Genomic DNA, 72,089 nt, shown 5'->3' with positions numbered 1-72,089 from the left:
TTTGAAAACCTTATTATCCAAATTTTTGCATTGTGTTTGTGGTAGCAAAGCATATGCCAAATAGCCAAAAACACGCATGTGCTCAATATAAGGCTTTCTATCATGCCATGCTTCATAAGGAGGCATAGACTACAAAGCTTTTGTAGGACACCTGTTAAGTACATAAGTGGCACACATGATGGCCTCAAGCAAAAATAAATGTGGCAAAGCTTGACTTTTGACCATACATCATGCCATTTCTGTCAGTGACCTATTTTTCCTGTCAGCAACACCATTTTGTTGAGGCATATACGGCATTGTACATCGGTGTTTTATCCCCACGACTAGCCAGAAATGCATTAGATTCATAAGACATATACTCCAACCTCGATCTAAATGGAGGGTACCCATAGTACATTTCAAATCATTTTCGGCCATAGCCAAAAAAAAATGAAGCACATAAACACTTCAGACTTCACTCTAAGTGGATACACCCATGCATGCCTGGAGTAATCATCAATGAAAGTCACAAAGTAAAGGTAATTGCCCAAGGACGGAGTTTGCATGGGCCCACAAACATTACTGTGGACAAGATGCAATCTACATGTGGCCCTAACTGAAACATCCTTTGGAAACTTGGAACGCTGCATCTTACCCAAAAATATAGCCTTCATAAACAGGTTTGATAGGTGCTTCAAAAGGTGGCAAAAAATCAACCATATCAGATTTCTACAAACGCAGCAAACTGGAAAAATTCAGATGCCCAATACGTGCATGCCAAAGTTTGCCATCTGAAATAGCCTTTGAATTTACAATAGTATTTGCAAAATATTCCCACACTTTTCATACAAAGTGAGATGATACATCCCACGGCATAAAATGCCAGATGCAACAATTTCATCACCAAAATTGAGATCATGTACTATACATCTATCATCCACAAATTTGGCTACAAGACCAAGTCTAGCAAGATTAGATAAAGACAAAAGATTCTTTTTATCCCAGGTACATACAATGCATCAGCAAGTGTGAAAGAACTAACATTTGTAGCAGTAAGCACAAACTTTCCAACTCCCTAAACCGGATAAGAGGTATTGTTGGCACAAGTGAATGAATTCCCATGAGGGACAGACTCAAGAGAGGTAAAAAAATCACGATGTGAGGTAATGTGCTTTGTAGCACCACTGTCAAAATACTACACATGTGAATCTGCAGCAATTGACATGCATGCATAATGGACATCAAGATCATAAGTACACTCTGCACTAAAATCCCACTCTGCATCTACATCAACTTCACAATCTCCTTTCACAAAATAATCTACAATAGTTGCGCTTGTATTGGACCCTGTAGTTGATCCAGTCTCTTTCTTCTTAGCCTCTTTTGCCTTCAATTTTGGACACTACTTGATCGAGTGATCATTAGCTTTACAATAATGGCAACACATTTTCTTTTTGTCCTTTTCACTAGAATCCTAGACGAATTGCTGCTAATAGAAGCATTAGGAACATGTGATTTACCACTCTAGAAGAACCATGAGAAGTGGATACATTGTTGTGACCATCTTTTCTTTGAGCAACAATAAAGGCCTATTCAAGTGCACACTGTCTAGTCCATTCTTTTTTGGAAAGTGACTCTTGTAGTAGAAATGTGCATAATGCATCAAACTTGACAACTTCTCAATTTCCTTGGGTCATAAGTCTCCAAGTACTGGCAAAAGTCTAGTGAGAATCTCGCAAAGCATCAAGAATAGTCTCCACAAGGGATCTGTCAGAAATGACTTTGCCTGTAGAAATAAGTTGCTCGTAGATATCCTTACACTAGCAATGAAAGTGTCCATCTCATCTTCCTCTTGCATAATCTTTGACTCTAGCTCTTTACGCAACAACGTAATTTTAGCCTCATTTCAACTTGCATAAAGACCAATCAAAATATCCCAAGCCTGTTTTGCAGATTTTGTTGAACGAATGTGAAGAGTAATAGTGCACTTCACATGAGCCTGCACATCTTTTACATCAAGCTTGCTGAGCCATATGCAAAATAGCTCTGGCAGTAGCAATCATGCCACCAAAACGTGCAACATCCTCAACATCGCCTACATCCTCATAACTAGAATGTACATCAATGCCCTACAAAATATTCCAAACTCCCTTTGACATAAGAACATGTTGCATCATATAAGCCCACATAGGGTAATTGTTCCCATCCAATCTATCCTCGGTAGTAGCAAACATCTTGAACACATTTGTGTTGTTGTTAACCATGGCAAATGCTGCATTTGAAGTGAAAACTGCCTGAAAAGAGGAGATATGAAGCGGGACCAAGATGTGCTATATAGCTCAAACCATAGATGAGTGTAAGGGACATGTTATGCAGAAAGAGGTATTGACAAAAATTCTACACAAAATGACAAAATAGCCTCTATAGTACTGCTTGTAGTGGAAACGAAGGCCGAAATTAGCCCGAATCAAAAATTTGAGCAGACCAAGCTCTACGAGCTTACCCAAAGTATTGGTCGACCTACTGACACTCGCCAAAGCTCTTAGACATTGGAGAAAGTGAGTAGGCAGGTGTTGGAGCTGTTGGCGACTAAGCTCGAGAAGACGTAGCCTGCTCTCATACCAATTGGTCGAATTAGGGTTGCAAGGAAACACACACAACTTGGAGAAGATGAAGGAAGCTCAAGGAACACAACAGAGAGTGTATTACTTAGTGTGTAATGGAAAGATGAGATAGCCCTAGAGTGATGACGTATATATAATGCACGGGGGGGAAAACCTCCTAGTGAGGGAAAAAATGCCCCGACTATCCTAAGTGTGTTCACATACATCACTACCACATGTATATGATAACACCATGCAAACTTTATGGAGCATGTGTGAATGTTAAGGTAATAATTAGAGATGTTTGTGATTAACAAAATTCTTTTATACAAGGGCATGCCTCCTATCCACAGATTTTAGGGACAACCATTGTGCATATGGAAACAAAGGTGTTGGATGATAGTTCAACATATATGAGAACTCAAAGTCAAAATGGTAAAAGAATTTTTTAGTTTTTTATTGTATGTGTTGATCATGCTAGAAATAAAGATAGTTTATGAGGTCAACCATTGCCAAAGATCAATCACATTGCAAAATATTGGTTCGCAAGCGATGACTACTCAGCTAGAGAATCTATCTGTGCATTTGGTACAAGGGCATGTACACAATCATAATCAAGAGCAAGGAAGAGGACAACAAAGGCAAAACCAAAATTACCACTGTTACAATTATGGAGAAGATGGCCATGGTATGTGTTACTATCCACACCCAAGGAGACAAAATTTCAATAGAGGATAAAGAGAAATCCAACTCTCACCACCAAGAGCAAGACCACCACCACCTAGGTTGCCACAAAAATCACCACTTGTGCAAATCCTACAACCATCTTTTCAACCATAGCCACCACCACCATAGACCCTCATTCCATCCTTACCCCCAACAATAGCTGACAACTAGACAGTGAGTGTCATCAATCTTGAAGGTAAGGCCAAGGTGAAAAAGGAGGAGCACATCAAAGAAGTGGCAAAACTTAAGACTATAAAGAATGAGGATGCAAGAGAGCTACACAAGACAAGCACAAAGCACACAGAGATGGAAAGCTTCTTCTTCTTCTTCACAGAAAAGAGAGTACAAAATGACTAAGTGCTAAAGCTGAAAAGTAGCACATATGTACATGCGGTCACTAAGTGTGAACTCGCTAGAAGCGTACTAGGCTGGCACTATAAGTGTAGTCCAGCTGTAGAATCACTGGCAGAGATCCTCCGTGTCGATCACCTAACGCGCCAGTGAGTAAATGCCGTAAGCGGCCAAGACCCGTAGTGGATGCCAGCTCAAGGTGTAGAGCTCGACATCTCAACAAAGACCAAGGTAGAGGAGATGGATTCCATGGGAGTAAAGGGTGTTAGGCATGGTGAAGCTTCCCAAAGGGAAGAAAATATGAAAACCAAGAGAAAGTCTAGCAAAAAGTTGTCCAAGTCATGGCGTAAAAGTTGCATTGTAGATTTTGCTCTAGGTGAATGTTCTAAACCATATGATTTGGTTCAAGATGTCTTTGTGCAAGTTCCAAAGATCACTTGGCCCCAACTGCTCCACCTTGCACCTAGGGTGAGGAGGCAATGGACAAAGATGGAAATCATGAGACAACCAAATCCAAAGATATTTGGGGCTATATATGAGAGGAATCTAGATGACATACTACCTGTGATATATACCCATATCATATGGAAACACATCTCAAATATCTTTATCCATGGTGGTGCACAAATATACATCATGAGTGAGAAAATGATGCATTGTTTGGACTTAGAGGTGAGTAGGCCAAGCTAAGATGGAAAATAATGTCAAGTTTGATGTGTTGGTATGGTAATTGTAGTTAGGGTAAAAGCATTCAAGACCAAAGTGGATGTAGACATCTTTGTCATGCCACACAAGGGGCAGGGCTATCATATCATTCTCGAGAGGCCTTGACTTATGGCTATCAAAGATAAACAAGATTGGGGCACTAGCATAATCTAAATGAAGGATGCCAAGGCAAGCCAATACTCTATGATACAAAAGAAATATCGGCAATGCAACATGGATTTGGAAACCTCTAAAGATGAGTTTTATAGTAGCGATTCTTCAACCACTTTAGAGCAGGAGTCTACAATGAATAAAGAAAGTGACAACACCTACTTCCTCCTAGGCCAGGTGATTTTCTCTCCTCTTCATTGGGTTGCCCTTTTGGTGATGGATCACCAGTTGTGCTTACCCTTTGTGGATCCTTCATAATGATACCCATCACATCAATGGAACTGTCACTTTCGTCGGTGGATGTGGTCTCCTCCTCACAACTGGAAGATTCGCTAGTGGTTTCATCTGCCGATGTTTCCAGATTCATTTGCTTCTGCTTGCCAATCCTCATGTCGTAGTAGATTGTCTCCCCTTTCTTACCGGTCATGCGTAGAAGGCCAGTACCCCAGTCCTGTTTTGCCTTCATGGCCATCAACCATGGCCTTCCCAAAATTAGTGGATAGCCCTCCCCCTTAGTAGGCATTACAAAAACACTTCCTCTACCTCAGTGTTGAAAGCTTGTATTTTCACGGCACTTACCACACCCACACACTTTACTTTTGCGTTGTTTGCCATCTTTGCCTTGCATGGAGAAGGCCTGTCAACCTCGAGCCCTAATCGAAGCATCATAGCTTCGCTCATTACACAGATTTGTGCACCTCCATCAATGTAGGTGTTTCCAACCCTCTTTCCTTTTATGTTTACGTCGACAATTGGAAGGATGTCATCCATGTTGCATCCCGAAATTGCTCCGGCTACCTTTTTTTTGGAGCGTCTTGTACTTACCATTTTGGACCATTGTCGTCTTACTTTAGGTGCAATATGTAGCAGCAGTGGCCATGTAATCTTCGGTCCTTGCTCTGCCACATCCAATGTTAGATCATAGGGCTTAGAACTTTCCCCTAGCTGGAAGTCGGTGATGGCCAATTTCCGTCGTGGCCTAGATGGCCTCTTTCTAGTTTCTCCTCTCATGCTTCTCTCATCATCTGATTGTGTAGCTTTCTCCCTCCTAGCTCTTTTCACAGTCATGGCTTCAAGTGCTTCTAAAAAGGTTACCTTCTCCTTACCCTTGTCCCTCTCCTTTGCTCTGGGTGGATCCACTACTACTGCTTTTCCTTTCTCTTCTAGCCTTATGATGTTTACAGGGCGATCAGGTGGTGGGGCTGGTGGAAGAGGTGGAATGGATGCTTGTAGTGGTGTCTGGGGTGGTCGTAGAATTTGTGTTGGTGGGGGTGGTGCTCGGGGTGGGGGTGTGCTTTCTCTAGGGGGTGACAATTGGTTCCTCCTACCTCCTCTATTATAGTTTTGTCGTGGTTTGGGACAGTAGTACATATCGTGACCGTCTTCTCTGCATTTGTAGCAATGATACTCCCTGTTTTGTCGTCGTGCTCTTCCAGGGTCTTGATCTCTTTCTTGACTCCTCCCTTGCTGTATTAAGTGGACAGACAAATTCTGCAGTTGGTTAGTAATATGGGCCAACATATCTTGTTGGTCATCTCTTACCCCAAGAGCCGGTGGTGGTGGTGGAATGGTGGTTGTCGTAGTTGCTGGTCGACGCGATGTTCCTGCTTATATTGACTCGGTTTCTTTGGCTTTCATTCGCAGCTTCTTGTCCTTAAGGCGAGCAATTTCAACGGCTAACTCGTACGTAGCCGGGAATCTACCTTTCACCTTCTCCTTGAGAAGCGGACATAAGCCATGCGTGAACCGATCATTTTTTAGGAAATCGGGTGCAGCTTCCCCCCTTGCCAGTGACTCAACCCACCATTCCCACAAATCCACAAATTTGAACTAATAGGTGGCATATTCTAAAAGACCCTCCTGCTTCAAGTCTGTCAACTTGTCCCACAACTTTTCTGAAGTGGTACCTCCCCCAAAGCGCCTCTTAAAAGCGGTTTTTAAGGGTTCCCAGTCATCCTTGGTTGCTTGTGGAAGTGCATTGTACCATGATCTAGCTTCTAGCTTCATGAGATGCTTAAAGATTCTAACCCGGGATTCATCCGTATCTTTGTTGCTCACTACACATGCTACTTCAAAGTCATCTAGGAAGTCTGTTACCAAATCCTCCCCCTTCTTTCCTTTAAATGTTGGAAATGCTACACTTGCCATGATTACTAAGAGAGATCTAGAAAGACACACTGCTTAACTTGCAAAAGTTTTTTTCTTCTTTACAAGGAGGCATGTATACCCTCTTATACTAGGACATAGATTAAAACCTCAAACGGTACATTGCCTTGTACCAAAGGTAAGACAAATGGTTGATCTGATGCCAGAACCTCAAAAACCTGCTCCCCACCCAGCATGGTGTCAATGACGTGCTGGTAGTGAGCCTTCAAGTCCAGTATTACCTTGATTGAGCATACACATGTTGGTATGTGTGATCTCTCTTGAGGTAGGTTGTACTGATTCATGTGAAGCTTAGAGGTACTTAGTCATTGTCCAAGCTTGTGGGAGAGGGTGGTGTTCTTTCGTGAAACATACTCAGTAGATCCCTAGTTTCTCTAGTGAGAGTGTGAGCCAATGATTCCGTTATCTGTGTTGCAGCATCAGGTGCGACTTGAAAACTGACTTTGATAATTACCTCGGTGACTTGAGTTACCCCATTCTCAAATTAGAATAGTGTTGATTCTCTATTGTGCAGAGCTCCTTCCATTTTGTTGTTGTTGTGGGTTGGTTGTAGGTTGCGGACATGGTTTCGACCTTCTCCTTCTTCTTCTTGGCACTCGGCCTATGTATATCCACTCGGTTTGGCGTCTTGGTTGACTCTCCCACTGCAAATCGATTAGCGTTACACCTGGCACTTGAGCTTCCATGGAGATGCGGAGTTCGTCTAGTTGTGCTTGGAGCTCTTCTTCTTCTATCGTCCAGTTAGCAAATCCTGCTAGTCATTCATCCATTCACAATAGTTTAGGGGTTTCAGTCTTGTAAACTGAAGGGTTTCATGAAAAGATCCTCCGTGGGGGCACCAAATGACGGGAGCAAAGCGAACCCCAAACCCCCGACGACCTCTTAAACACCGGGGACCGAATGGAGCGCCTCGCGCCTGTCATGGTAAAGCAAACAGGGGGCACCACCTAGCTTGAGCGGCTAGGACGGAAACAACACACCACCATAACAAAGTTTTCATCCAAGAGAGATGGATGCTTGGGAGTAATGATGAACAGGAAGGGGAATGAGATCAAGTGAGTGAGAGAGAGAGAGAGAGAGAGAGAGAGAGAGAGAGAGAGAGAGAGTATAGCGGCTTAGTACTTAGGCACCACAGAAGGATGGCGAATCCGCACACCCTTCACACATACACAAGCTCACTCCAAACACAAGACTAGGTGGCGATTCCGCACACCTCACAGGGGCAAAACATTGCAAGAAAACATACTCACAAAACGTCAAGCTTTATTTAGATAATAAGGCAATGAAATGGGGGGGCATAGGGTAGGGGAAAGAGAAGGGAGAGAGTGGTAGAGCACATGGCTGATAGGTGGGAGCTGATGGCGAAGACTCGCACAAGGGTTATGGCCATCATCCTTCATTTAGCTGGCCTTCATCTTCCATAGCCCAAGGGTGTAGAGGTCATGCTCAAGACAAGCATGGTTATTGCGGTGATGGTGATGGTGTGGGTGTGTGTGTGTGCACTAGGCACACACAGTGCATAGTGTACTCTTTGGTGATGTTGTGTGTGTATGCAGTGTGATGGTGACCCCTCTTTATATAGGGGAGGAGGGGGAAGAAATTCTAGAATTTAGAAATGAAGAAATCATTATCTACATAGGCCATGTGACTGTGGGCCCCACTTGTATGGCTGTGTGTATATGTTCCAGAATAGCAGTCTCATGAGAGAGAGACTAAGAGAGAGAAATGGGTTGATGAAAAAAAGTGAGAGGTGACATGGTGAATAAAGTAATTACAAGAGGGGAGAGAGGGGAGTGTGTTCACAGGTGAATCTGTGTGCAGATGTGTGTGAACACAAGAAAAATCAGGTAACCACCGGGTGGGGATGGGTCTGTGGGCACCTTTTTCAGTGAAACTGAGTGTGTGTGAGTGTGGGGGAGGTTATTTAGCTACAAGACAAGAGACACGGCGCCCTTTAGAGAGAGAGGGGGGTATTTGGGTCATGGGATATGATAGGAGAGAGAAAGGGGGGGTGGGGTATACTATTTTGGAAGATAGGATAAGTTGCATGTGAGTTAGGGTGCATTATTGGTGAGTTAGAATGCATTATTGGTGAGAGGTGGGGTAGCTTGAGGGGAGAGAGAAAGGAGAAAGGACAAGGGGAAGAGAGAGGGGGTTGACCTTTTGAGTGGAGGAGACGAAAAGGGACACACGGCGGGGCAACAGTGAAGAAAAAAAGGAGGCAAGGTGGGGATGGGTTGCCCCGCAGGCATGAGGTGGCCTATTTTACCTTTCTCATATATTTACATAATCATACTTTATTTTTTTTCTTACTTTTTCCAATGCCTTTTATCACTCCCTCCCTAAGAGGGGGTTTTCATGGGGTGGGGACGAGAGAAGAGAGGTATGGGAGCTTGGCTTGTGAAAATCCCCCATCATTAGCCCTCCCCTTTTGGCTAGAGGCATTCATGTCTCTAGCTCATCTGTTCGATCATTATCGTCGAAGGTGGCGGCTGATGGTGTGTCCTCATCTGGAATGTCAATTGGTGAAGCCTGGTCAAATCGAAGGAAATAAGGTTAAGTCGCCAACCATTTACCCTGGTTTTATGAAGTTTTCCATCGGCCTCCATAAGCTGGTAGCTTCCATTGGCATACTTTTTCCTGATGATGAAAGGGCCTTCCCATCGGAGCAGGAGTTTCTTATCCTTGTGCGTGTCGAAGCGATTGTCGTAGCGGAGCACCAACATTCCTTTCTTCAATTCTTTTTTCCGGAGATTCTCGTTAAAGCTAAGCCGTCTATGCTAACAACTAACAACCAAGAGTAATTAAAGTCAACCACTACCCATTGGCAGCTTGTGGACTTATTTTCCTTGAAAGTGCAAGTGTGAAGGTTCCAAGAATTGACCATCACCACTTAATAAGGGATTTAGTAATCATGAGCTAGGTCTTACTCCAAAATTATACTCGTATAGACACGCTTAGTGTTGTAGATGAAATAGAAGTTCCACTCAAGTTGGAATTGTATTCACAATTGGATCTTTTCTAGACCCAAAAATCCATAATCGTGGGTTTTTGTGAACAGCCTTGCTGTCAAAAATGCTGTCTTCATCTATATTCCTTGGTAAAGATAAGCCCTTACAAGTTTAAGACGTTCAAAAACTCAACTTGATCTTCACACTCAAAGTGTGTAGTGCTAAAATAACACCCAACAAATTAGTAATGGTAAGACACTTGCTTGTCCATTAAAATCGATGGGTACTCAATTAGGATAGAATTGTTCGATCTTGAAAGCAATCACTGATGGATTACATACCGATGGCTCTTAGCCATTCCAAAATAGATGGCAATAGATGGCTCTTAGCTCTTTATGTTGGATCTTAGCCCGGATCTTAGCCCTTCTTGTTACCGTATTGACATAGAAAGATTGCAATAAAATTATGCCTAGTTGCACCTTTCCCGCAGAGAAGTTGCAGGAAAGAGAGAGAGAAAGAGAGAATTCTGGGATGAGAAAACCCCTTATTCTAATGTGTTTGTATGCCCATTGCATATGCACCAGTGCATACCATGTATGTGTCATAGCTTATCCTATAAGCGTATAACACTCTTGTAGAGAGAGGTACCATAATTCACGTCTAGACCCACCTAACGTATATGTGGTCATGATTGTACCAAAGTGACTTAGGTATGGCACTTTGCCTATGAATGAACATAAAAAATATTTTAAACACATCAATAACATATCTTGTCCTTGACAGAGTAGCTAGTGTTATAGCAGAAGCGTAAATAGTAATAAGATGGAATTATGTCAATCTCATTGGCATGCCAAGCACGCAGAGGTGTAAGCCCTTGGAGACATAGACTGCCCTACAAATTGAGCCGATACTAGAGCGACTTGCAGATTTGGGCATGGATACATCACAATTTACGGTTGTCATACGTAAATTGTGAGCTTATATCCTCACGTTGTCGAATGTCTAGAACTCTGTGCCAATGTCATTAATTTGAAGTCAACGGCAAGATCTTGGCACAAGTTACAAGCCTTGCTTCTCATAAATTTTGTCAAAGAACTTTGCTTTGTACAATAGGCAATCTTTGCCAACTTAAAAGTTAAAATGTTGAAAAACAAGAAAACTCAAAATTGTCTAACCTAGTTGTCCTACTATGGCCAGTTTTCTTGAGTTTTCAAAATAAAAACTCGCTTAAATATGGCTCATAGCCATATTTTCTACTTGAGTGAGTTATCAAATATATATTATATAGGCCCTCGTGTGATTTAAAAACCTGCAGACATCTTGGCAAGTTTCCCTAAGTTCGTATGCTATTAGCATATTCCAAACTTTGGAAACCCCATTGCAAAGGTCAAAAGGGAAGCCTTGCTTCACATAATTACTCATGGATTTCTGGTGCTCGTAGCTAACAGATACTCTTGCCAATTTACAATCTCATAGCAAAAGAAAGCCGACCTTGTCGATCATTCACAAAAAAATTGACCTTGTTGAATTGTGCAACGTATTGAAAAAGCAAAAAAATACTTGCAGGATATGTTCCTTGTTCTTGTTTGGCTTGACTACTATTGTCCTTGACCATTACAGACATCCATTGCATACCATAGTTATCAAGAACATGCTCAATAAACAAAAAATCAATTGCCTACGTCATTAACTACGCCTATCGACGGGTCTTGCCATCGTAATAATCGAATGATTTGCCAACAAGAATAAAATCAAGAATTGCTTTGGTAGATACTGCTGCTTGGTTCAATAGATGCCTTATTTCCTATTGAGGGCCTTTCCCAATTCGCAACAACCGACTTGGAAGCTTAAAATTACCAGACAAAGCGTACCTGAGATGTGCAATAGTGGTTGCATTCACCTTTTGTTGCCAATTACTCATGGAAAAAAAAACGATTGAATTTGGCTTGTCGATAATGGTTTGGTCATGACAGCCACAGACCTTGCCTGTCACTTCATGCTCAACATCCTTGCCTTATTGGGCACAAGCCCTGCCTGAACTTGCCATTATTTCAAGAGGAAAATCTAACTTTGTATCAAAATAAAGGTTTTGAATATCCCTCCGTAGAATTCTGCAAGATTAGTTCATAGATGGATTAAGAAACCCATAAAAATGAAAGGTCATACATGAAGACCATGTCGGGATTGAAATACATAGTAAAATGCCTTTCATATCGTTATAATTTGGATTCACTATACTGAAGCCTCCACATGACACCGGGCCCATGCCTTGCATGCATTTGATTTGTCACATGCGTTGCCGAACATCAAAAAACGACTCTTACAAGTCCGCTTCGAACGGCGGGAACATGTCTTTGTAGCCACAATGCAACATCTTTCATGTTGCATGGGCATCCATACCAAGCTTCTTGTGAATCCAAATTGGCTCGCAACCATGGTGATTCGCCCTATTGATTCTCAAATCATGCTCGAGTGTCTAAGATCTTTCGTATAGCCAATCTACAATTTTCAGATAATTTGAAAATTTCTGTCGTATTGGGAATGGTCAGCTACAATCCGTGCCGGCTTTGTGTACTGCCATCATCTTACACCGCTTGAAAAGACCTTGAGAGCTTATGTGTAGGTATATGGTGGGGTGGGAAAGCCTCCTTGGAAGGGGTCGGGCAACTTGACATGCCCTAAATGGTGCCCAAATGAGAAAAAGAACCTTGGCTTCCATGGTCAGCTAACCTGCGACATTGTAGAGCCGTGAAATCGCCAACAAAATGCAACCTGCTCAGGGTGCCATGGTGCATCTTCTTGGAGACAAAATTGCCATCAAATGCTCTGCCTGCCATGGAAGCCCTCGTTCATGTGCTGCTTGTCAGCCCTTGAGCCCACCATGGCAATTGCCCTATAAAGGGGGCAGCTCTTGCGGCCATGGCCTTGCTTGTTGGCTCCCACTGTGGAAAAGACTTCGCGTGCGCGAGAGAGAGAGAGAGAGAGAGAGAGAGAGAGAGAGAGAGAGAGAGAGAGAGAGAGAGAGAGAGAGAGCACATGCATCCCCCCTTCCTCCATAGCTCCCTCCTCCACCGAGCTCTGATACTAGTATAAGACGTAGGAGACTGAGATGTAGGATACACTGCCCTACCTCCCTATATATAGGCCGACTCATTGCCCTAGCCATAGTTTGGATCCCTAGTCCACACTCGTCCAGTCCGAGCCCCTGGCTTGGGTCCCTAACCCCATGTCGAGCCTAGCTCGTTAGGATCCTTGTCGTGAAAAAGATCCAAACTTTCAAGCTACTTTAGATGTTCCCCTTTCAAATATCCACATGTGCACATTGCATGCATTGTGTAGAATCAGTGAGAAGATTGTGTACCTTTATTTATCAGCTAGAGAAACTTCCACAAATAGTATTAGACTTCATGGGGGGAATGTGGTGATTGAGCTAGACCCAAAGAGGTAATCTAATGGAAATAATGTTCCTAGGGTTTGCATGGAAACTACAATCTTTATCAGCAAGAGAAATTGCCATAAAAAGTATTGGACTTCATCGGGGAATGTGGTGATTGATTTAGGCCCTAAGAGGTCATCTAGTGGAAATAATGTTCCTAGGAAAGCTTCTATTAGTGGGATGGAGGCTAGGACTATTTTAGAATTCCATGGAAACCTAGGTAGGGGTGCATCTAAAGTACATTACAACCAATGGAAGGATCTAGACAATATTGAAAAGACCATGGAGCTCTGGAGGAGCAATAAACTAGAAGGCGAAAGTGTGAAAAACTTTAAATGCAGTTTTCTCTTACTATGATACAAGTCATTGCAGAAAGAATGACCTCTCCAACTTTAAGAAAGAGCTGAAGAGATTCAAGAAAGCTATGAAAAATTATTAGGGCTTACAACACTTCCCACACTATATGGTAATAATTATGAATTATGTTTCTACTAATTTTTCTTCAACACTTGCATAATTGGCTAAAGGAATTCTCTTTTTTTGTGCAAAATGTTATCTACAATCACACTGCTTGGTTTATAAATAAACATGGAAGCTTGTCAATTTGGTCTACTCAAGGTATGGAGAAGTCCCACCACCAAGCAAGAACTAAGTTTTTTAAACATACTAGACATGGTGGAGGAGCTCAAAAGGCTAATAGCTTGCTTGAAGTATTCCAGTGGTTTTACAGACAAGTATGGCACATAACTAGATTACAAGAAGGCAAAAATCATTAGAAAATTTTGATATTTCTATAGCTATACAAATGAGTATACAAAAAATGAAAGAAGCATATAGGAGGTTACGTGCAAGTGAAAGTTTTTCACAATGGATTTCCAATAGAGAGAGGCAAGGAAGAAAATTGGAATAATACAAGGATCAGTTGTGGCTGCTTGAGCCAACATCATGATTTTTATTTTTTACCCTCCACTTCAAGTACGCTTGCTTCTTGTAACCCTGCAACTGCTTACCTATACCACCAGAAGAGGCAAGGACATAACTAGCCATAATGCTATAGTATGCATTTCTTGAGCCCATAAATCCTAGAGTAGGTCCAAAATCCTTAATGACTTGCTTTTCAAAATGTATGATTTTTTCCCACTCAAGGTTATGAATCTTCTTCCATTGACCTTGGAGTAATGCCAACTTCTTGGCCCCTATGTTGCTTGTTAAGTCTCATACTTTGAAAATATCATAAAAACATACAAAGTTGCTAATCTTGTGCTCCTTTGTAAGGTTGATAAACATCTTCTGAAGGTCTAGAATTTCATTGCTGAATTCAACCTTCAAGAAAGCCCTCCAATTGGAAGGGAACATTAAATATTTCCTTGATATAGGCAAACTTTGATAACTGATCGACTTTGGTAGAGTAGGTCCATTATCTATCATCACTTGTCTCTTCAACCTCTTTAATCTCCATGCCTTCTAGACTCTTCCTGCCAAAAGCCTTTTCTATAAAAAAGAGAAAATCAATAAAAGTCATACATTAAGACCTCTCAAACATATGTGTCATACCATATTCCACTACTCGATACATATGGAAGGTGTCCATCTTAAGAGATTTTGTATTTAATACGTGTGTTCTCCCTACGCAAAAATACAGTGCACGGTGAGCCACTCGTATACACAGTTTTCGCACAAGGAGGACACATCTTGAAAAAATAGGGTCAAAAGCTTATACTCCAAAAATTGTCCTCTCTACATGATTTTAGTAGGCGTGCACGTGCATTTGAGTACAATGAAATCACATAGGGAGGACACATGTGCAATGGAAGATACAGATCACTACAAATATATTAATTGAAAAATGTGTCGTCCCTACACAAAAGTACAATGCACGGAGGGCCACCAATATATAAATTTTTTGTATAAGGAGGAAATATGTTTGAAAAAAAAGAGGAAAAGCTTATACTTGAAGAAGTGTCCTCCCTACGTAGTTTTAGTAGGCATGGATAGGCGTTCAAGTACGTTGAATTTGTGTAGGGAGGACACAAGTTTAATGGAGAAAATGAATTTTATTCACACTAAGAAAATAATCGAGAAAAAAATTGCACCTTAATGTCCTCTAAGCATCATTGTGAATTTAAGATTATGCTCAAAATTCGGACAAAATTGAGAAGGTTAAGAAAAAATAAGGCTTAAAGGAATTTTGGGTTATATATAGCATGTCAATGATGAGCCTTGAAATTTATGCACAATGGTCAAATCCATGAAAAATGGTTATTTTTTGCCTTGTAACTTGTGCAAAATCTAATCTTGCTTAGATATTTGTACGTAAAGAGGAGAGCATACCAAACAACATTTTCTACTCATCTTGTTTCAGACTTACTTTGAGCACCTATTTCTTTTGCTTCAATTTATTTCTTCTACATTTTTGGATACTTTATATTCTAAACGCTAAATATAAATCTATATACTCTATCATAAGCTTGAATCGTAGCAAGTTTTGAACATTGGCACCTATCTACAATTGCTATTATTTAGATCAGTAAAAATTTGTATTGCTTTCATTATCAACTTCTTTTTATCAATTTCTAAGACATGTATCCCCCCTGTGCAAAAAAAAAAATGAGTACTCGGACTAGATCAATACAAATTTGTATTACTTTCATTACAACTTCTTTTTATCAATTTTTAAGACAGGTGTCTCCCTTGTTTTAAAACTGAGTACTCCGACTACTCAAATTTTGTGCAAGGAGGACACTCACTCTTTTCTATGAACGTGTAATACATGTGTCCCCCTCGCACAAAAATTGAGTAGACAGACTATTCTCTAGCTACTCAATTTTCATGCAAGAAGAACACTTAGTTTTTTTAAGAACTTCTAAGACATGTTTCTCCCTTGGACAAAAAATGAGAGCACGAACTAGTCTCTAACTACTCAATTTTTGTGTAAGGAGGACCCTATAACAAGCACACGACAAAGCTAATAATAAAACTTAAAATATGTAATGGAAATGGCCCATGAACATTGAGAATAACAGAATTAAGGAAATTGTAGTGAGCATTTTTATGAGACTACTTTGATAAAATAGAGGGTGAACTTGATTAGAGGTAGCAATATAACCAATATACTTAATTAAATTAGCATGAGCAATACTTTGCAAGAGAGAGAATTAGAGAACTTGACAACAATTGAGGATTTTATTTATGTGGAGGCTATCCCTCCTCCAAAAGGCTTTTGTATTATAGTTTCTCCCATAAAGAGAGATTTGATACAATACAAGCTTTGTGTTCCTTGGAACCTTGATGGTGCAATGAAGATAGAGAGCTTCATGCACCACAATTATTCCACTAACTTAGTTAAATGAAAACTTTAACTTGTCCGCAGCCTCATTCCCAAGACCTCAAACACCTTTGAAGGTGGAGAGAGCTAGCAGGGATGAGGTTAGGGAAGAGGAAGAAGATGTGAGTGCACATGTCCACGGATGTGTGTGTGGTGCGGTGTGTGCGGGGAAGGGAAGAAGCACGAGACCGCTATGGGTGGAGCAACCTCTAATGAGTGAGGTGCTCCTTATTCATATATGTATAATGAATAAGGGCATATACACATGTGGGTGGGTGGTCGGCGGACATCGGACGTTCGATCTCGGGCAAAGGCACATCGCCTTTACCCCAACAATCTCCCACTTAAAAGCGATGCACTGGTAAGTGAGGCCTACTAGCTAAACTACTAGTATGTACAAGAAACTAGGTGAGAGACTCTCTCAACCTATGTCTACTGGCACACTCTGTCGATCTATACGCAGTGTATCGGCTCTGGTGGTAGGTGAGTGTGCATACCCACACTAGAGTCTGCATGTAAGTCCTGCAAACTACTCTACATGGTCTGTAAAACTCCACTATGCAACATGCTAGTGTCATCCATCGCATGATTGACAACCCCTGCTGCAAATGCTCCCACTGCAGTTGCTAGATCGGGCCTCGACACTGACAAGTTGAACATAAGACGCCCGAATGCTGGTGGTAGGCGAGTGTGCGTACCCACACTAGAGTATGTATGTAAGTCCTGTAAACTACCTGCATGGTCTTTAAAACTAAGCAGGTATAACTTGAAGACTATCCCTCTTATGAAGCAACCTTTGTCAATCTATGGGGTAGGTGGGAGGCTACATTAGAAAATCATGGTGGTGCACCTAACTTTCTAAAAAAAGAGAGATTCATGGTTGGCTTGTATCCACTTTTAAAGGCTAAATTAGAGCTAAAATTCCCATCCACCTTCGAAGAAGCACGTGAGGTAGACATCATCAAGTTTAGAAAACTACACTTCCAAGCACATAGAGCAAGGGGTTTGAATGAAGTGAGTGAGAGGGAGTCTTCACAAACCATGGAAGCACCAATTAGGGCCCCTTTTGCACAATCTTCACAAATAGGAGATAACTCTCAACAAGAGGTTTTACAAAGGCTAACTCAACAGCTTGAGAACCTCACTCTGAATCTAGTACAGGGTCTACCTCAACAACGACAACCAAGAGAAGGGAATCGCAATCAATGAAGAGAAGCTCAAGAGTTGCGATGTTGGAATTTCAATGAAATGGGCCATGGAATGTACAATTGTCCACATCCAAGGCGACTTCCGGGAGACATATATCCCCCTAGACTGCCTCCTCTCACTGTGCAGCAAGAACTAGCTCAAGGCCCACAAATCCTTTGTCAACCACCACCAGCAGCAAATATACCTCCCGTCCCACATGAGGAGGAAGAAAGAGGAGTCAACATCATCAAGCCAAAAGAGGCAATAGATGAGCATACTCTAAACTTTGATGTTATGCCGGCAAAAAAATGCATAAGAGCACATGATAAGGATGAAGACATGAGAAGTGAAGGAATAAATTCAGCCAGAAGGGACAAGAAGAAGAAGTCAAAGATGGAAGAAGCTGAAAGTAGCAGGAAGAAAAGATCAAGGCGAAGGGAAATTGGTATCAATGACTTCCCATTGGGAAAGGAGCTAGAGCCCTACAACATCCTGGAGGATTTACAAACCCAAAAGCCAAACATTTCATGGCCTCAACTTCTACACCTATCAGCCAAAGTAAGAAGGCAATGTCCAAAGTTGGTAAGTACAAGAATTCCAAAAAAGAAAGAAAATCTTTCCATTAAGGTTGTGGCCTCAAAGCTACAAAACAATGTGGAACCCATTGTGGATGCTTACATAAGGGGTAAAAAGGTGTCTAATGTATATGTTGATGGTGGAGCTCAAATGTGTGTGATCACGAAAAAATCAATGAATAGGTTAGGGCTTGAAATTACAAATTCCTCTAATTGTCAAGCTTGGCTAGCCAACAACTCAAGTGTGAAGTGTTTGGGGGTCATTGAAAATGTAAAAGTCTCTGTATGTAACATAGATGCACGAGTGGATATGTATGTCATGCCAGCTAAGGGGGAGGGCTATCCCATCATCCTAGGGAGGCCTTCGCTCATTGCTGTGAATGCAGATCAAAAATGGGGAAGTGGTCGTTTGATTCTTAAGAAGGGTCAACCGGTGGTTTATGATTGGCGAGAAGGAAAGCAACTAGATATAAACTATGAAACCACGGCAGATGAAGATTTCTAGGCCATGTGGTTTCTTCACAAGGAATTCAAGTGGATCCCTCTAAAGTAGAGGCCCTTTTGTCATTATCTCCACCAACAACAACTAAGGAGATAATGACCTTCAATCACAAAGTGAGGTACATGTCTCGCTTCATCCATCTCCTAGCAGAAGCCATCGCCCCTTTGCATAGTTTGGCAAACCAATCTACATTTGAATGGGGGAGGGAACATGCAAAATGTTTTGAGGAAGTGAAGGGCATTCTTAGCTCTCTCCCAATCCTAATGCCACCAGATCCAAAGGAGACCTACTATGTCACTCCAAGTGTAGGTTTCGAAGCAATTGATGTTTTTTTAATGCAAAAAGATCCTAAAATATCATACATGAGGCCGATCTATTTTGCAAGCAAGGTGATGACTCCGGACGAGAAGGGATACACTGAAATGGAGAAAGTGGTCTTTGCAATCTTGTTTGCGGTAAGGAAGTTTCGATCGTATCTTCTCCCTGTGCCATTTGTTTTTCTCACCTTAGAGCACAATCTACCATATGTAGTACAACACAGGAGCCTCTCATCTAGAATAGCAAAGTGGGTGCTTGAACTCCAAGAATTTGAATACACTTTCCTTGTAGAAGATAGCACAAGAGCAGGACTTGCAGACAGTCTCACCTACAAAGTGAGAGAAAGGGAAGGATCACGACTACAACGAGAGGAAGGCTCAAAACAGCTCAAAGTGAAGGAGATTGATAATGCCCATACTTTATGCTTTGACGGAGCTTATCAACGCCAACAAGACAAAGCAGCAGGGGGGATCATCATTTTGAACCCACAAAAGGAGGTAATGGTTAGAAAAGGTATCACTCTACACAATGTTCACTCCAACAATGAGGCTGAGTATGCTGCTCTAACCCTTGGGTTAGAAGAATGCAAAGAATTAGGCATACAAAGACTTATTATAAAAGGTGATTCTTTGCTAGTGGTCAGGCAAATCCAAGGGACTTGGAGGTGCAAGAATCGTACATTGTTTGAGTGGCTTAGTAGTGTAAGAGCTTTGATGAAGGGTTTTAAAGCAACACAAGTACAACACATTGTGAGAACTCATAACAAGGAAGCAAACTTACTCGCAAATGAAAAGCTTGAAATGGCGGTAGGAGGTGTGAAACTATATGAACCCAAATATCAAGGTCAAGAGGAGCTAAAAGACATTATTTTCTTTCTACAAGCAGGTGAGTGTCCCAAACACTTAGACAAGGTGCAAAGACATAGACTAGTTAAGAAGGCAACACCTTACCAGTTGATTGGGGACGATTTATATCACAAAGGAAAAGATTTGGTCTTGAGGAGAGTACCAGGTGTGCAAGAGATAGAGAAAATTCTTCTTTCATGTCATGATGATGTCTGTGGTGGTCACTTTTCTCAAGATATTACAAGTAGGAAGATTTTACAAGCAAGGTTTATTTGGCCGAGCTTACATCGTGATGTCCAAATTTGGTGTAAGGCATGTAAGCAATGCCAAATTGCTGGGGATAGACGACTAACATATGAGCCTCGAGTCCCAATAATATCTTATGGTCCTTTTGAAAAGTGGGGTGTGGATGCAATAGGTCCCCTACCTCGTACTTCTACAGGGAAGGTTTTCATCATCATGGGTGTTGACTACATGACACGATGGGCGGAGCAACAAGCACAACCCGAATCACAGCTGAAGAGGTATCAAAGTTTATTTTTTATCATATTTGTAGTAGGTTTGGAACACCCCTAGAAATCTTATCAGATCGAGGCCCGAGTTTTAGGGCTGACCTTCTGAATGATCTCTTGAGGAGGTTAAAAGTGAAACACCTGCATTCCACACCCTACTATCCTCAATGCAATGGATTGGTGGAAAAAGTGAATGGAATGATATGTAAGATGATTTCTAAGCAGGTTGTGGACCAGCCTAATGATTGGGATCTCCATTTGACGGCTGCTCTTTGGGCGTATAGGACATCTTTCAAGGTATCTACCCAATTCACCCCTTTTCATCTAGTTTATGGACAGGAGGCACTTCTCCCCATTGAGGTAGAGCTCTCAAGCTTGCGCGTTCTTGCAAGAGTGGCAAAAAAACGACTTGAGCTAGATAGAGAAGAGTCCATTGATCACTACATCACCAAAGCGACAAGCCAAAGGGACAAAATCAACAAGAAGCTCAAGGGGAAAGGATTGAAGGAAGGTATGTTGGTTCTTCGCTATGATAACCGACTTGATACTCGACTTGACAAAAGGTTTTTCCAAAGATGGGAGGGACCTTTCATGATAAAAACAAAGTTTGGGAATGGCAGTTATAGATTAGCAGATTTATCAGGAAAACTCCACAAGACCAGAGTCAATGGATGGAGATTAAAGCCCTACTTTCAATGTATCAATCCGTTGATAGGAAGTCATCTACCTACATCGTCTAAGCTCCAAATTGGCATGGCTCCCTTCAACTTGGCAAATGCTCCACCTATTTTTAAAGCTTTGATGTGCAAAGAAGAACTACCCTTGGAATCTGAACATACCCAAGGCAACCCTCCCATCTCCGATTTATGCGATTGAGGTAATGAAAAGCAGGTCTAAAGGAGTAAAAGAGTGCATGTCGCTCCTCCTATTAAAAAAGAGAGAGAGAGAGAAAAGAGAAAAAAAAAAGAAGAAGAGAAAGAAACAACACCGCCCTCCTAAAGATATGAATATCTCTAGGCTTGGAGGAGGGCTAATATGAATGGCATAAAATGGTAACCATCTTTTTGCAACATTTTTTAGCCTACTCAACGTCCTCTTCCTCATATGTGTATATATTTTTCTACGCTATGAAGTTATCTAGAGTAAATTCCCCCTCTTTGTTTAACCTTTGTGGTGACACATACATTGTACTCTTCCCAAAAAATGTCACCTTAGTCATATATTTATATTACCACCCTTTTCTTTTTTGCTTTGTAAATAAAATTAAGCATACAATAACTAACTATCTATCCCCAAACTTTCTTACCTCTTGTGAATTAGTAGTAGAAAAATAATATATCCATCTTCCATCCCATATAGATAAATTACCATGGAAAATCAACTCTCCACTTGTCTTTACCAAAGATTATGGTCCATCTCTACAAGTCTTCGATGCCCCCTACATAGGTGGCCCAATATCTCTTAAGAATATACATATAGTTTTTCTCCTTTCAAAAAGACTCAAATTGTATATTCTTTTCACAAGCAAATAATATTGGGCCCTCCTCTATATGTTTAAGCATCATACCCTTTTGAAAAAGCATGATTCCCCTTGGATGCATACAAGCAAAGGGCCCATACAAGAAGACTTGGAAGCAAAAGGTTCCCTAGCCTAGTGTGGACCTTCCAAAATGAATTTCTTGGTGCATGGGTGTGAAGAACAGTACAAATTCATATCACACATGTTGAAAAGGTCAAATTTTCCTTTTGAAGCATGTCATTCCGAGCTACAAGTAAAAAGTTATGGTCAAAATAGTGTAAATCTGTCAGATTCGCAGCAAAAGGGAACTATAAATCAAGTAAATCAAGACGGTGAGATCTTATTTTTTCTCTACTCATCTTCTAGAAGAGCAATGAGTGTTCAAGGTCACTTGCATGTGATGGGACCAACCTAAAGATGCTTTCTAAATGCCAAGAAAGACAAGTTGAGATACCCCGCAGGAGCCACCCGTAGGGCCTCATGGTGAGGCCCACCTACATTATGCACCCCTATGGAGCCTTCACGGTCTAAAATGATATTTTTGGTGAATAAATAGTCCCTTTTATGTCCAAAATTCAATGAGTGGTCAAAGGACACTTAATTAGGGCTAATCACTCACCCTAATTAAGTGTAGCATAATCCCACTCCTACACAACTATAAATAGCCCCACTTGGAGAGACTCAAGGACACACACCTATATTTTCAACTTCATGTTGTTCTTGATCAATAGTAGAGAAACCCCCAACTCTCCCTCTTTCACATCCTCGCTCCTAACCCTCCTCTTTGGAGGAAGTGCAACTCTATCCTCCACTCTTTCTATTCTACAATCTCTTACTCCATCAACCCAATAAATCATTGTAGCACCTCAATAACTTGTAAATACATCATGATCTCTCTCATGGTTATGTTAATGATCATTAAATCATCTTCAAACAATCACGTGTCGCAATTCGTTATGGTTAGCCAGCGTCTATCTACCCCTTAAAAGGTGTGCGAGAAATCAAGTAAGTGTTCTACTCTCAATTTACCATGGGTTTGTTTCTCCACACTTATTCAATTAGTCTAAAGAAAATTCTCACTCCAACTCTCTTTTGCTTCATTACATATGCATGTGGCTACCTCTCATGGTGATTTTATTTGTCACGGCATTGCATAGATGGAGATGAGCTCTCTATGCAAATTGTGTTAGTTCGATGTAGGTGATTCTCTTGTGTGTTTGAGAGGCAGGTCTTGTGCGCATGATTTTTTTTTTATGCGTGCTTGAGAGAGGAGGAGTTTGGATGTATCATGGGTATTCTTATGGGGAGAAGGTGAATGCTATTCCAGAAATTGCATATTTACATTTGATGCACGGCATTGGGTTGCATATTCGTTGATGGTGTCAAGTGTCCAAAGTGTACATAGAGTAAAGGTTCTCAAAGTGTGTTTCTTGAGTGGGTGAGTGCAAGTGTTATTTTGATTGGTTTCCTTCTCCACTCCCAAAAGAAGGTGGTGCCCCAAGTAGTGTGCGTACCTCTTTACGAACATTTTGTGAGGGTAGGCCCATTGGTTTGGGTTTAGAGGCCCCATTTCAAAAAGCTCGCCCTCAGTATTCATCCCGAAATTTAGTACTATTTCTCACTAGATTCAATCTATGACCTTTCAAGGTGGAATTCTTCAAACTTAGTACTTGGCACACTCACAAGATTCAAAAGAATCAAGCAAGAGTGGTGTGGGTAATAAAAGTGCTTATAAGTAGAATCAACACCCTAGAATTAAAAAATATCCATGTATTCAAAGCATTATACTTGCAATTTCCAATCCAGAAGTGAAACATGGTCTACTATAAAAGTGGATTGAAGACAAATCTTAGCCATTAAATTTCCACACAACACTTTGATTTTTATTTTAAAGTAGCATTTTCCCATTTTGTGGCATCACACATGTCCGTGTATACAAAATTTAGTTGTCCAAGCATCATAACACATGGTTATACTGGCCTATAGACAATAATAGAAAGGTAGCATTGCTAGCCTAAGTAGCATGTTTGTTTTGTTAACTAGCACAATGACATGGTAGTGTTGGCATGTAAGCTATATTGTTGGGTCTTTTCGTTAGCTTTACTAGTATATAGACACTCTTACCTAGCACAATGGCATAATTTTGTAAGCATATAGGAACTATTATGTAGCATTGCAAGCTTAGCTAACATATTGCCATTGTTATCTAGCAGAATGGCAATGCTAGATAGCATAAATGCATCAATTTTTAGAATAATGGCAATGTTAACTAGCATATTAGCACTAAGTGTAATGGATATTTTAGCTACGATGGTGGAACTATTGAGAACCATAGTGGCACTTGTATCTACCATCCATGGTTGCTATGCTAACAAGCACAATGACATTCATAATCATAATAGTGAAAGTTTCAAATTGCACACAAGAACATTATTAATTAGCATAATAGCATTGTTAACTACAATAGTGCCATACTTTAACTAGCATTATTTTAAATGGCTAAGAGCATAGTGAGACTGGTATGTAGCATAGTTTGTATTGTAACAAGCATAGTGCCACTCTAGCCAAGCTAGTGGAAGTGCTAACTAGCATAGTGACATTTATAACATGCATAATGGGGACCATGACAATCACACAAAAGACACATAACTAGAACAATGTTGAGCAAGTGGACTAGAATAGTTTACCCATGTCCCCATAGCACAATGTATTAAGATTCTCATAGAATCCCCATCGGGGAGTAGGAAAACATACATTGATTCAAATGGTGGAAGCATGGTAAAATGGCCTCTGCACATTTGAATTATTTAAATTGTTTAAATGTGGAAAAAGTTCAAGAAAGTAATAACACGTGTTTTCTTGTGCATTAAGAGCTCATATCCCAAAGAACATACGTTACAAGAGTTGTTTCTTAAGGCTTGTGGCGGCCATAGTGACGAAAATGAACTAGTAAATTTTTATCCCCTATGTCATTAAAAGCATCGATATTTATGTCGAAAAGAAGAAGTCTCTATATTTGTCGCTATATGCATCACTATATAGCGACACATATAGCAATGCCTATAGTGATGACATAGTGCCAGTTTAAACACGCTAATGGAAACATTGTAGAGCCATATATAGCGACGCTTATAACAACGGTCGATCATTAAAAAAAATGATAACTGCAAGGCAAACAATGCCCTGCCACCCAATCAACCATGTGTATTGAAAACATTACAAAAGCATATGAATTGACAAAAGTAGTGAATTGAAAAAAATCATAGAATTGAAAATAACAATGTGAATTGATCAAATTGCATTGTAGCACCAAATTGTATTACATTGTTGTTCACAATCTACAAAAACTGTAGAACCAAAAGGCATAATGAAAAAATGTAGAAACAATTTACATTGTTGTTCACAATCTACAGAATTGGCGTATACATATCTCCTAATATTATGGTATACAAAAGTAAAACTAGCTAGTCCTAGATGGAGCTAGTCTGGCTAGGGCTAGTCTAACGTCTCATTGCGACTTAACGGTGTATTTGTTGGATTCTTTCAAAAAAACAATAAAAGTTTTTGTAAGTTTCAACACACAAACATAAAACATTCTAGCAAATTATTAATAAATACAATAAAGTTTAGAGTTTAAAATCAAGTAATTACTAAGCCAAGTCAAGAGCTCAGAATGTCCATAAGGGCGTTTAAGCCTCGGGGGGCGCACTAGGTAATCATGTTAATGTATAACGTGAGTTCAAAAGGAGGGGTTTTAAAATGAAAAAGTTTTAGGCAATTTAACCGCGATACATTAAAATAAGGGGTCATTTTATTCATTCAGACATGTTGAAAGAGGGGTTTTTTAAATACCCCACGAACGCACGTTATATAGGGGGGTACTAAATGGTGAACCCCCCGAGGTTTAAGCCCTTTCTCCCCACAAACTCATGCTCATACGGTGTGGGATTACATATAATCATTGACCATTGTTCAAAATATACAACGTAAACATTATATTGAAATTTAAAATTACAAATATCCTACTAAGGGCCTAGAGAGCAATGCAACAACACTTACAAAGTCAACCTCAAATGATGCCCATCCATTGCTCCCCAAGTGGTATGAGCTCCCTACCTCTACTCGCGCTCTGGCCGCCTCCCTTTGTTCCTTCCACAGATCCTCGTGCGCTTCCCCTTTGGTATCTTCTAGTCTTCTTTATTTAGCCAAGCTGGTTTGCTCCACCCATGCTTTATTGATTTCTTCACTTTGGAGCGCTTATGCTTGCGGTACTCGCGTATCCCCGCCCTCATTAAATCTTCATTGAAGCACTCATCCCAATTTTTCACAGGAAACTTGTCAAGTTGTCATGCAACATGCTAATGACTCTATCTTTCGATTCGTTTGGCACTTTTGACCATCTATTTAGTATGTAGTTCCAAAAAACTTGAGAGCACAGACGCGCATGTGCGTAATGACCTTCTTGCCATCCTCATCTAAGATCAATTCATCGTTCATGTTTATCAAGTGTGGCAAGCCCTCTCGTCTAGTCCGCCTTAACCTAGATGTCACTATAAGAGTCTTGGCAGGGGTCTTGAGTAGTTTCTCAAGAGGGGTCGCGGCTACAAGTGTCTCCAGAGAAGTTTGAGCTCCGAATTCAAGAGAGTCGAGTGGGGTGAGACCCGAAGGAGTAGCTAGTGGTGTGTAGCCAGGAGTGTTCGAAAGTCACGCAAAAACCGGAGTGGAGGGCGAGGCCTTGGCTGGTGTGGGTGTAAGATTCACTAATTACAATGGATAATTGTTACTCCTACTCGCATTCATAATAAACAAACTTATTGTAAGCTAAGTTTACACTTGATAATAATATACAAAATGCACTAGATTTTATTTATATCTAGAGAGATAATGAGTTTGTACAATGGAACTCCATTTAAAGATGGAGTGATACATGCAAGTAGTAGAGGTGATAGATGCTCGTGCATCCACATAGGTGGCTCACTAACTATGATGGATAATTGTTACTCGCATTCATAATAAACAGACTTATCATAAGCTAAGCTAACACTTGATAATAATATACAAAATGCAGTAGATTATATTTATATCAAGAGAGATAATGAATTTGTACAATGGAACTCCATTTATAGATGGAGTGATACATGCAAATAGTAGAGGTGGCAGATGTTGGTGCATTCACGTAGGTGGCTAGATGCTATGAGGAGTTTTTATACAAGTGCATGTGTCATGCAAATGAAGTGCTAGGTGTAGGCATGCTTTCCAAAATGATGTGAGGATCTTAGACTGGGCATGGTTCACATGTAGTGAGGTTAGGGTTATCCTAACAATCTTCCCCTTAAGCCTAACTTTATCCTAGATGTGCCCAAGATACATCATTCATAGATCTCAATGGATGCAATAGGTCATGTTTCATACAAGAAACTCTAGATAATACATGGGTTCACATTTGGATGATGTCATAACATGGTTCATAAAAATGATACATCATGTTATGGTTCACATTTGGATACATCATGTAGTGGCTTAGAGGGAATTTTGCAAACCTTTTACAATACGTCAATGATGAAGAGGTCTTGTGGTAGCTCCTCTTCTTATTCTCCATCATTGGTGAGGTTGGCATTGCCTTTATCCCTATTTTGAGTTTTCTTGAAACATCTTGAGGGTGTATGACCAAGATTTCCACATAGGGTGCATGCTTTGACCTTGAAAAAACAATCACTTGATTTGTGATTATGTTTGCCACAATGCTTGCACTTAGCCTTTTGCACTGCATAGACTCTGTTTGATGTAGATTTTTTCCTAGAGTGCTTACTTTCTTCATCGTGAAGTAAATTGACCACATCCTCAAACTTAGGTACAAGTTTGTTTTCTTTAATCAATGTGACTATGTGATCATAATGGAGCAGAAGTGCTTTGAGAAAAACTGCAATTTTGTCTGCATCATCTACTTTAGCATCTAGAGATGCTAACTGAGTAATGGATTGAAGCATGTTGTGATAAGGTTAGCTAAATCTTCATTAGAATCCATCATAAGTCCATAAATCTGCATTTTAAGGCTAATTTTGGAGTCTTTAGCCTTTGCACCAAACATTTGTGCCAAGGTTTCACATGCTTCTAAACAAGTGTCGCATCTTAATGAGCATAATTATCATCTAATGCAGTGATAATAATGCCTAGGGCTTGTTCATCTTTTGACACAAATTGTGCATGTGTGTCTTGTGTCATAATGCTCTCCCCTTCCACAATTGGCTTTATAACAGCCCATAGATTATTTCTCATTAAATATCCCTTGATTTTAACTTGTTAGGTGTGAAAGTTATGGCCATTGAACTTGTCCAGATTCTTGGTGCTCTTTGTGTGGTGCGGTCTCACTTGAGAGACTCTCCCAAGTAGTATCTAGGCTCCTCAATTACAAAGATTCAAGGTTGAGAACTTTGTTTACCAGTTTTTGAGCATAGACACGATATGCCTCGCTGATGTCCTTTTTCCACGACCTCTTCTGATTGTGATGAAACTCTTTGTGAATTTATCTTCTCTTGCCAGAAAATTAGATATTGGTCTCTAGTAACCCTTGATGTATTCGTTTTGACTAGCTAGGTTGATTCCTCAAGCTCAAGGTTTTTTCCATAAGTGGCTTTCATCACTCTTAAATGAACTTGATTGATCCTCCTAAGTGGAATAGATCCGATTGTTGGGACAAGAGTTTTTAGTGAGAGAGTTTGAGAGCTCAGAGCATGGCTTGGATGATTTATAGTTGTGTAAGAAGTTCAAGCTAGTGGGAAGTGGTGCGAACTCCTGCCGAGGGTGGCCGCGAGAATGACAATCTTGAAAATGTTGTGCATTCTTTGGTTTGGGAGAGATTATGTGGTTTGAGTTGATGGAACAAGCTTAGGCTTGCACTGCACCAAGCGATGTATTTGCTAGTGCTAATAGGAGATGACGAGGCGGTTCAAGGGCATAGATTGCAATTTTCTATTGTTTCTAAAACTCAAAGGGCATAGCAGGTTGAGAGTTTTCAATTGACTATCAATAGGTGATGGCGGAAGCGAGTGATGAGCATGGAAAAGAGAAAGAAAGGGTATCATGGAGCTTAGGAGAATAACGTTGAGCAGCATGAAGATATTTAAATTTTCTTGAGCCCTCATCTCCTTTTTCATTGAATGAAGATCGACAAACTTCTAACACTTGCCCTCAAATGCTCACCTCCCTATGCCACTCAACACGGCTGAATGAGACACTTAGCATGCATGTATATAGAGAGACACTTATTTACAATGATAAATAGATGTTTTATTAAAAAATGTATCTATTAGCTAAGTAAGCCTTACAAATTGTTCTTATACCACATGTAAGGCTCACTAATTACGGTGGATAATTGCTAGTTTTATTCATAATAAACAAATTTATCATAAGCTAATTTTACACTTGATAATAGTATACAAAATGCAATAGATTATATTTATATCAAGAGAGATAATATGTTTGTACAACGGAGCGCCATTTATAGATGAAGAGATACATGGAAGTAGTAGAGGTGGCAGATGTTGGTGCATCCACATAGGTTGCCAGGTGTTGTGAGGACAAAACAATTTGATTCACAATTTGATTTAGAATTTGAAGTTTCACAAGTTTTGTGCAGAGACAACGTGGGGAAAACTGCTTAAATAGAAATTACAGAGATAAAAGGGAGAAAAGTTTCTCATATACAATGTTCGTGACTTTAAGAGGTCTCTCTCTCAACCTCACATAACTCAACATAACTCCCTATGTCTATGTAGAGCTCTCCATATAGGAAAATGTCCGGAGTACCGATTGTTAACAAGCAAGTCAAATGACATGTAAAAGAAAAGAAAGCATACAACTAGAACTCAATTCAATTATTACAGGCATGTCCGGAGTTTCATCCAGGTCCTCTACATGCATCCCTCCTTTGAAAGAAATTACAGGCTCGTTTGGTGCCATATCCGTGGCTTCTTATTCATTTTCCTCTCCAATCTCCTCCATGGATGCCAAGGTAGTTGGAAAATTGTAGCCCTCGTACACCCAAAATTTTCTTGCAGAATTGGGAGCGCCTTCAATATTCTAGACACTCATGCTCCATCATACAAGGGCGTGTTGGCCTCACGTTTCATGTTATCATAGATGAGCCGTTTTCAATCCATGATTGTCATCATCATTTTGTCAATATTGGGCTCAAAGATAGCTTGGTCGGGGATGTTCTCTGCATGGTCACCCTCAAGCATGAAGAGGCTACAGCCTGCATTTTGCGGTCTCACATATGTTGCTTGAGTAAAGCATGTGCGAACATGTCTATTAGGTTGCAATATTACTGCTTGTTGGCTAGCATCAGAATCCAATGATATGTAATTGGCAACAACACAATCTATAATAGATGGGTCAAACTCACCAATTTTGCAAATGCGTTGCAAAGAAACGTGGCTTTCCATCACATAACATGCTTTCATTGATTACAAGGAAATAAGATCCTTGTTGCGAGATAGGCGTCTCAATCGGATGGCCCCACATCATTGTTAGTACTCATAATGATTGTGAATTATCCAGATATTAAACATAAATTAATTCACAATCATCTCTTCTCTCTCTCTCTTTCATCTCTTCTCTCTCTCTCTCTCATCACACTATAAACAACCTCACATTCTCTAGCCATGCCCGATCTCCACACACCTCAGTCTTGAGGTGTAGGCAGATAAGGATGACCAGGTTATAATCTTGTCTTTACTGCTCCATTCAATCATTCCTATATTTATGGGTGAGACATATCTACACATGCACCCACGTCTACATATAAATTCATGTAGCTGGCAAAACCCCTTTGCCTCTTGTCGATGCTCAAGGCATGCCTTATCTAGCTACTAGTGTAAACTACCTCACATTCTCTAGCCATGCCAGATCCCAGCACATGTACACCTCGGTCTAATTGAATAAATTTTACCCGAACAACTACATCCTCGCATTTATCGTATATTTTGAAAGGCTTACACGGTGGTGGCGGCGAGCTCTCTTATTGTGAAGAGATGCTAAGCAAGGAGCACAATAAAGAAACTCTTCTTCAAAGCACTCTACAGCAACTACATGCAAGCAATTTGCAAGCTCACATGTGCAAATGGCTCATGGACAAAGCGTTACCAAAGTCTCCCAAGCTTTTGAGACGCAAAAATGCTCTCTACCTACCTGAACACATGCAAGAAGACGCATGTAAGCTATTTTCAAGCTCACATCCTCGATTGGCTTGCGAACAAGATGTTTTGTGAAGCTCGTAGATTTTTTTGGATGCAAAAACGCTTGTAGACTTCCAAAACCTAAATATAAACCTACACATATATATACCTTGCAATGGCCGTCAGATATGTACATGGCCTTAAACATACATATACATAAACCGCATACATATTTTCTTGAGCACCAGGCGCATATATCTCACCCAAGATCTCCTTGTTTTGTGAAGAGACCAATATCAAAGAGCACAATACACAAGCTCTTCTTCAAAGCGCATGTGAGATACCTAGTCATCCCACTCTCTACCCACCTAAATCCATCGTAGCTACATGCAAGCTCACATGTACAAACAGCTTGAGAACAAGTTGTTTTTTTAGTCCATGCTTTTTTAAACATTCCTAAATCTACACCTACACATACATATACCTTGCACTTTATAACAACAAGAGGACTCTCCCACTATTACAACATGACACAATGGCTCCACTTATAGCCATAACTCTAGAGGGAGGTAGATACCTAATCATCCCTCTCTCTACCTAAACTTAGTTATCCGTCTCTAGCTCTATAGTGACGTTGAGTGGTAAGTTGAGTGCAATATGATATAGAGAGAGGGTAGAGACTAGAGAGATAGGTTAGAGAGAGCAATAGAAGATTCATCCACTATTACTCTCTCTATCTTTCATCGATCTATCTAATTTTAAAGCCCACATATACATATAACCCTAAACCCAAACCTTGATCCTAACCTTAAATTTTCACCATAATCTTAAAGCGACGCTTAAATAAAAAAAACTATATCCTAAACCTAAACCCTAATCTTAACACTAGTCCTGTAAAAAATCGGCAACTTTTGTGGCTTTTTGAGACTTTTGTGAAAACATTCTCAACACTATGTTAGTTATTTAAATAGAAAATTTTAGGGATAGACCTTAATCCAAAAGAAGTTATATATCCTAAATCCTAATCCTAGCTAATTCTCTACCCCTCGGCCATTGATGATGATCATGATAATGATTCTAGTTCTTCAGCTTATTTTTAAAAAAAAAACGTTTTATACCCAGACATTAAATTAGATCTATCAAGATTGTATTATTTTGGTCTCAAAGGTCAATGTGGCATTTTTAAGACGTTCAATATAACATTTCATATCTTTTCATTATCTCTCTCTCTCTCTCTCTCTCTCTCTCTCTCTCTCTCTCTCTCTCAATGTATTTTTTTGTGTGTGTAGATAGTTTCTCTCTCTTTTTGTCCCTCTCTTTCTAACTCAATGTGTGTGAGTGGGAGGGAAAAAGAAAACAAGGGAAGGGAGCATGAGAGAGATTAGAGGGAGGGAGCCTACCTGGCTCTCCCTTCTCTCCTCATGTGTGTGTGTGTGTGTGTGTGTGTAGCTGTTTTACCATAAATAATATGACATAATTAAACTTTTTACATTCAAAATATAGCTGGATTTAGAAAAAAGTAAATGATAAGTAAAAAAACAACTCAGTCTTAGAATTATTTTTGTACAATTTTTGTAAGTATGAGGCATCATTCCAGTATACAAGTAACAGAAGAACTTCCCAAGGAGTAAGTGAATATGTAATCCAGTGTAGGACAGCTTGCCAAAGCTAAAGAAAACCTTCCAAGATAAAAGAGAGTCCTTACCTGCATCCACCCAAACAAGACAACAAATATGTTGGCCTTGATTGTCTTTTACAGGTATCAATGGACTATACCAGTTGTTATCCATGTCCATCTTACAAACTTTTTTAAACCTTTTACAAGCTAAGTCCATAGTAAATGTTTTTTCAAAAGAGAACCCAAAATTTTCTAATTTAGAGAAGAATTTTACATCATTCGCCATCACCCCTTCTAATCCAAGTGTCAGAATCCCCCCACTTTTATTATCCTCACAGTTCATCTTCCTAGATTAATGAAAGCACCATCATATGAAGTTTATGCAATAGGTTTTCTTTAGTATATATAAAAAAATCCTTTAATGTTTGTTTAAAGTTGGGTAAAGTTTAGGCCCACCATGTTATCCGAACTCACCAGTTTGCAAGTCACCTACCTTATACATCCTTATGGCCAATCCAGGTGGCAAGAGGCCCTTGCTAAATCAAGTTAAGAACATGAGTCTAACTTTTAGAAATAGTTTATGCTATACAGTATCCAATTCCTTATGTGAATGAAAGAAGGAGATTCTTGTAGTACTTTTATCACGACGATTTTAGCCATTCAACTAGTAACCATAAGAAGTAGGGTAAAAAAGAACCATCTAACACTCGTATGTAGCAGGGTCAAGCCCTATTTTCACCGTAATTACAAAACCATAATGCCCATGTAAATACCGAAAGACGATAAATCAACCAGAATTTGGGAACCATCACAAAAGACGTCATGGAATGCAGTCAAGGTGACTTCCCATACCATAGTGCTGTCAAATAACATTGTGAAATGGTAAACCCCTTTCTGTTCAAAAAACGAACCTAAGCAGCAGTCGGCAGTAGCCGAAGACAATTACCAAGTACCAAAGGAAACAACAACCGCTAGTGAGTAAGCAGAAAGCATAAAGTATCTCCCTTTACCCTAGTTATAAACACATGTTCAGAAACAGTAGTAGCGTGCCACCAGGCCCAATAAAAATATTCACTACCGATGTGTAGAGGGTGGAACAACACCCCCCATTTCAAGTTCTCCATCAATAACATAAGGTTTTTCCAGTCATAGAGCAATAACCCATGCAACAAGGCACCAGTTAGCCTGCCAACCTGCGATCAAATTAGTAAGCACCAAAAAAATGTCTGTTTGTACCGGTTACTGGGGCAAAAGCAGTAACCAAACCAGTGGTCAAACCACTAAACAGTAGTTAGTAGGTAGGTTTCCATTTTGATAGAGAAACCAGGGTTTAATAGCGACAGTAGGTAGTAAGCTATACCAAAAAGAACCACCAATATGGCATCCTCAACATAAATAATGCGACATAGATAGAAATTAGAACCCCAATACTGGGATTAAATCCTTGCAAGAAAAACAACCCATTGTTTTTTACTATATTGTGTAAAAAATCCCTTCAAGGTGACATGCCCTCCAACGCAGCGCAAACATATTTCCCTAAAGTAGGTGCAAAAAAAACCATGAAATAAAAGTTGCCAACCTGTGTTACTTGAGTTGAGACCTCCATGCTTCTATGCAATAGAGATACAGACACGCAGTCACTTTCTTTATGCAAAAAACAAAGCACAAACAAAGCTAAGTGAGGGGCAAAGATGCGCCATCACCTTTTAAATAGAGGAAGGAGGAGGTCGCCATAACTGCATAGTGCACAGATTTCCATGAGTGGAGAGATCCCCAACTGAGATGGTGAGGCCACCTGCAAGGTGTAAGTAAGAAGCAACACAAGTGCTTTCATGGTCGGGTTAACCCGAGGTAGTACCATGACCTACCACTCATGATATTAGAAGGGCAACGCCCCAAGTAGTGATCATAGGCGGTAGGTTTCAGTAGAATCCCAAGAGCTAAGTAAGCTCGAGATTGCATACTAGGTAAGTGGTACACTGTGTGTGTGTGTGTGTGTGTGTGTGTGTGTGTGTGTGTGTGTGTGTGTGTGTGTGTGTGTGTGTGTGTGTGTGTGTGTGTGTGTGTGTGTGTGTGTGTGTGTGTGTGTGTGTGTGATAATTAGCCAGAGCAAAAAAAACCGCCACCACAGCAAGTCCTTTGTAATTCTGAAGGGCCAAGTCCCATGGTGGAGACTCAACAAATCAAGCTTTAGGAGGTGAGTGACTAATAAGTTAGGGGTTTTAAAGTACTACTGTGTGTGTGTGTGTGTGTGTGTGTGTGTGTGTGTGTGTGTGTGTGTGTGTGTGTGTGTGTGTGTGTGTGTGTGTGTGTGTGTGTGTGTGTGTGTGTGTGTGTGTGTGTGTGTGTGTAGAGAAAGAGAGAGAGGGACAGAGATAGAGAGCGTTACCTTTGTCTTTTGCCGCCTGCTCGAGAGAGCAAAACCTCAGATCCAAATCTGATTTTTGGCACTCTCGGGTATTTTTTACCCCAACTCCTGATGTCCCTTCAAGCCTTAATTTTGAACATCACACAACGAGCGTCACTAATCTTAAGAAGCTCTTGTAGTGATATATGTGAAGTTTCTCTTGTGTCTACACTACGGATCTCTATTCTAAGTGTAAAACAATTAAGATCAGATGACCAATTGATCTGAAGAATAGAAACTTAGTATTTTTAAAATCAAGATTACTATAGTTTACAAAAGGTTGCAAGGATGTTGGATGTGCATAAGCAAAAATTGTATGTAGAGAAGAAAAACTTGGATGATGCACATGTGAATGAAGGTGTATATTTTCTTATGTTTAGATGAAGGTAGGATTGCGATGCACTCTCCAAGGATTTGAGGAACATCATCACTCAGTTTTGAACAACTCATACATGTGTCTAACCCAATAAGAAGGATGCTAGGAGCTTGACGATTGGACCAAAACTCTACATTGAACAGCAATCCACTATATCAATTAAAAAAAAATGAGTTCAATTTCAATTATAGATTCAATCTCATCCCATATTGTCATCAATTATGCTTTAGCTTGTATGCTCTTTCTGTCAACTTTATCATCTTGTACTGGAAATCTCCTAATGTAGCATGTGGGAAAATCTTGGCATATTTTTTCACTACATTTTGGAGGTTTACAATTAGGCAAGGTCCAAGATTTGGTTTTTCCTCATTGCTCAAGAGTAAACTTATGCAATTTATTAGGCTTTGTAGCTAGATTCTTTTATATACAGTCCACTCTTATTGACTATAGTATGTCATGAATACCAGGATCTCATGTATACTTTCAAGAGCTTTGTGAGGCTATTAAGGTGCTTGTGCTTTGGTATTGTCTCTAAGAACAGTCAATCCTTTGATGTAGTCTCCTCACCCTGCCTATTATATACGTGTTTGGAAAGATCTCGCATCTGCTTACTCTTTTTAGTATTGCTCCCTACTTGGTTTGTCTATATTTCCTTTTTTCTTGTCTACTATTAAACATGGTTGTCTCCCATTCTTTATTATTACATAGCATTGCATTGTTCAGTAATGTATAGTTTTCTAGAGGCTATATGAAAGAATTTATAATGACAAAGAATTTTTTAGTCCTATATATTAGTAATGAATATTATTCTAGAGGGAACACTGCCTTTAAAGATGTTGTTACTAGAGTTCACATAAAACTAGGTAACAAACAGAGATCACATATGATCCACTATATTTGCTAACTGATTTGGTAGGCTTTTATTCCTAGGATTCCTTTATACTACTATGTTTTCATGGACATTTGTTTTAAAAAATTTAACTACATGGCTATTCATCATTTATGTACTATATAGTGCTATAAAGTTTCATACCTTAGACTTTAGAAAGACTCCTTTAGCTAAACCTTACTATTCAATTTGTACTTTTTGGTTGTCTATGTTTATTTTTCAAGGACTATTGTTTTGGGGGGTCATTACAATAAAAAAATGAATGTCACATGGGTTCGGCTATAGAGACTATTTTATTCTATATTTTTTAACATTTTTGCATACAAAAGGGTATCAAAAAATAATTTTGAAGACAAAGCTTGATATTATTGAATAGGAAAAGGGTCCCTTTTATTAGTGAAAAATCATAGATAAATGATATCATAAATAATCTTGAACACACTCAATATATAGATTTTAAATACAATGAGCAGATCCCTCCCCCTTGGGAGACCATTTGTACTACAATAGAGATCCTAGTAGGGTTATTTTCACATTTCTCTTGGGGAATCCACTAGGAAATATGTAAGATATCACGTGCAAACAAAATAAGGTATTTATAATTAGGTACATTTACAGAAAAATGTACTTACATAAAGGGTTTTTTATTGAGAAAGTGAAAATTTTCATACATAATGGTTAGTTTTTTTACAAAAATGCATACATAAGGAGCACATATAATACTTGACAATAAACACGTAAGGGATTATTTAAATACCTCTTGTTTACACATGCTATATGCAATTTTTACATAGTGGACCCCGGGACATTTCTATAGTACTATTTGGTATTACATTATTTTTTTCCCTCATACATAGTAAATTTTGTTGTTCTATAGTGCTAATTAGTGCTATTAAATGATATTAGTCTTATATACCTATATTTAGTACACTATAGCACTCTACATGGAATAATTCTCTTGAAACGTACAACAACATGAAAGTGATTTGTAGAACTACGAATTGAAGAGAAGGCCACAAGTTGAGAATTGGAGTTTGGAATTAGCTTTTCCATTCTCAATCTCTTGTTGTCCCATGTAAGTCCACTCCTTTCCTCGCACCAAATTCTTCAAGCTTGCTGATGTCTCCTAAAATTTCTATGCACAATATGATTACTTTTCTCATCAATAAAGTATTATAAGTAACCAAGTATATGTACTCTGGTAAAGGTGTACTTTAGAGAAACTAGTTCTACAGCTATCACCAATGGACATTGAAATATGAGGCTACTTGGAGGTAAAGCGAGTTTACTTGTCAAAACCAACTATTATAAATTTCAAAATCCACTATCTATATCTATTGAAAGTAAGAGTAGATACTCAAAAACCAAAAGACCCTAGAGACACGTTCTACACCAATACGAGTTAAGAACCTTGCTCAAATACAACCAAGTAACACCTAAACTTTCCACACAATGTCTACAACCAGTAGGGGACACCCAAAAATAAATATTTCAAGGAAAGATTGATTGATTTAGGGCTACTGGCTTGAAGTAGAAATCATCTAACAGTCCACAACACATTGGATGGATAAAGTGCAATTGTGCCTAAACTCCATGATAGTTTTTTAAGTGAGGTTCAAAGATGTGGAGGGCACCACATTATAAGTACCCATTATGCCTAAGGAAATAGAAGAATCACTTAAAGTGAAAAAGATAAAGAAGATTTTCTAGAGGATGGGGCTACAAAACTACTTTGATCTTCCGCCATGTGGAGTGAACTACAAAGTGAGCCTATTACCTATTGAGTTATGATGCGACTCTAAAAGCAAAAACACAGGTCACTAAAAGAAATAATTGTATTTACTATTTTTATGGATGTATAAGAGACCTCGTATTTACTAGATTGGGGGTAATAGCTTTTGCTTGCACCTAGTTGATTGGAAAGTGTGAAGGCCATTTTTTTGTAAAATGAGAACAATATTTTCAAATAATAATACACTCAACCTCAGGGGTTACTACAATAAAGAAAATTCCTATCATGTGGGTTCAATACTAGGGATTATCTTTTTGTATTTTCTCTCATTAATACAAAATTGTGTTGAAAAATTGGTCTTGAAAAAAGTCTGCAAACTGAATAGGAAAAGGTTTCCTTTTATTGGTGAGTAATTCACAATTAAGGGGTATTATAAATAGTCCTTAAATGCATGTGATATATAGGGTTTGCGTATAGCGACGACGCCCCTCCCAGAGTGTTCAACATATTTTGTACTCCTATCTATGTAAGTGCTTTATCTACTTGTATCTCCCACATGCAAATTCCTATTCCAATTTTGAGTTTTTCTCCGCATTCCTAGATGAATGTTCTACACAATGGTGTAGCTCACTCATCATACTTTCTTGTTTTGGGTGTGACACTCATCATATTATCTTTAATTTTAACTTGTAATTTAAGTATTTGCTCATGATTTAGACATTAAAAAGCAATAGGGTGTATATGCTACCAGATTTGATTTGCTAAATTTACGCCTTTTTTATAATCATTTGCCCTAGGGTGCTCTAGGTCTTGTCTATCTTTATGGCATGTTTAATTTCAACCAAACACCATCTACTAGGTGAAATGCATGAGTTAGGCTAATGGATATAGACTATATTTTAATGATTTGGGTACCACTTGAGATTAGCATTTTATTGTAGGATGTACAATTAAAAAATACCTCCCAAGTGAGTTCAATTGTAGGGATTATTTTATTGCATATTTGCTCACATTTTCACATATAGAAGGGTGTCAAAAAACTAATCTTGAAAAAAATGTACAAATTGAGTTGGAAAAGTGTTCCTTTTATTGGTGAAAATTATCCCTTGAACGCACATGATATACAAGTTTTAGAAATAGTGACCCCCCTGAGTGCCAGAGATGAGGCAACCTAAACTAGAGAAAACCATGTACAAAGATCCATTAACTCAAGCTTCCTCTCCAGCACTCGAGTCACTTTTCATCGATTCATAGTTAGTGATTGGATATGGTAACTATGCTTTGGGATTTTGGAGTATTGGGGTACTTGGCAAAGAACTTTTGAGTGTGTTCATAGGAGATTTGGACCAATGCAATATACTTTGAGCTCTTGAGTGAGTGAGAACGGTAACTATTGAGTCAAAAGATTGATTTTTGTTTTTCTTTACTTTTCACATATTGTACATCTTTTGTCTTTCATAGATTAGGGTGAGTAGGATACATCACTGTGAAAACTGAGAACAAACCCCAATTCCATTCAAAATGTGCATCTAGTGCATTTCAAAGTCTTTATAAGAAATGTGTCTCTAAAAGAGTAATGTATGTTTTGGCATGTGCTTCTTTACTATAAAGAGGCTTAAAACCACTACATGAATGCACAACAACCTCTTGAAACTAAAAAAAATCAAAATTGTTACATACATATGTGGTAGTGATGTGTGTGAACACACTTAGGACCGGGTGGGGGGGTGGGGGGGGGCGGGGGGGGGGCCTATGTAATCATGTTAATGTATAGCATGAGTTCAAAAGGAGGGGTTTTAAAATGCAAAACTTTTAAGCAATTTAACAAAGATACATTAAAATAAGAGGGTTTTATATTCAATTTTGGAAAATTTTCATAAAATAAGAGGTCGTTTTATTCATCTAAAAATGTTAAAAGAGGGGTTTTTTTAATACCCCACGAATGCACATTATATAGAGGGGTACTGAACGGTGAACCCCCCGAGAGGACCTCCGGGCAATTTATCTTTAATTCTATGCATTAATCAATATACTCCCTGTTGTGCGCCTTGAGCTTCTTCATCTTCTCCAAGTTGTGTCTGTCTCCTCGCAACCCTATTTCCAACAATCAGTATTAAAGCAAGTTGCATCCTCCTAGGCATAGTCGTAAGTGTTTCCAATACCCTCATGTTCACTTTCTTCGACTTGGTGAGCTCTGGTGAGCATCAGCAGGTCACCAGATACTTTGAGATGGCTCATAGAGCTTGGTGTACTCAAAATTTTCATTCAAGCTTGTTTTTGCCTTTGTTTGCACTATAGGAAGTACCCCACATGCAATTTTGTCCTTTTGTGTAGAATTTTTGTCAATGCAATTTTTTGTAGAACATGTCTCTTACAATCTTCTTTGGTTTGTCCCATATAGCACATGCTATTCTCACTTTGTTTCTCCTCTTCTCAAGAAATTTTCATATCAGATGCAAGCACTCTCCATGGCTCACAATAACATAGATGTTCAAGATGTTTTTTGTTGAGGATAAATTCGATGGGGACAATTACCCAAAGTGGGCTTACATTGCAACCTCTTTTTGTGTCAAATGGCATTTGGAATGTTGTGCATGGCATTTATGTACGTCCAAATTCTATGGATACAAGTATTTTTGAGGATGTGGCAGGTTTTAGTGGTAGGGTTGCTCCTATTAGATCTTTAGAGTGCACTATGTAATCATGTTAATGTATTACATGAGTTCAATAGGAGGCGTTTTAAAATGCAAAAAATAGACAATTTAATATAGATACATTAAAACAAGGAGTTTTTACATTCAATTCTGGAAAAAAAATCCTAAAATAAGGGGTTGTTTTATTCATTCTAACATGCTAAAAAAAGGGGGGGGGGGGGGGGGGGGGGGGGGGGGGGGGGGGGTGGGTTATAATTACCCCATGAATGCGTGTTATATAGGGGATTATTGAATAGTGCACCCCCGAGTGTTAGAGTTGTTTTCCGTACGGCTAAGTAGTCTCATAGGATGTTAGAGATGCCCATGCTCATGCATTAATTGTGTTATCTCACTACAAGAGATGCCTTCATCACTGACGTCAAATTATCGACATGGTTGGCGGGCATTGGTATATGCATTGCTAAACTTGGAGGGAGATCCAAATTTTTTTTATTAAAAAATTTTGAATTGCCAACGGTTATATCAACACACTTTCCAACGCTCATACCGACATGTATACATACGGGCATACCAACACCTGCACCGATGCCACCTGCAAAAACAAAACCACGGGCTCTCTTCTCCTATTTTGCCCCATTTTTCAAAACTCTCGTGCTCTCCTCTTCTTCCTTGCTTCAAATTTGTTATTGTGGGACTTTTCAAGCTTAAGATATGCACTCATATACTGGCCGGCATTTTTGTACATTTATGGTAGGTTCTTTGGTTTTGTTTTTTGTGTGACGTAGTGTGCGTGCGTGTGTGTGTGTGTATATGTGTGTGTGTGTTTGTTTTTGCAGATTTGGCCTGCGCGATATCCTCTCAAGTGTTTTGTGCTCACTTAGGCCGCTTGTGAGTGCACTATCCCTTTTTTTCTTGCATACACACACACACACACACACACACATGCACATGCACATACACATAAACACGTAAATAAATAAAGATGCACATAAACTTATACATAATTTAGCACATTATGTGCCCATGCACACACACATTTTGAAAAAGTACTAAATAAAAATTAAAAATAGTAAAATATATTAAGTTTGAAAAAGAATTATTGAGTTATTTTGATTTGGTCTAAATTAATTTATACTTAAACAAAAGAAAATTGTTACTTTGTTCATGTTTAAATTAAAATTTAGCTTGTTTAATACGTTTGATCATTTTAGTCCATTTAGAACTAAATTCTTAGGTTAACGTGTTAAGGGTTGGCCATTCTAATTAGTTTAGGGCTTGCCACTTAGGATGGCTAGCTACATGTTTCCGCCAACTTACACTTAGCATTTGGCCATTTCAATCCGTTTAGGGCCGTTCCAGTCCTCTTAGAGCTAGCCTTTTAGGTTAGCGGCTTTTGGTTATATGGCCGTGTTTGGACGGTTAGGGTTGGTCGCATAAATCCGCATAGGGTTAACAACTTAGGGTTTGACCGCTAAGAGATGATCATGTTTAGACGATTAGGGGAGGATACATAAAGCCACTTAGGTTAGGCCAGATTAGGAAATGTTTGGCCATTTCCATTGACTTAGGGTTAGCGACTTGAGGTTAGTGACTTCTGGTTTGGCCACTTATAGACGGTTAGGGTAGGCCATGTAAAGCCACATACGTCTGGCCGCTCCCAATTGGGTTTGGGTAGCATTTGGCCATTTCAATCTGCTTAGGACCGGGCTAGCCGCTTAGGGTTAGAGGCTTAGTGTTTGGCCGCTAATAGATGGCAATGTTTAGACATTTGAGGTGTGTTGTTCTTGTGGGGCTCACCGTTTAGTACCCCCTATATAACGTGTGTTCGCGAGGTATTAAATAAACCCCTCTTTTAACATGTTGGAATGAATAAAATGACCCCTTATTTTAGAAATTTTTTCCAAAATTGAATATAAAAACCCCTTATTTTAATGTATTTCTGTTAAATTGCCTATTTTTTTGCATTTTAAAACCCCTCCTATCGAACTCATGTTATATATTAACATGATTTCATAGTGTACCCCCCAAGAGGTTGTGTAAATCCACTTAGGTTAGGCCACTCCAAATCAGATTATGGTAGCATTTACCCATTTCAATCCGCTTAGGGCTAGTTGCTTAGGGTCAACAACTTAGGGTTAGCAACTTTTGGCTTTGTCCGCTAATAGGTGGCTGTGTTTGGAGTGTTAGGGTAAGTTGTGTAAAGCCGCTTAGGTTTGGACGCTCCAAATTGGATTAGTGTAGCATTTGGCCATTTCAATCTACTTAGGGCTAGCCACTTAGGGTTAGCGGATTTTGGTTTGGCCGTAATAAATGGGTGTTGTATTCAAATGATTAGGGTATGCTATGTAAAGCCTCTTAGAGGTTAAGTTGCTCTATATTGGATTAGGGGAGTGTTCAGCCATTTCAATCTCTTTGGGCTACTCGCTAAGGGTTAGCAACTTAGAGTTAGTAGCTTAGGGTTAGCAACTTTTGGTTTGTTGGCCTCGCTAATAGATGGATGTATTTGGAACATTAGGGTACATCTTGTAGAGTCTCTTAGATTTGGTCTCTCTAAATTAGATTAGTGTAGCGTTTGGCTATTTCAATTTTCTTAGGGCTAGACACTTCGGGCTAGCTGCTTATAGTTAGCAGTTTTTGATCTGGCTGCTAATAGATGGCACGCCTTGTGCGGATGGTTAGGGTACGCTATGTAAAGCCCCTTAGGTTAAGACCCTCTAATTTAATCGGACCATTTCAGTCTGCTTAGGGCCCTACTAAGGATTAGTGGCTTTCAGTTAGCGGCTTAGGGTTAGCGACTTTTGGTTTGGTTACTAACAGATTGACATACTTGGAGCATTAGGGTAGTCCGTGTAAAGCTGCTTAATAAAGACAAAAGTATTACCTGGTGGTCCTAATCTCGGTGCACCTCTAGACCAAGGTGTGCGGGGATCGGACATGGCCAGCGAAATTGGGGTAGTTAAGTTACATTGTTATCTACTTTTGGTTTAGCTAATTAGGGCTATTCATGCAAAGACGTTGTTGGTTTGGCTCATTAGGGCTAGCGAAAAATGGTTTGGCTGATTAGCATTAGTCGTGTGAAGACACTTATGGTTTGACTGATTAGGGCTAGCAGATTTTGGTTTGGTCATCATGGTTAGCCGTGCAAAGATATTTATAGTTGGTTGTTGGTCTGCTTAGGACTAGCTAGCCATTTGTTCAAATTTATCTATTAGCTCATGTTATACACTCTAATAACAGTCAAGCCATGTGCACTCACTATTATGTGTTAGTTTGTGCAGCCTTTAGATTAATTATGGACAATATGATGACATGCCATTGTATGCTATGTAAGCAACTTTGGCAATGCTAAACCTACAATCTATTTTTGGATGGTCCGACACGAGTGTTACAGAGTTTATTAGGTAAATATATTCATGTCATACTAATTTACCTAAGAAGCCAAAGTTCTTGTTTAAATTGTTTAAATTGTTTAAATGGTTTTGACAAATTGATCAACGAGAAGATTTTGCCAAGGCAATCACATGCCCCCTACCCAAAATAGCTGCTTACAAACTTGGGGATGGATTATAGTAAAATCCATGCATGTCCTTATGGTTGTGTACTCTTTTTAAATGAGTACGAGTATTTGGAACAATGTCCCAAATGCGGATAAAATAGGTTTAGAGAGGACACACAAGGAAAATTTTCCCCTGCAAAGATTTTACGACACTTTCCAATCATTCCAAGGATAAAGAGTATGTTCAGGTGCAAGTATATAGCAACTTTGATGACATGGCATCAAAACACTAGATGAGTTCACAAATGATGTGATGTGGGTGTGTGCTGATTCTCTTGCATGGAAACACACAGAGAAACAATGGCCTGCATTTAAAGAAGAACCTTGTTGTGACCATTTTGATTTGGCAATGGATGGAGTAAACACATTTGTAATTCGGAGTTCCTCATGGAGCACATGGCCTATTTTCTTGAGGAACTATAATCTTCCACCATGGATGGATATCAAGAAGGGCCATCTTTTATTGTCACTGATTGTTCCAGGGAAGTACAAGGTAAAGAACATGGATGTTTATCTAGCACCATGTTAAAAAGAGCTTCAAATCTTGTGGATAGGAATTGATGTGGTTGACATGTCCCAACTATTTGATCGATGACATGCCCATGCGCAAGGCATGCTCATGTGGACCATGCACGATTGGCCAGGCTTAAGTGAGTGTTCAAGTAAATACTTTGAAACCTATATCTAGTTGCATTCTATAGGCAGTGCTAGTTCAATGCTTGATCTTTTTTTGTTCTTTCTTTCTGGTTAAAAGGTTTGAGCTACTTGGGCAACCATGCATGTCCTCTATGTGGTCCACTCTAAATATTTGGGCAGTGTACAAGAAGCATGGATGATTTTTGCCTGAAGGTCATGAGCTGTGTGGACAAATATATGCAAACACAACTTGCACCCATTGAAGGTGAGTGACTGGAAGAACACGTGGCAAGAATTAGGAAAGTTTAACCCACTTGGGATGAAAAGACTCTCTATTTTTCATGACCTTCCATACTGTAGTGACTTGCTTATCAATCATTTTCTTGACCCAATGCATATTTTTAAAAATGTGGGGGAGATTCTGTGGAAAAAGTTATTGGAACAAGGGATAGAAAGGCACAACAAGACGACATGCAAGCCATGGGTTGAATGCTAGAGATGTGGCCTCCTCTTAAACCCAATGGTAATTATGTGATGTGACAAGTAAAGAAACAAGTATGGAAAGTCATATCTACATTCAAAACTCTCACTGGGAGCATGCAATGCTTGAAAATAGCTTTTACTAAAGATGACAAACTATGTGGTCTTAAGTCTCATGATTGGCATAAATTTATACACCTTTTCTTACGGATTGCGATGACATAAGAAACACAACTTGCAAATTAGTGAGCTAGTGCATTGGATCTCATCAAAAGAGAGCTGGAGAGACAACATGGATGCAACTTTCTTAATTTCTATAGAGGAAGTTTATACGTTGGAGAATTATTTTCCACCACCAGCATTCTTACCATCAAAATGCATTTACTTGTGCATTTGGTTAATGAGTTTTTAGTAGTTGTAATGGTCCATTACAAGTGGATGGTCTTCTTAGAGAAATTCATGCAGACATTAAAAGGGTTCTTCATCAAAGGGCTCTCTTTGAGGGTAGCATAGCCGAAGGATGGCATGTGCAAGAGTCTCTTGTTTTTATTAGTAAGTTCTTGGGTTCAATTGACCCAAGGAGGCCTTCATTAAGGACTTATAAGACAAAATCCAAAGGTAACTAGGGAGGAGCCATATGGACGAGGCAACATGAGGAAGATGGATGTCAAAATGTGTGAAAAGGTTATGAGATTTTTTCTTCTCAACTAAGAAGCCATGCAAAAGTGTATTGAGAAATATGATGTGAAAAAGAAACAACATTTGGCTGATTGGATGCGATTCAAGTGCAATTGTATCACTAGAAATATTCCTTTTCCATATCACCTTCAAAAAATGTCAGACTTTCCTACTAGACGCTGGTTCGATGCTACAATCTTGGAGGCAAAGAAAAATAGAGTATTGATCACTAAAGAGGAAGAGGAGATGTTGAGTGGATGCAATTGGCATGTATATATTGTACCTACTTTCTTTTAACCACATAAAAATATATGCAATGTGAATTCTTTTATGTGCCACTAGTATCACAAATATGGAGCTTTGTGGTAACATGGTTGACACTTCAGAGTGCAACAGAAAGAAGAATGAAGGGTTAGCTTCAATAGTAGTGTCAAGGCAAGCTTTGTTCAAGAAAGTTGGAGTAGTTCCAAGGATGACAATACACAGACTAGCCAACTTGAATACTTTGGCTATATCAAAGACATCTTGAAAATTAGCTTCAAAAAGTTTGATATTGTTATTTTTTATGTAAAGTTGTTCAAGGTTATTTACTAATGGTCCAAATGCAACCGTGCACAAAGATAGGAGTGGACTAATTCAAGTCAACTCTAGGCAAATGTGGACGGATGATCGGAATACATTTGTTCTTTCGTAGCATTATGAATAGGTTGTGTTTATTATAGATCCACTCTGAAAGGAAAAAGTTTGAGTAAAACGTGTTGTCTCTTTGTTGTTCAAGTTGCTCCACAGAGTAAACAAGCCTGCAAATGACTAGAAGTTGAGAACAAAGAGACATCTGAGATTTGTGCACGGATTACTGATGATCAACATGCAGAGCCTAAGCTTGAAGTTTGTGCTCTTCTTAAGCCGATGCCTAAACCTGAATATGAGCGATCAAATACTGAGATAGATGCAAAAATGGATGGATCCATGGAGTTTGATGACAAAGATGTAGAAATTCCTATAGAGACAACTGTCTTTGGTGTATCATCTCTCATAGAAGATGAGAGATTGACTAGGGATTTTTGTTGAGAACTCTCTTGTGTCCTTCAAGTCCATCTGTAGCTACTCCAACCCCTCAAACTAGCATTTGAATCACATTGATTGGTGGCGTCACACCTCATACCGGCATCTCAGTTTCACCAATTGTTTCATCTACACCAAAGACTATGCTTTCTCATTCCTCTTTGAGATGATGCAAATCTTGTCATTCAAGTGGTGGTGGTGATTGTTATGGTAGTGTCGATACCAATGCATCCACACCTCCACTTGCAGATCTCGTCATTCAAGTGGTGGTGGTGGTTGTTATGGTAGTGGTGATACCAATGCATCCACACCTCCAAGAGAGTATCCATCCCTCTCTTCAATAGACAATACACCAATAGGTACACCATGTACACCTTGGGGATCACATGAGTTTGATCCTACCAAGGTGTACAAGACCAAGAATGGGGCACAAATTATGGATAGGTCCGGAGATGCCATGCATCAAAGGGTTCTCCAGCTTTGTACAATGCAGTTTAGGCACTCTGTGATGAGGCATTGGAATGCTTAGGATGTGAAGAGAAAGAATTACATCATTGATTCCATTCATAGAGAGTGCATGCCAATAAAGGGATATGATCCAGTCTCCAATGACTGGATCACGAGCGTGGATTTTGCGACGATGTCACATTGTTGATCTGAAGCACAAGACAAGAATACAATCACATTTATGCAGCCAAAGTTGCTCGATGCTAGAAGGTGTATTATGGTGTGCAGGTGATGCCAACAGCTGCTGGAAAAAGGGTCTAAGCAGGTATGTAAGGGGCAGGCATGCAAGTGGTAGCTGAAGTGTTTGTCTAATGAGGGTTTTAATTCCAGATGGGCTCAAAAATGGACTAAATGAGTTGGAAATTCCAAGTGTCCGACTCAGGCGGCTCACCGTTCAGCACCCCCCTATATAAGGTACATTTGTGGGGTATTAAAAAAAACCCTCTTTTAACATTTCTAATAAAATGACCCCTTATTTTAGATTTTTTTTCTAAAACTGAATATAAAGCCCCTTATTTTAAGGTATCTCTGTTATATTGCCTACAATTTTTGCATTTCAAAATTCCTCCTTTTGAATTCGCGCTATACATTATCATGATTATATAGTGCACATCTCTAGGTTTCCAAAGTGTTGTGCTTGTGACCGAGAACATAGTGTTTAAAGTGCTCTAGAAGCCAGTCCAGATGGCTCCTCAAATGGAGCCATAGTGTGAAAGATATTGAAGTTCAAAGTTGAAAGGCTTTGCGAATCCCCTATGGGTAGGACATATGGAAGCAGATGTCTGCAGCTGATGTCAGTAGATAAAGTTAAAGAGCTCAAGTTGTGCAAGATGCTAGTCTTCTCAAAATGTCAATCAGAGCTCTAGAGACAAAGTTATGGCCAGTTGAAAGATTGGTGGGGGCCAATTATGGTCCAACTTTCCTACTTTGAGAAATGTGCCATCATCTATTTTTAGAAGCTTGACAAGGTTTTCAAGTCTAGTGCTTAGCATGAACTATTAGCGAAAAGTGACTGCTCATCAATTGGATGCTCGTCAATTGGATGCTCGTCAATTGGATGCTCGATCAATGAGTTATGGCCTGATGAAGTGTGGTCCAGCTGGTGGCAGTGCAATGCCAACTCTTTTTTCAGTTTTTTGCAGCCTTGAAAGGCAGTCCTTGGAAGATGAAAATGTGGAAGGTTTGATGTGGATGGTAGCCAAGGACTGGGTTTGAGGCCATGAATTGATGGCTCAGTCAGCGGGCGCTTCTACATCAAATTGCAGTTGATTGAAGCTGGGAGAAGTGAAAGTTCTTTTGAATTTGTTTTTGGTGCAATTTTTTTGAAGCTTCAAAGTGGGTAGTTTCTCACAAGCTACCACGTGGCACTTGGGGTATCCCACATGTGAATGAGGAGCTTGGCAAGCAAGGTATATCAGAAGGAGTGAGTGCACCTTATAGACAGTGTGTTGGGGAGAGAGAGCTCCTTGGGAGATCCCTATCCATGGCATCCGTGGGTGGCACCACGTGAGTGAGAGCCATGCAGCACTTGGTGGCATTTTTGGCGGTCTTTGGGTAGCGTGGTCCGCGAGCAAGCTAATTACATGGCGGTCTAGCAGGCCCTATTCCCACACGGCACTCACAGATGGCCCAACACTTTTATTGAGGATAGATGGACTCCCTTCGGGTTGTTACTGTGCCGTGACACCCAAATGGGGCCCTCCAGGTAATTCACATGCAAGTGGATTGAGAAGGTTGTCGAGCTGTCACCATCCTATCATTATACTAAAAGTGCAATGCCAAGTACATGTAATCGGGGTCAAAATGTCAAGATGAGTTGCTTCCAAGCTGTGCAAGCAAGGCAAATGCCTTTTTTTTTTTTGAAAATGTAACCCCCTCTTAGAGCTATTTTTGTAAAACGAAACGGGATTTTTGAAGGAGCGACTTTTTGAAGCCATCGTTTGGAGAGCCAAGGGTTGGGATCCTTTTGAACGTGTTGAAGAAGAAGTGGTGCAATATGCAAGGCACTATAATGTGGATTTGTAAATATTTTCGATATGCACACCCATCTAAGTAAATGGGCGGGGGGGGGGGGGGGGGAGAGAGAGAGAGAGAGAGAGAGAGAGAGAGAGAGAGAGAGAGAGAGAGAGAGAGAGAGAGAGAGAGAGAGAGAGAGAGAGAGAGAGAGAGAGAGAGAGAGAGAGAGAGAGAGAGAGAGAGAGAGAGAGAGAGGTCATGTACTTATGAGATTCAAGCAGGAGGTGAGTGGGAGTGGCTACATGTAGAAGTTTCTTTCCCAAAATAGATCCGGATAGTTGTTCATGCATGAGGGAGATTTTCCTAAAAATATTAGAGGCACCACTAATAAGCATCAACATAATTAAAATCTGGTGTTTGATTTATCTACATACCCAACAGAGGGATTCAAGTTTTATTAAGATGTATGAGAAAGTAATGTGTGTGTGTCTGTGTGCCCCAGGGTAGGTTCCACAAGGTGGGAGGTAGGACCAATAAAGTGTCACCCTACCTCAACCATGATTTAGAAAACACGTAATTACGACCTCAAGAACATATGTTAACAGGTGGCATTGAGTGTTGCGTTAGATGTGGTACTCAAAGGGTAGAGTGGTGCCAATAAGGAGTTTATAGTTGCATACATGTACAATTTTGCACCATCAAAGCCATGTTGAGCAATAGGCTTGATCCTTTGAATGTCAAACTTAGTAGTATTTGTTATTAGTTGTAGTGTTTAGCAAAGTTATTACCCAATAAAGAGTGTAATACTATTAGTTGGTAGGGTTTAATACCCATGCCTTCTCTAGATTTTCCTAATTAAGGCAAGGATAAAGTGGAGTGAGTATATATAGCTCTTAATGTATTTTCTGTCTAGCAGCAACAAGAATAGCTTAAACTTATAAAATAAGATTAGGATATATTTTATGCCTATCGTAAGAACTCCCACTTAGAGGGCTATTTAACCCATATCCTAACAAAAATCCTTTGATTAAGGTCAAGATAAACTCGAGTACATGTGTCATTATTTAAGGTATTACATACCAGCAACCTTCTTGTATGGAACTAGTCCTAACAGGGAGAGTGAGTGTTGTGTTTATGTTTGATAATCCCCTCAGATAATGAGCCATACAAGTAGAACTGCACTATGTAATACATTAAATAAGTTCGTAATGGAAATGGCGTATGAACTTTGAGAATAGCGGAATTAAGAGAATTAGAGTGATCATTTTTGTAAGATTACTTTGAGAACATAGAGGGTGAACGTAATTGATGGTAGCAACATAAACATAGAGCTTAATTAACTTGGCATGAACAATACCTTTGCAAGAGAGAGTACTAGAGAACATGACAATAGTTGAGGATTGGATTTACTTGGAGCCGGTCCCCCCTCCAAAAGGTGTTTGTATTATACATTCTCCCATCAAGAGAGACTTGGTACAACAAAATCTTTGTGCTCCTTGTGGCCTTGGTGATGCTATGAAGATGGAAAGTTTCATGCATCACGAGCATAACATAAACTTTACAAAAAGCATTAACTATCCCAAGTTAATTAAGTACTATGTTTATGCTGCTACCATCAAATAAGTTCACCCTCTATTTTCTCAAAGTAATCTCACAAAAATGCTCACTCTAATTCTCTTAATTTCGCTATTTCCAAAGTTCACAATCCATTTTCTTTACAAAGTTTATACTACGTTAGGAAAAATAATACAATTACTTGTCACCATACATTTACAAGTTTCATACTAATAAGTACATCATGGTAAGCTCTTTTATGTAAACATTTGAAGTAGTATACATCCATACCCAAGGTAAAGAGTCTTATCATGTCATTTGTGAAGCCATCAGTTTGACAAACATACTCCAAATTGAATTTCCAACTTATAGTCCTTTGGATGAAGCCTTTGCTAGTCCAATCAGGATATGGATCCATTTGTTACCTGCATCCCTACAAAAGCTTTGGTTTGGCTGCAATGTGCACAGATATTGTTTAGTACAGTGAAACAGGAGTATGTATGCAGAGTGTGGTTACAAGTGGTCATCGACTATTTTTAGCAGGCTGCTCAAAAACTGTGTAAAGGGTTGGAAACATGTTGTCCAACAATGATGGGTTTAACCAAGTTGTCAGTGAAAAGCTGCACAAGAACAACTTCCATACCTAGAAGTTTTGAATGACCAATTTCCTTATGGGCAAAGGTTATTGGGACAACATTGATGGAGAGCATGAGATAGCACCACCATTGCCAAAGGAAGGTGTGAGTGCTACACAAATTAAGACATTTAAACATTGGAACCAGGGATCTCCACAGTTCATTTACAGGATTTCTATTAGTGTACAAGACGCTATGATGGGGCATATGCAGGATGATAAATCTCCTAAGGAGGATTGGGACACCTTGTTGTCATTGGATGTGACCAACAAAAAGGCAAAGAAGTTGAACATTGAGTTGAAGATTGAGTTGAATATTGTGCAGAATAAAAGCATGTCCATCAATGACTATTTTTTGAAGATAAAGAGCATATGTGAGTCACTTGCATCGATTGGTGTTACAATCAATGATGATGATCAAGTAGAAGTTTTTCTGCAAGGTTTGGATCTTGAGTACAAATAGTTTAAAGCTCTCATCCATCTTTGAAGGAATATTCCATCGTTTACAGATTTACTGTCCTTATTGATTGTGGAAGAGAAGGAACTTGAGGAAGACTCCTCTATGCACTGTGGAAACAATTTTGAATAGGTCCTTTTCAAAAACACAAGAAGAGTAAGAGGACATGGTACAAGTCATGGATGATGCCGAGGACAAGGCAACCACCAAGCACAACAGTAGAACAACAATCAAGGTCAAAACACATGTGATGGTTGAGGAAACATTTGAGGCAGGGGGAGTCCAAGAGGTTGTGGAAATGCACAGCGCAATGATGAAGGTCAACACAAAAATGTAGTATGTTGGATCTGTGGAAGACATGGTCACTTTGAACATGACTGTATAGATTGGAGGCAGAAAGCAATTATGCAATCACTAGCAGGAATGCAGATGAGCTAGAGAGGATTTTTGTGGTGCAACACATGCTAAATACTATGTCTGCAAATGTGGCAAAATCCAATGGTAATGTCTAGTATGTGGATTCAGGTGCATCAAATCACATGACCAGCCATGGTGAATGGTTTAAGGAAATGCATACTTTACAAAATCTTGCTTATGTTATAAACTAGGGATGATATTGCACATCCTATTATGCATACTGGAAATGTGCTATTTGTCTATGACAGATGGTAAAGTGAAGTACATGGTTGATGTACTAAATGTATCCAACATTACAAAGAACCTGGTTTTTGTTGGACAAATGGTTGAGCAGGGTATATACATCAGGTTTAACTCCGATGGTCTCTTTGTTGAAAAGCATAAGAAGGATGGAAGGTTCGTTGCCCAAGGAAAGAAAGTGGGCAAAATATTTACTTTGGATGTAAAAATGTGCCCTAAGTGAATGTTGTCATGTTTGCACAAGGTGCATGTCTTTTTCCAGCAGATGTACAAGTTTGGCACAAACGTATTGGTCATGTTAATTTATAGAGGCAAAAAAATGATGCAGACTAAAGAGTGGAAGTTTATCTACGCTTTGAGTTTGTGAAATTAAAAGAAGTATGTGAAGCTTGTCAATTTGGAAAGGAGGCAAAAGGATCCTTTCCTCATGATAAGCATGTAAAAAGGAATGCATTGGATTTAGTGCATACATATGTATGGCGTTTGGCAAAGACTAAATCTATGGGTGGATGTAGGTCCTATGTGAGTTTCATCGATGAACATATGAGGAAGGTATGGGTCTACTACATGAAGCAAAAAAGTGAGGTGTTTATGCATTTTTACGATTTCAAATTTATGGTTGAAAAAAAGTCCGGGAAACATGTTACTTGTACCTGAGGTCAGATGGAGGGGGAGAATACTTCTCCAATGAATTCAATGGTTTTTTGACAAATCATGGAATTGAAAGGCAGTTTTCATACAACTATACTCTGAAGAAAAACGGTGTTGTTGAGATGGTGTTGCTAACTAAAAGAACATGCAAATTATAGAAGTGTCTAGAGCATTGATGAATGACAAAAACATGCCTCATTGTTATTGGGCTGAGATTGCTGCTACAGGTGTCTACATTATGAACAGGACCCCTACTACTACAGTACATGATATGACACCTGAAGAAAAGTTCAATGGTGAAAAACTAAATGTATCAAATTTAAAAGTGCTCGGATGTATTGCTTATGCGCATGTGCTAGATGAGCTAATGAAAGTAAGCTTGATCCAAAAGCAAAAAAATGTGTGTTTTTGGGCTATTCCCTTGAGCCAAAAGGGTACAAGTGTTACAATCCTATCACCTGTAAAGTGAGGGTGAGCAAGGATGTCATTTTTTATGAAATGGAAAGTTGGTATGTTGATGTAAAATATGATATGTGGACTGATGTAAGAATGTGGCTGTAGAAAATACATGTGCATAGCCACAAGTTTTGAGTGGGCTACAAGGATCCTCTAGTGCAATTCATGTGAGAATCCATGAAGTGGTTGGTTACATGAAAGAGTAAGTCATGCAAACTCTTTAAATGTATCAAGGAAGGGAAAGGAAAAAGTTGACGATGCCCCTAAGTTGCCAAATTCAAATTGTTGGTTATGCTAATGTCGATAGTAGTGGTTCTCAGAAGGGTTTCGATGAGAAGCTTGGCATACCCTCTATGAAGACTCTAGGTGCAAGAAGAATGCAAGCAAGGAATAGGGCACCTAGAAGTGATCTTGGACCACACAGGTCAGAAAGAGCAAGAAATCATGTGTAGAGACTGACTTATGACAGTTATGTGGCTCTTCATTGTGCATTTATGGAAAAGATTACAGAGGAGGTAGATCCAAAGGGTTCTCCAGCTTTGTACAGTACAGTTTGGGCACTCTCTGATGGAGCATTGGGTTACAAAGATAAAGAAATACGTCATTGATGCCATTCATAGAGAAGAGTACATGCGAATATAGGGATATGATCCATTCTAATGATTAAATCACGAGCATGGCTATTGCAAGGATGTCACATTGTCAATTTGAAGCATGAGACAAGAATACAATCACGTTGGTGCAGCCAAAGTTGGCCGATGCTAGAAAGTGTACTATGGTGTGCAAGAGATGCCAACAGAACACTAGTTTGGTACCAAAAAGGACACTTTAGTGTCCTTTTTCTGCGAATTTAAATAAAATGGCACATGAAATCTAGAACACATCTCAAGAAATGATTTGCAAACTTATAAAATGTTATTCAAAGTACTCATAGACATTATAATCCCTCACTTTTGATCATAACCTCAATAGTAACTACACTCATGAAAAGAACCTACGCAAAACAACATTCAATGTCTCATTAAAACTCATACTCTAGCCTAATAAAAAATGTGTAGGGTCCATGCAATAATCCGTGGTAACTACTTATATATGTGTTTTATATTTTTGCAATTGTCGTGTGAGAAAAATATCCTTTGTGACTAGCATTAAATATAGAAAGTCCTGTGGGTCAAATATGCAACGTTCACAAATTCAATTAATGATCACAAAAAACATTTAGTCCATCTAAATTTACAATGTCTTATGATGCATATATACTAGATCTATGATTCCATTACATAAGGTGATAATTTTTAATGGTTCTGTAAGCCACATTTGGTGATTTACGGAATATCCAAAAAACTGTGCATGTTGTAATTATGATTTTTTATTTATCAAAGATAAGACTTAAAATAAAGTCCACTTTTGGATTTTTTTGTTCATCTCACTTATTTGTATACAAATACCTCATATGGACATAATTGGGAGATTTATATACACACTTTCATTAGCTTTTCATAGCAATGTTTTTTTTCCAAGAAATTATGCACTACAAATTTTTTTTGAATAAGCTTAAATTACAAGATGCATATGAGTTTGAACCCTTGAAAAATGCTTAGTTGATGGGTACTGACCTATAGATACATTATACACCTTAGGTTTTGTCCCATAATCTCATCATGTTAATGAAAGAGGCCTTGAAAGACCAAAATTTTCCTCTTGTCAGCATGTTCAAGATTTTCATCTTATGATTATAACAAAAATATTCCTCTTTGTCAGTAGTTATGTAAGGCCGAGGCATACAGGTGGTAGCTGAAGTGTTTGTCTAATGAGGTTTTTTAGGAGAGACGGGCTCAACAATGGGCTAAATGAGCTGGCAAGTCCAAGTGTCCAACTTAAGGGGTTCACCGTTTGGTACCCCCTATATAATGTGCATTTGCCGGGTATTAAAAAACCCCTCTACCATGTCTAAATGAATAAAATGACCCCCAATTTTAGGATTTTTTTTAAAACTAATTATAAAAACCCCGTACTTAAATGTATCTCTGTTAAATTGCCTAAGATTTTTGCATTTTAAAATCCCTCCTTTTGAACTCATGCTATACATTAACATGATTACATAGTGCACCTCCCAAGGTGTTCAAAGTGTTTTGCTACTGACCGAGAGTATAGTGTTTGAAGTGCTCTAGAAGCCAGTCCAAATGGCTCCTCAAATGGAGCCACAATGTGAAAGATATTGAAATTCAAAGCTTAAAGGGTTTGCAAATCCTCGACGGCGGTTAGGGTAGATGGAAGTAGATGGCCAAAGCTGATATCAGTAGATAGGATTGAAGAGCTAAAGTTGTGTAAGATGCTAGTGTTCTCAAATTGTCAATCAGAGCTGTAGAGAGAAAGTTATGGGCCGGGGCCAATTGAAAGATTGGTGGGGGCCAGTTATGGGCCAACTTTCTTGCTTTGGAAAATGTGCCATCAGCTATTTTTGGATGCTTGACAAGGTTTGCAGGGCTAGTGCTTAGCATGAGGTATTAATTAGCCAAATGTGACTGCTCATCAATTGAATGCCCGTCACTTGGACGCCCGGTCAATGCGTTGTAGCTTGATGAATTTTGGTCCAGTTGATGGAATTTCAATCCCAACTGTTTTCTTAATTTTTTGCAGACTTAAAAGGAAAACCTTGGAAGATGAAAATTTGGCGAGGTCGATGTGGACGATATCCAAGGACTAGGTCTGAGGCCATGGATTAATGGCTTAGTCATCGGGCACTTGTGCATCAAATTGTAGTTAATTGAAGCTCGGAGAAGTGAAAGTTCTTTTGAATTTGTTTTTGGTGCAATTTTTTTGAAGCTTCAAAGGGGAGACTTTCTCACAAGCTACTACGTGGCACTTGGGCTATCCCACATGAAAAATGAGGAGTAAGGTATATCAGAAGGAGTGAGTGCACCCTATACACAGTGAGTTGGGGAGAGAGAGCTCCTTGGGAGCTCCTTACCATGGCATCTGTGGGTGGAATTGCATGAGCGCAAGACACACATCACAAGCATCGAAGGTTGGTGGCATTTATGGTTGTCTTTGGGCAGCGGTGGTCTGTGAGCAAGCTGATGACATGGTGGTCTAGTACGCCCTGTTTCCACATGGTGCTCACACACAGGACAACACTTCTATTGAGGATAAATGGACTCCCTTGGGGTTGTCACGTCATCATGACAACCAAATGGGGACCTTGAGGTACTTCATAAGCAAGTGGATAGAGGAGGTTGTTGAGCTGTCACCATCCTATCATTATACTAAAAGTGAAAGGCCAAGTGCATGTAATGAGGGTCAAAATGTCAAGATGAGTTGCTTGCTAGCTGTACAAGCCAAGAAAATGCCCTATTTTTTTAAATGTCGCCCCCTCTAAGAGACATTTTTGTAAAAATAAAGGAGATTTTTGAAGGAGGGGCTTTTTGAAGCCATCGTTTGGAGAGCCAATGCTTGGGAGCCTTGTGAGAATGCTGAAGAAGAAGTGGTGCAACATGCAAGGCACTATAATGTGGATTTGTAGATATTTTACATATGCACATGCATCTAAGTAAATTGCCGCGGGGGGGGGGGGGGGGGGGGAGAGAGAGAGAGAGAGAGAGAGAGAGAGAGAGAGAGAGAGAAGTCATGTACTTATGAGATTCAAGCAGGAGGCAAGTGGGAGTGGCTAGATGTAGAAGTTTCTTCCCAGAATAGATTCGGATAGTTGTTCATGCATGAGGGAGGTTTTCCTAAAATTATCATAAGTAGGCTCCTAGGTTTTTTTTTTAAAGCACCACTAATGAGCATGATCACCATAATTATGATCGGGTGTTTGATTTATTTACATACCCAACAGAGGGTTCGAGGTTTATTAAGATGTATGAGAAAGTTGTGTGTGTGTGTGTGTCCCATCCCCATCCCAAGGGTAGGTTCCACAAGGTGGGAGGTAGGACCACAACCAAGTGGCACCCTACCTCAACCATGATTTATAAAACAAGTAATGACAGCCTCAAGAACATATATTAACAAATGATATTGAGTATTGTGTTAGATGTGGTACTTGAAGGGTTGCCAATAAGGCGTTTATAGTTGCATACATGTACAATTTTGCACAATCAAAGCCATGTTGAGCAATAAGCTTGATCCTTTGAATGTCCAGCTTAGTAGTATTTGTTATTAGTTGTAGTGTTTAACAAATTTGTTTCCCAATAAATATTATAATACCTCCTGTTGGTAGGGTTAAATACCCATGCATTAATTGTCTAGATTTTTTTAATTAAGCCAAGGATAAATTGGAGTGAGTATATAGCTCTTAATATAGTATTTGTCTAGCAGCATCAAGAATAGCGTAAACTTATTAAATCAGATTAGGATATAATTTATACCTATCGTAAGAACTCCGGTTTAGAGGGCTATTTGACCCATATCATAACAAAAATCCTTTGATTAAGGTCAAGAGAAACTAGAGTACATGTGTCATTATTTAAGGTATTACATACCAACAACCTTCTTGTATGGCACTAGTCCTAGTAGGGATACAAAGTGTGTGTGTTTATGTTTGATAATGCCCTAGATAATAAGCCATACAAGTAGAATTTCACTGTGTAATACATTAAATAAGGTTATACTACGTTAGGAAAAATAATACAATTACTTGTCACCATACATTTACAAGTTTCACACTAATAAGTAAATAAGATCTTTTATGTAAACATTTGAGTAGTCTTATTATGTTATTTGTGAAGCCATCATTTTGACAGACATACTCCTAATTGAATTTCCAACTTATAGTCCTTTGGATGAATCATTTGCTAGTCTAGTCAGGATAGGGATCCATTATGTTACTTGCATCCATACAAAAAGCTTTGGTTTGGCTGCAGTTTGGAGAGTGTGGTTACAGGGGGTAATCAACTATTTTTAGCAAGCTGCTCAAAGACTGTGTAAAGGGTTGGAAAAATGTCATCCAACAACGATGGGCCTAACCACTTCTCAGTGAGAAGCTGCACAAGAACAACTTCCATGCTTGGAAGTTTGGAGTGACCAATTTCCTTATGGGCAAAGGTTATTGGGACTACATTGATGCAGAGCATGAGATAGCACCACCACTGCCAAAGGAAGGTGCGAGTGCTAAAAAATTAAGATATTTAAACATTGGAACCAGGAATCTCAAAAGGCCCGGGGGATTCACTCTATATACAAAATGGGATGACACCTACGAGTAGACAACTATGATAAAACCCCTATATACGACTCATATTGGGGAATTTGACCTCCCTTTCTACGCTTATACAACATTCAATGCAGAAAACTATCATACCCCTATCTTACATATAAAATTTAGATCTCCTAATCTAACTGAGTAAAATTAGTCAAAGAGCGTGTAGCACAGTGACTTGCAATGTACTAAGGAACCACTTATGTTGATAACTAGATGTACCCTCATCGTGCCTTAGTTGTCTTTCAAACTATGTGCCCATTCAATTTGCACTCTAGCTACTCATCCGATTTTGAACCATCTAAATTATTCAAAAAAATAGTCTTAAAGTTTTGTTAGGTTCTCCGTGTAATTTTTCATCTATACAAACTCCTTATACATGTCATCCCTCAGGAAATGAACTACAATCACAAAACAAGCAATTGATACAAAGTAGTGTTAGTTGTTGCGTGTATCTTTGTAGCTATTGCGTCACAAGTTTGAGGATGGACTCTTTTTGGGAAGCCATAATTTTGAAACACAAAAGCTTCCTCTCATTTTTCCCATTTTCGCACTCCCCCCTCCCCCCCAATAAATATGATACCCCCCTCCCTTATTTTTAAGCTTGGGAGAAAAATTATTGGGGCCTTTCCCTAACTTATAGGCTTATGTAACTTGTTTAAAAAAACCCTCGCCTGCACTTACATGGTGTGATAAGTTTTCCATGGTGAATCCCTCGGGCTCGAAAGGTCATGTACTGGCTTTCAGTTGGTGTACAGGACACTATGATGGGGCATATACAGGATGCTCAATCTCCTAAGAATGCTTGGGACACCTTGTTGTCATTAGAATATGTAACCAACACAAAGGCAAAGAAGTTGAAGACGGAGCTGAATATTGTGCAGAACAAAAGCATGTCCATCAATGACTATTTGTTGAAGATAACGAACATATGTGAGTCACTTGGCATTGATTGGTGTTATAGGCGATGATGATGATAAAGTGGAAGTCTGTCTACAAGGTTTGGGTCCTAAGTACAAACAATCTAAAGATGGCATCCATCTTTGAGAGAACATTCCCTCATTTACGGATATGGTGTCCTTATTGATTGTGGAAGAGAAGGAACTCGAGGAAGACTCCTCTATGCAAAATGGAAACAATTGTGAACATCTCCTTTTTAACAATACAGGAAGAGTAAGAGGACATGTTTAGGTCATGGACGATGCCAGGGAAGAGGCAACCACCAAGCACAACATTAGAACAACAATCAAGGTCAAAACACAGGTGGTGGTTGAGAAAACATTTGAGGTAGGGAAAGTCCAAGAGTTCATGGAAATGTGCAGCGCAATAATGTGGGTCAACACAAAAATGTAGTATGTTGGGTTTGTGGAAGACATGGTCACTTTGAACATGACTATCCAAACACGAGGCAGTAAAACAATTATGTAATCACTAGCAGAAATACAGATGATCTTGAGAGGATATTTGTGGTGCAACACATGCTAAATATTATGTCTGCAAATGTGGAAAATCCAGTGGTCATGTCTAGTATGTGGATTTCGATGCATCAAATCACATGACCAGCCATGGTGAATGGTTTAAGGAAATGCATACTTTACAAAGTCCTAGTTATGTAGAAATTGGGATAGATACTGCACATCCTATCATGCATACAAGAAATGTGTCATCTGTTTATGACATACGGTAAAGTGAATTACATGGTTGATGTACTACATGTACCCAACATTACAAAGAACCTGGTTTTTGTTGGGCAAATGGTTGAACAGGGTTTATAGGTCCGGTTTAACTCCGATGGTCTCTTTGTCAAAAAGAATAAGAAGGATGAAAGGCTGGTTGCACAAGGAAATAAAGTGGACAGAATGTTTACTTTGGATGTAAATGTGCTCGAAGTGAATGCTGCCATGTTTGCACGAGGTACAAGTGTTGTTCTAGATCTCGGGGCGTCCACTAGGAAATATCTAAGATAGCATGTGCGAACAAAATAAGGGATTTATAATTAAGTACATTTACAAAAAAATTACTTATATAGAGGATTTTTTAATTGAGAAAGTGATTTTTTCATACATAAGGGCTAATTTTATTACAAACATGCATATATAATGGGTACATATAATACTTGAAGATATATAGGTAAGGGATTATTTAAATACCTCTTGTTTGCAGATGCTATATGCAATTTTTACATAGTGGACTCCGCGGATTCTAGATGTAGAGTTTTGGCACAAACGTATTTTTATGTACATTTATAGAGGCTGAAAATGATGCAGACTAAAGAGATGGTTATAGGTTTACCTACGGTTTGAGTTGCTGAAATGCAAAAAGTATGTGAATCTTGTCAATTTGGAAAGGAGGCAAAAGCATCCTTTCCTCATGAAATAAGCATGTAAACAGGAATGCATTGGATAATATGTGAGTCTCATTGATGACCATACAAGGAAGGTATGGGTCTACTTCATGAAGCAAAAAGTGAGGTGTTTATGTGTTTTTAGGATTTCAAAGTTATGATTGAAAAAAAGACTGGGAAACATGTAAAGTACCTGAGTTCAGATGGAGGGGGAGAATACTTCTCCAATGAACTCAATGGTTTTCTAACAAAGCATGGAATTTAGAGGTAGTTTTCATACAGGTATACTCCACAACAAAACGGTGTTGTTGAGATGGTGTTGATGACTGGAAGAACATGCACATTGTAGAAGTGGCTAGAGCATTGATGAATGAGAATAACATGCCTCATTATTATTGGGTTGAGAGTGTTGCTACAAGTGTCTACATTATGAACAGGACCCCTACTACTGCACTACATGATATGACACCTGAAGAAAAGTTCAGTGGTGAAAAGCTAGATGTATCAAATTTTAAATTGTTTGTATGCATTGATTAGGTGCATATGCTAGATAAGCTAAGAAGTAAGATTGATCGAAAACCAAAAAAATGTGTGTTTGTTGGCTATTCCCTTGAGCAGAAAGGGTACAAGTGTTACAATCCTATCACTGATAAAGTGAGGGTGAGCAAGAATTTTGTTTTTGATGAAATGGAAAGTTGGTATGCTGATGTAAAATATGATCTTGGGGCTGATGTAAGAGAGAATGTGGCTATAGAAAATACAGGTGCATAGCCACAAGCTTTGAGTGGGCTGCAAGGGTTCTCTAGTGCAAGTCATGGTGAGAATCCATGAAGTGGATGGTTATCCTGCGATCTCTTCAAATGTATCAAGGAAAGGAAAGGAAAAAGTTGACGATGCCCCTAAGTTGCAAAATTCAAGTGTTGGTTATGCTGATGGCTACAACAATGGTTCTAAGTAGAGTTTGGATGAGAAGTTTGGCATACCCTCTATGAAGACTCTAGGTGCAAGAAGAATGCAAGCAGGGAATAGGGCACCTAGCATTAGGAAGATAATGGGGTCTAGGAGGGCCTCTTTATTTGGAAGTTTAAGGAAGTCAAACCTTTAGTATTAAGAAAGTAATCAAAGGACAACTTTTGAATTCAAACAAGAAAAACGGCTAGCTTATTTGAATTCAAAGTTTCCCTCCAAAATGGAAGTTAACATCTAGCAAGGAAAACCATATCATGTAGCATATAAGGAACAAGCTCAATGTGTATATTGCAGATCTATGATCTCCGCTCAAATCGGAGATCATATGTGGGAATTATGGAAGGCAAAAAATCATAAAATTTTCCATCTCTTTTTTGGTGGAAAAATGCATCCTTTGACCACTCTTACACACCCACCATTCTTGCACACATGGTGTACACCTATTCGTCAAAATGTTAATCACCTCCTTAAGCTCATGGAAAATAAAGAGGCCCTCCTACACCCCATTCTCTTCCTAATGAAGTAATCTTGGACCACGCAAGTCAGAAAGAGCAAGAAATCCTATGTAGAGATTGACTAATGACAGTTATGTGGCTCTTCATTTGTGCATTTATGGAAAATATTATAGAGGAGGTAGAGCACACATGTTTTGAGGATGCTGTCAAGGATGAAACATGGCAACAAGCTATGGATGAAGAGATGATTGCACTTGATGCAAATGGAACATGGGAATTGGTGCCATTACCAAAGGAAAATAAGGCAATTGGATGTAAGTGGGTTTACAAAAAAAAGCATAATGTTGATGGCAGTGTGAGCAGGTACAAGTCTAGATTTGTGGCCAAAGGTTATGCACAGACCTATGGGCTTCATTATGAGGAGATGTTCATCCCCGTAGCTAAGATGGCTACAATTCATGTGTTTATTCTAGTGGATGTCACATTAAAATGGAGAAGTGATGCCCACACTGCATTGCCCCCAGAGAGTCTCACCTTCTTCCTCTCCTTGGTTACATGCATGCAAAAGGACACACCTAATTTTATCTCTCAGATACCACTTTGAGGCTAGGGGCTATGAAATACATAAATACTAACCCGGTTGAAGAGTGTGCTTTGATCCCTAAAAGAAAAAGTTCCTTGGAAAAATTTCACCCTCACACAACGAAACTCTCCACCGCCTCTAGACTTACAAAATGCACCAACATTTGAAGCATGGCTAGAACAAACAGAACTTTCCCTAGAATAGTACTTTCTTGCATTGCAAGTGACTATCTTAGGCCCCACTATTTCTCTCAAATTCAAACCAAAAGATATATTCACAAACAACTTCAACAAATCAATAGCTTCACTTTGGGATGTGAATACAGACATACAATTTGTGCTAAACTCACATGGAGTAGAAAGCTATTTCACTTCATACATGACAAAAATGGACAACATGTTGATAGAAGCAATCAAGTCATAGGTCAATCATTGCATCACAAACATACAACAATGTTGGGGAGACTATTAAGGATTGGTAACACAATCTTCAACATGCAGCAAATTAGTGCGCAGTAAGCTGCTTACATATGCCTCTCACTTCCATTGCACAACTCTTCCAGAAAGTTCATATACATAAATAATAACCCAGTTGAAGAGTGCAATTTCCTTAAAAGAAAAAGTCCATTGGAGAAATTGCACCCTGACACAATAAAAATCTTCTCCACCTCCATCACTAAAAATTATGCTTCCTATCTACACTCGTTGTTGGCCATGTTCTTGGCCCAATTTCGATCCATTGTCAAAAACCCCCCCAAGCCAAGCATACTATTGCAAAAGACATGCATTGTACACTATGTTAGGTACAATAAATCCAGAGACACTGACAACTACTACAAAGAATAGTGTGTTCTATTTTGCCGTGGCCAGGACATGAGAATGAGCACTTGACGGAAGGCTTATCCTGGATCTGTCTACACCACAAACATTGAGATAGTGAAAAAAAAAGAATTGCAATTTATTGTGGAACCAACTCCACTAGACAAATTCATGACAATTGTCGCATCTGTAAGGCTTGGTCTAGGGAGGATGATAGTGAAGGATCACCATGGCAGATGGGCGTGTAAAGAAAAGGGAGAAGATTAACAAGAGAGAGAGAGAGATAGCAGAGCAGAGGTCGACGTAGTAAATAAAACTAATGCTTGTATTATATAATTGTATGAAAGCCTTTATATATATAAGTGACCTAGCCACCATGCACATTGCTATTCAATCTCCACATACATTAGAGGTGTAACTACATGCTACATAGAAATAGTTTTCCACGGGCTTGACACCAATTGAAAACCCAGAAATCCCCCTCAAGGCCAAACTAGAATGACCATTCTCATGACATAAGAGTTTTAGGTTTACTCTTAACCGTGAGTTTCTTGTATACTCATAAATTGTGAGTTTTAGGTTTCCTCACAAAAAAGGGTTTTGGTAAATTTCAATATAAACACAATTGATCAAGCCAACACATACAAAAAACTTTCCTCTCTCCGCCACCAACATGGACTCCACCAAGTGATACACCATCCAATAATACAAAAATCTACGCTATACCATTTATGGATCAAATAATGATCTGCCTCAAACCATGTCCGACACTATAACTTTTGGTCAACCACTCAACTACATATATTCTCATCCCAAAAAATTGACCTTGAGTTGCCTTCTACAAGCCATCATGAGGCCTCACCTTGTTTACTTTCCAGTAATCTTGATTCTACTTTTGTCAAAAAAATAAGTGTGGCTGGCCTAATTAGATAAGATTATATTTACACACTAGCCATGGCAGTGATTTGTTGGCATGAGCATGCTTTATTTCCTAGGGAAAATGATGCAAGTGAGAGTTCAACTCCACCAATTTTGATAGAGTTGGCAAAACTATGGCCCTCTCTATCTACCTTCTCTCATCCTTTGCAATGTAGTGAAGAAGGAGAAGACAACACTCATATTAAAATTAATGGGAACACAACAAAACTACGTGCATCAACAAAACTCTGCTACCTCAGCATGCTAACGGGTGCTAATTGTAGTTTCTACATAGAGAAACTTGCAAAGCTCAAAAAGTAGCAATAGACCCCACAAGTAGGCGTAGAACATAGGCAACATGAGTGTTTAATGGTAGACCATCCTTTGTACATAGAGCATGATGATCCCAAGAATAGATAGACATTGAAGGCGGTCCGGGGCGGGCAACAAGAAGAGCGGCCTCTAAACACCCTTCGAGGCTCCCGTGTTGCTCAAATGGGGCTGGGGCAAGCACAATCAGAGACAACAACAACCCACAGCCAGAAAACAAACAAGAAAAGGGGCACCACCTAGTTGTAGATGCGAACTAGGACGCACGTGATATCTCCTTGTACTCAAAAGCACAAAGAGAGGGGAATGCAAGATAGCCACACACACCAAACACAAACATTCACCACGCCAGAGAGAGGTAAAGCGCACAAATCAACTTGAGCAACTCAGTCTTAGCCTTGAAGACTAGATGCACACAAAGCTTGATGAGAAATAGAGAGACAACACAAAACATGACCTTGTTGCCAATACACAAATTGTCTTAGGGTCACGGGAGCCCTCTCACCGAGCACCCTCTTACAATTGAAAGTTTTTGCAAACAATTCAACAAGCCCTCAAACCACCAAGCATGAAATGGCACAACAAACTTCAAGGACAATATACCTTCAACCACCTGATGAGCCAACTTATCAAATCACCTTGGAGAGAAGAGTCGTAGTTGCAGCATACAATTGCACCCAAAACTATGAATCTTATTTATGGACAAGAGTAGGCTACAAGTGTGATTGCAGAGTATAGTATCACTCCACTCCTCTAGATGGCATAACTAACTTCAAGCTTCTCCATGCACCTATGTGTAGTGATGGAATAAAGCACTCACAATGCACACACTCTACACAACTAGGCTTGAAGAGTGGTGTGTTATGTGTTGAGAATGGTGTGGTGTAGTGTGATCATATGATGATTTACAAGGGAGAGAAGGGCTCTATTTATAGATTTAGAAGCCCCGATTAGGATTAGGCCTAATCAAGTTTATTTGAAGGAATAAAAGATTATGCATATTTTTATTTTTTTTTAATGAGGGTGGGTCTCTCTTGTCCTTTGAGTCACATGGATGTGGGCTCAAGGGAAGAGAATTATTGAGGATGAAAGGAGAGAGGATTGAGTGAATAATTTGGGAATGCCTACTCTAGTAGAGGGTGCATTTTACAATAAGGTTAGTGGTTAGTAGTTAGTAATTATCACTAAAAAATATTTACAAAATCATTCACCAAATGGTGAGATATATGATGAGGAAAGTTAGAGAAGGGATGAGCTTGTAAAGAGAGGTTGAAGCTTTGGAGAAGTTGACATTCACCTCTTTACAACATCGGAAGAAGAAGCGGTCAGCATGGCGAAGTAGAGCGTGTCAATGAAGCTATGTTATCTTCAACCCTTGGAAAATTCATGATAAAAGACTTCATTTGCAGAGGTTATCCTTGGATTTTTGTAGATTTTTTGAAGTTCTTTACAAAGCTGAAGAGAGTATGTTAATATGGACATATATGTAGAGAGAAAGGGGGACACATAGGGTGTAGAAATGGAGGATGAAGGCTATGGAGGTGTGAGAGATGTGGCAATGGTAAAGAGGGTGAATTAGGACATGGGAGTTGCAGGTTTGGGAGTGGGAAGGAGAGGGAGGAGTGTGTGTGAAAGAGGAAAATGATAAAGTGGAAGAGGGAGTGTGGCTGCATAGCATAGGCAAATTGGGGTCCACAAATAAAATCATAGCTCACAACTCGTAGCTCAAAAAAATATGAAAAACATTGAGGTGAAAGTTCAGCTCACGAGCTACAACTTTTGTTTGTAACACCTTTTCAAATTCGGGGAGCGTGTGATGTTTAAAAATTCAGCAAAACCGACTATTTTTTCCACTGCACAAGGTCCTTGTGAGGTCCTTCTTTGGATGATTCTTTTGAATACCTCCAAGAGTGAGCTCCCCATGGTGCATGCATGCATTCCACATACCCTTGACCTTATTTGGTAGGTCTATAATTGAAGATATTGTTGAGATCATGATATAAATGAATAGTACAACTAAGAAAATCAAATATTGAGGGGTCTAAAAAAATATGTACATGTCAAATATAAATAATATAGGTGGAAAAAATATAAAGGGGTCAAAATAAATCTCTCTCATTATAAGTCTACCATAAAAAGATGAATATTTTTTGTGGTCTAATTTATGAGAGTAATAGAGAATAGATGTAGGAAGGAAAAAATCACAATAGTGAAAAAATATACACATAAATAGAACTAGTTTTTTTGGATTTTTGTTGGGATGGAGTTACACCAAAAATAAGACAAGCTTGCATGAAAAATTTTTATAAGGAATAAAGAGTATGCAAAATGGTAAGAAAAAATATGGTAATGGTGAGTCAATGTACATAGCATAAATAACACACACCTAAGTATAAATATTTAAATAAATACCAAAATAATTATGAAAAATCATTTTATTTAGGCCCTATATACAATGAAATATTTACACACAAATGGGCCATAATATACTTTTATTTTTTATTTTTTATTATTTTTTTGTCTCAACTAGCCCAGTGACTAGCTAATTAAGGGTTTTTAAGAAGATATGGGAAAAGTCCCTTAACTCACACACGCCTATGTACAGTGAAATGGTAGGGATAACCAAAATGTTTGAGTGATTTGATAGGGTGAGGTAGCTTACTATGGCAATTATGGAAAGCCAAAAAACGGCTATCATTAGCCCCCCCCTTAGATAATGGTACATTCATGTACCATTTATCCGATCATACAACATGTAGATTGTGTAACGTTTGTCTTTGTCTGCTCTCATTTTTTAAGAACCTTTGTTGTATGATTAAGAAACCTTGTGTGATATGAAAGGTTCTTAGAGCCAATAGAAAGATGTAATGAAGTGACTGAGTAAACCTCCTCCATTGAGAAAGTTTCCATAAGCACCCCCCAGGATCAAAGATCTTGAAATATCTTTCCCAAAGAGAGATGTATAGTATGGAATCACTTACTGATTTCGGTTGAAGAAACTTGTAGATTCTATTGTTGTCCATCATTGCATCTATCACTATGAATGTGATATAAAAGATTGGTTGCTCTTCCTCCTGTGTAAAGTTGATATATCTGCTACGATCTTCAAGAGCTTGTATGAGCAAATTCTTGAATTGTAGCTCATAAATTTCATTCAACCTGGGTAGGCTCATCAAGTCAAAAATTCTATGACCTTCATGATTTAGGAAATCTTGATCCATGCTTCCAACTGCTATTGGAAGATATTGCAAATAGTTTACCACATAAGTAGATAATAGACAAAGGTTTCTATTGCTTCCAACACATTTGAAGAGAATAGATTTTGGTACTGATTGATGAAATATCCACAAGTAGCAATCAACAAGTTTTTCATCTATGATGAAGACCAGAAGCATCACAATGTGTGACCTCCATACACCAAAGAACCAAATGTAGAAGGTTTGGAAACATCTGTTCATCACCAAGTATTCATGTCCTCTTCCACTTAAGAAGGTATGGTGCCCTCGATGAAAGGTATATGTGAAGAGAGGAGAAGTTGACTTTGAAGAGGTGAAACCCAATGTGAATATGATTGGGGCTTCAAAAGCTTGGATTTTCTTGCTAAGGGATTGTTCCATGAATGGAGAGCCACCCACTAAAACACCATTGGAGAGAATGATACCCTTCTGACAGTTTCCTTTTATGATTTTATTTTTTACTACTCTGCCATGTTCTTCATCCCCTTCTAAGCCCCCCCTTTGGCAAGGTTGTAACTCCTCACATTGTACCACCTCAAAGGTTGATGGATTACTGTTTGATTTTGTGAAAACTTTGGCTTCTTGCATGATAGGGTCCTCCATGCTTAATATACATGGGTCATACCAATGCTTTCCAACATCCTCAAAAACTTTTTGAAGATTATCCTCACATGGATTCAACTCACACTCTTCTACCTTGTTTTGGAGTTGGCATTCCATGTACACAATCATCTCTTTATGATCAATGTGTTCTATGATCTCCCCACCTATGATTTCATCTTCTTCTTCACTCTCTTCTTTTAGACAAGATACACTCTCAGAACATTCCATAAGATCAAGGTTACCTTCAAGGTCTTCATTCTCCATAGAGTCATGTTGCACAAAAGCTTCATCTGCTCGGACTAGAAATTGATCCTCCGCCAAAAGGTTGGATGTATCCATTATTGAATCATCAATGCCATTTGAGATATCTTGTGTCGATTTTTGCATGCTTGTGATAAAGGTAGAAGAAAGAGATTCCACATTTGAATCTTGGCCACACACTTTAGCACTTGAATAATCAGTTGGCATGTAAGTAACTTCTTCAACATTTGTCGGAGTAGAAGGAGACAAGTATGACAAAGGAGATGACTCCTTGATAGAAAAACTTTCTTGATGGTTGGTTCTTCCAGCATGATGGAAACCATTTTTGATGTATAAGTACTTGTGAAACTTCCTTCGGGCAATAGCGACCGCTTCTTCAAAGGTAGAGGGTCCACTACAAGTAACCTTAGTCTTTAGGAAAGGAGACAAACCCGAAATAAATTGCTCCATTTTTACATAATCTGGAAATGTAGAACTAAACCCACATCTTCCCCATTGACGAGAAAAAATATCCTCATAAGCATAGTAGTGTTCACCATGTTGTTGAAGTCTCCCTAATGAAGCCCATGCTGTCTCTATTGTTGGAAATTTAGAGAATCTGGTCTTCAAAGCTTTGGAAATTTGGGTATATCCATCTTCAATCTGAGAAGACATACTCCAAAACCATTGCTCAGCGTTGCCTCTAAGGCATAGCAATAGAAAATCCCCTTTTTCAATGTCATCCCTTTTACCAAGGATACGACAAACCATTCTAAAATCAACAAGAAAATCATCAACATCTTCTTCTAGATTTCCGAAGAAGATTGGGATATCATCAAAGGTATAGCCTGTCATAGTTCCTCAATGCTAGAACCACACAAAGATTAGTTCTAAACAATCATTTTCTCTCATGACGTCAACTTTTGAAAGGTCTTTTAGCATGAATTCTAGATTCTTATGTGAAAATGTTTTTTTCCTTTCTTATGTTATGCTAATCCAAACCATATTCTAGATCAATATTTTTTTCCTTGAAATTAAACTCGGTCATACAAGTTTTCATGATTCATATAATCTACTTGATTATGTTGAAATTCAAGCATTCATGCAATACAACAACAATAAGCACAAAGTCATTCCTCCGTGGGGGCACCAATTTGAAGGTGGTCTGGGACAGGCAACAAGAAAAGCGGCCTCTAAACACCCTTCGAGGCTCCCGTGCTGCTCAAATGGGGCTGGGTCAAGCACAATCAGAGACAACAACAACCCACAGCAAAAAAACAAACAAGAAAAGGGGCACCACCTAGTTGTAGATGCGATCTAGGACGCACGTGATATCTCCTTGTACTCAAACGCACAAAGAGAGGGGAATGCAAGATAGCCACACACACCAAAAAAAAACATTCACCACGCCAGAGAGAGGTAAAGCGCACAAATCAACTTGAGCAACTCAGTCTTAGCCTCAAATACTAGATGCACACAAAGCTTGATGAGAAATAGAGAGACAACACAAAACATGACCTTGTTGCCAATACACAAATTGTCTTAGGGTCACGGGAGCCCTCTCACCGAACACTCTCTTACAATTGAAAGTTTTGGCAAACAATTCAACAAGCCCTCAAACCACCAAGCATGAAATGGCACAACAAACTTCAAGGACAATATATGAATCTTATTTATGGACAAGAGTAGACTACAAGTGTGATTGCAGAGTATAGTATCAATCCACTCCTCTAGATGGCATAACTAACTTCAATCTTCTCCATGCACCTATGTGTAGTGATGGAATAGAGCACTCACAAATCATATGATGATTTACAAGGGAGAGAAGGGCTCTATTTATAGGTTTAGAAGCCCCGATTAGGATTAGGCCTAATCAAGTTTATTTGAAGGAATAAAAGATTATGCATATTTTTATTTTTTTTTAATGAGGGTGGGTCTCTCTTGTCCTTTGAGTCACATGGATGTGGGCTCAAGGGAAGAGAATTATTGAGGATGGAAGGAGGGAGGATTGAGTGAATAATTTGGGAGTGCCTACTCTAGTAGAGGGTGCATTTTACAATAAGGTTAGTGGTTAGTAGTTAGTAATTATCACTAAAAAATATTTACAAAATCATTCACCAAATGGTGAGATATATGATGAGGAAAGTTAGAGAAGGGATGAGCTTGTAAAGAGAGGTTGAAGCTTTGGAGAAGTTGACATTCACCTCTTTACAGCATCGGAAGAAGAAGCGGTCAGCATGGCGAAGTAGAGCGTGTCAATGAAGCTATGTTATCTTCAAACCTTGGAAAATTCATGATAAAAGACTTCATTTGCAGAGGTTATCCTTGGATTTTTGTAGATTTTTTGAAGTTCTTTACAAAGCTGAAGAGAGTATGTTAATATGG

This window comes from Adiantum capillus-veneris, chromosome 17 (genome assembly GCF_014529385.1).
Source record: "Adiantum capillus-veneris isolate H3 chromosome 17, ASM1452938v2, whole genome shotgun sequence".
NCBI classification, from domain to species: Eukaryota; Viridiplantae; Streptophyta; class Polypodiopsida; order Polypodiales; family Pteridaceae; genus Adiantum; species Adiantum capillus-veneris.
The sequence above is the reverse complement of the archived record's forward strand: the minus strand, read 5'-3'. Positions refer to the sequence as shown.